At 47.2% G+C, this 72,089-nt stretch overlaps 1 protein-coding gene across 1 annotated transcript; it reads right to left on the reverse strand.

Moving 5' to 3' along the window:
* Window positions 1-1,211: 1,211 nt before the first annotated feature.
* Window positions 1,212-31,921, reverse strand: LOC147991471 (uncharacterized). The gene is made up of 4 exons (XM_087538682.1): window positions 31,850-31,921; window positions 31,369-31,733; window positions 5,423-5,495; window positions 1,212-2,036 (listed from the first exon to the last, which is right to left on the reverse strand). The coding sequence occupies exons 1-4, from the start codon at window positions 31,919-31,921 to the stop codon at window positions 1,212-1,214; spliced, it is 1,335 nt and encodes a 444-aa protein (XP_087394808.1).
* Between the last annotated feature and the right edge of the window lie 40,168 nt (window positions 31,922-72,089).

A 72,089-nucleotide genomic window follows, 5' to 3' on the forward strand; every position in this document is an offset into this window, starting at 1 on the left:
GGTTCTACGGGAGGTTAGGCGTGTGGGGGCGGGTGGGGGACCCGATCGCGGAGTTTTTTTTGGTTTTTCACGGCTAAGAGGGAGGTGGGAGGAAGTACCAAAGAAGTACCAAAAAAGACCGGGTGAGGTGGGACGAAAATAAAATCCGGAACGCGACCTACCAAGTGAGACATTAGGATTAGAGATATCAAAGGATTTTGACGTCACAATCTGGGTCACTATCAGGCACGGGGTTAAAATCACAAGTGAGGGTCATGCTGAAATCAAGGGATAGAGTTAACACGTAGGTCGAGTAGTGTAGCATTTTTCATGCCCTTGTCCTGTCTTCGCCCTTGTGTGTCAATACGTGCGTTCATGCTACTATCGAAGTCGGACTAAAATATGACCATGCCTTTTTACCAGACATAAAATTAAAACGAGTATTTCACCAATGTTTTTGGAAAGAGAGGGGTCCCCCCCTAGTCACAATGGTGACACTCACCGGCAAGCAAGCAGCGCATGCACAACGCAACCGTCTTAACCCCTTCACTCAATTCTTCATCATGTAGTTGAACTGCTTCCACCCCAGTTGCTGCACCTCGTCGTCCCTGAGGCGTTCAATGCCCAGCTAGAAGAAGGTGTTCTTTGAGGTGGCACCGGATGCAGCAGAACACTGGATATAGTAGGCATCGGCTAGCTCGGAGGCGTGCCCTGCATGCACCACCCAATCATGAGGTTACCACCCAATCATTAGTTAGTTTTGCCATGCACTGAAAAAGACCATATATCCATATTGGGAACAAAATCTCACTGCGACAATATCTCTAATAGTTCAGAAATACTACAAAACAACACAATAACACACATAGTAGCAGTAGCAAGCAACATACCCTGCACTCTTCCATCGAGTAAACATCCTCTCCCTGCTACCTCCACCCCCACCCAAATCTCAGTTCTCACTGCTCTCTGACGTAGCAAACACAACATGAAGCAAGCCTCTCTAGCCTCCCCCAATCTGAACAAATAGCAGCAGCATCTCCAACTAAATCAGAGGAAATAGGTAAGTGACTAATCATGCTAAAATATAAAAGATGACAGAAATTGCAACACATGATTGGACACTGAAAATTCTAGTGTTTATAAGTAGCTGACAGTTCTGAACAAGCACAAATTGCAAGCATACTGCATAAATGATTAGATAAGCAAACCATCAGGATTCAGGAAGCAAGAACTCACCGGTGGTCGGAGTCACAGGCGCACCGGCTCCTCCCTCGGACGGCCTCCGGCGTCACTGGAGCGGCAACCTCCGCGACATCGGTGTGCTTCTCCACCACCTTAGACGCAGCCTTCCCACGCTTGGGCGCGGTCGGCCGGGACCAGCCCCTCTCGGTCCTTCCGCCTGGGGCCTGGCCGCGGAGCGACTCCACGGAGGCCTTCGAGGAGCAGGACGCGTTGAGGTTCACCGCCGGCGCATCTTGCAGCTTCCTCGGCGGAGGCAATGGGGACGAGTTCCCCTTCCTAGCGCCGTCGTCGCCAACAGCAGTGGCGGCCCCCGCGTCCTTCTTCGCGCCCTGCAACTCATCCTCTTTGGCCGGGTCAGCGGCCGGAGGCTTCTCTGGCGCCTTCCACATCGGCTTGGGAGAAGGTTTCCACGCAGCCATCGGGGCCTTGTTGCCCCCCGGCATCAGCACCGGCCTTGCGTCCGCCTCCGACGCCGCGACGTTGAGGGACCTGACCCACCGACAGGAGGAAGGAAGAACGGGGCGGCGGCGCGTCCTCCTAGAGGAGGGAGGAGCAGGGGCGGTGGCACGTCGGGAGGAGGTCGGGAGTGTGTGGGAGGGGCGCGGATAGGCGGCATGGGCGAGCGGGTGCGAGGGAGGAGGTGGGGGCGGGGCGGCCGGGATCCAGGGAGGTTGGGGGTCGGGCGGCGCCGGGAGTGAGGGAGAAGGTGGGGGCAGGGCGACCACCGAATCGGGGGAGGAGATGTGGGGGGCGGGCGGCGCCAGGAGCTGGGGAGGAGGTCGGGGGCTGGCGGCGCCGGGCGGAGGCGAAGGGATCTGGAGGGCGGCAGCGAAGGGACGAAGGGGCGAACGAGGGCAGAGAGTCGGGCGACTGTTTCTCGCTCGAGGGTGCGGGAGTTTTGGTCAGCGATTTTTTTTTGTTGCTTAATCTTCGCCGGTTTGTTTTCGTTCGTGACAAATGGGTTCTACGGGAGGTTAGGCGCGTGGGGGCGGGTGGGGGACTCGATCGCGGAGTTTTCTTTGGTTTTTCGCGGCTAAGAGGGAGGTGGGAGGAAGTACCAAAGAAGTACCAAAAAAGACCGGGTGAGGTGGGACGAAAATAAAATTCGGAACGCGACCTACCAAGTGAGACATTAGGATTAGAGATATCAAAGGATTTCAACGTCACAATCTGGGTCACTATCAGGCACGGGGTTAAAATCACAAGTGAGGGTCATGCTGAAATCAAGGGATAGAGTTAACACGTAGGTCGAGTAGTGTAGCATTTTTCATGCCCTTGTCCTGTCTTCGCCCTTGTGTGTCAATACGTGCGTTCATGCTACTATCGAAGTTGGACTAAAATATGACCATGTCTTTTTACCAGACAACAACAGTTCACATCATTCACGCCTGCTAGCGTGGTCAGGCCAGATCAAAGCGAGTAGGCTCCCAACACGGGTGTCTACAAAACCAGGTTCTAAGTATTTTCTTCTGCGCGCGTACTTTATTCTTGAACTCATTGTAGTATCCACACCAATTAGCATGAGAAAATTTACATTGTGGCAGTTCTTTTCCCATATGATTTTGGGCTTTGTGCGCCCACTAGATATGAGAGCTATGGCCACTTTCACGCACATCGTTTCCACTAAACACTTTTAGCGAAAATACGGTTTCATGTTAATAACAAGTGATTTTTTGTGGAATGTTAATAACAAGTGATTAGAAGACTAATGATAATACATCAATCCATAGTCACCGGAAATAATGGTATGCATGGGGATAAAAGAAATATAAAAGTGCATATTTTATACTATGAAATCCTCTCTTTCCATAGTTGTATTTGGTCTGACAAAGTATGGTATTCTATGCGATTAACGCCCACAAATTTGATACAATGTTCACTTAAAAAAATGGTCGGAAATTTTTAGAAAACATTCACCTTTGCAATTAATTTTTTTAAATGTTCACCTTTTTAAAAATATGTTCACGTGTTAAAAAATGTTCTCATTTTCAATCTTTATTTTTTTCATGTTTTTATAAAATTTTCGCAAATTTTAAAAATATTCAGTTTTTAAATTCATTTTCAATCTTTAAAAAACTTTTCAAAAATGTTCATATTTTTTAATATATGTTCATGTGTTAAAAATGTTTGAATTTTAATTTTTTCAAAACCATTCATTTTTGAAAAAAATGTTCACAATTTTTTCTAAAAATGTTCATACTCTATGAAATATCATTTTCGATGTATTTTTTTGCAAATAAATAATGAAAAAAACTAAAAAAAGGGCACTACAGTAGCTAGGTCGCTACAGTATAACTAGTAGAATGCCCGTGCGTTGCTATGGGTTGTGCCATGAATATATTTTTACGGTTGTATATATAAACGTAATGCATGTCAAATTTTGCATGTATAAAAACAATATCCCGTAACAATTGAAAAGTAATTGAAATCCATTCAGTTTGCGATGTAAGTTCATAAGAAATCTAATAGAAAGTTGTATGTAGAGTGCAATAATCCAACTAATTATCTGTTACAAACTTAGATCTACTTGATGGGTTTAAGATATTTCCATACAATGTGAGGACTGTTGTCTTTAACTTTATTTGCTTGGTACAATGTGAGTCGCCCGTGCGTTGCTACGGGCTAGAATGTATATAAATGAATCAAACAAATGATTAAGGTCGTCTCCAAGGTCAAAACTCAATTCTCCCTCGTATGCCCGAGGGTGTTCGGATATCAAACGAACGCCCATGAGACTTCCCAAAATTCAACTATCTGAAACAGTCTGGGCCCCCCAAATCCCCAGCACAACAAAGTTCAAGTCCTAGAGTTGACACTGGTGCTCGCATTTTTCTGGATCTATTTCAGGCCTTTCATCGATGTGCGTTCAGAGGAGACGTTCCCGAGGACTATGAAGGAGTCGGTGACGACTTCGTCAATCTCAAGATAATGTGTCAGTTCATTCTCTCGAAGGTGCTCATAGGGGTATGGTGTACACGCGTGCATTCATATGGGTGAGTGTTTGTATGTATGTATGATCATCCGCGTTTGAAGTGTGTTAAAAAAAGATACGTCCCATTGCGGCATTGCCCATTGGAAGGTTGCGTTTAAGAAGGATCTTTATTTGGTTTCTTTTAGAGTTAATTACAGAACATCACATATACTCTCTTATCTTGTGGTTGACCACTTTTTGTAACTCTTCCTCCCTTTCTTTTTATATTACCATGTAAACCTCCTTCCATCTCATTGTATCTGTTAGTCTAGCCCAAACTCTGTACTCTTTTGTACATTTTTGCTAACTTATTAGTGGAAAATCTAAAGATCATAAGTTAGGTATATGTGAAGGAAAAAAATACATATTTACACTTATTTTCATAGATAGACCACCATGGATAAGCATCTCTGCAGCCCAATTTTTGCAATTGCATTCGGCCTTGATTCACAAAACACTTTGAAACCAAAAACACTCATAGCCAAGCGATTACCTTCACGTCCATCCTGGAGATTTGGGGTCAATCTGACTAATCAATATAAACAAACATCCCTCTTGGAACCTAGCTAGCCCGCTAATTCCAAACAAGCCAACCTTTCATGCACAACGGAACAAAACCACCAGCATTCCATGCACAAAGAAACGACAATTGCAGGTCCTACCAGGATCTAGGCAAGGAACAAAAGGCATAGAGGCACATTCCACTAAAAAAGCAAAGAGAATAATACTCCCTTTACCAGAAAAAAGACAAGAAACAAAAGGTCCTCATTGGCCAAACTGCATACCAATCATATCACCATTCAACAGTGGACCTAGCCCTAGAAACGAAGAGGAGTGGAAACGAGGAGGATAAAAAGGGTTGACCTGCAGATCCACGAAGGGAGACACACCAGGCTGCTACCAAACGATGCGCAGGCACATATCAACGAACGCACCGACCAGGGGATCGACCAAAAGCACAAGAATCCGGTAACAGCGGACCAATCAGCATGAAAACAAAGAAAAATCATTGATGAGCAGCAGCCAACGAGCAAGAAGAACAAGGGGCATACAATGAAATGACGCGAAGACCAACTCCAGGAACGAGTGGGGCTTCTTCTTCTTCCCCCGCGGCATCTTGTTCCTCTCCCCCACGACCTCCATGGCCTCCACCCCTTCCTCCCAGCTCTCACATGTTGGCGTACAAGCAAGAGGAGGCAAAGGAAGGGCGCTCACCACAGCTCCTCTCACCTGTCCCTGTGGTGGCACCCTCTGTTGCATTTTGCTGCCGCCGGCGGTGGCGTAGCCTTGTGACGGGAAGAGGCTGCGGGGTGTTCAGAGCTGTAAGTGGACCAGAGTACTTTTGGTAAATATATCATGCTTCATCTCCGAGAACAATAACCGAGACGTATGTCTTGTAGTACGGATCGTAGCCCTTCTTGACAGAGTTCATCTTCGAGGGATCTTCTTTAGGAGATGATGGAGAGCGAAATGCCTCCCCCTGTCTCCCTGCCTCATGAGGCGGACGACCCCGAGGTGTCGTCACAGAGGATTTCTCCTGATCTGCCGAGGCCGGAAGGTAACCCTTCGGCCACCCAAAGTCCGGAGTATTCGGCTCCTAAGGGGAGCAACATAAAGAGTCCGGGACTGTCCGGTGCACGACCGGACGCACTGATGCATCTTCTGGGGCAAGCGGCTATCTCAGAGGCGCATCGTACTTTAATGCGTACGGTGGTTGAAAGAATTTCATCAGCCAAAAGTGGGTTGCATGAAGCTTTTATGAGCCTGCTAAAAGGCTTTGAGGTACGGAAGTAATATATTTTTTGACGGTACCGCACACGCTAGGTGTGCCATATACAGATAGTAGCCCCTGAGACACTGGTTGCTGTCCAGAGGCGGCAAACAGAGGATCATAGTCCCAGGTAATGATCATGCTGCTCACATGTGCAGGCGGCTGAGGGTCTGGTGGCTGGCCGGACTGGTGAGTTTGCCGAACTGAGGCGGCAACTTGATACGGCAGATGCCGACATCGTTCTTGTGAACAAGCGGCTTGACGAGGCACATGGTATGTATTCTCCGGTGGTCAACAAATATTAAGAGGAGCATTATGCTAGTATCTATAACATGTTGTGACTGTAGATGGCACTACCACCATGGAGACCCTTCAGGCGGAGCTTGCCCGAGCCAAGGAACAAGCCAGGAGAAGTGATGTGTCCGCCCTAAAGGCGACCGAAGAGTTAAGAGCCGAACGGGCTGCTCATCGCCAGAGCGAAGATAAAATAGCCAAGATGGCTGTTGAGTTGAAGGATGCCACCGCCCGGTATGAGCTTCTTGAAAAGGAAAGCCAAGCGAGAACGGCGGACCTGAAGAAAGCCATGGTAGCAGCCAAGGAAACCCGCTCTAAAATCAGAGCGGCGAAGGAGGAGCTTCGTCAAGTCGGAGATATCATGGCTGGGAAGCCCTTTTTGTTGCGGACGAAGTTTGGAGATCCGAAGTATGCCCCTCTGGATCAATTATGGAGTGCTGCAGACGCGTACTTGGACTTGGCAACGAGTGTTGCTGATGCGACTGAGTTTTTCAAAGATAAAAAAGATCACGAAGTGGAAAAGTTGTTCTGGTCGCAGAAGTGCTCCAACGCATCCGCTGCTGTTAAATGAGCAAATGGCCGAGTGGGCTAAGCTCCATAGGTTGTTCGGGCTTGCCATGAGGTCTGTCGTGGATCATCTTTGGCTGGAAGGACCAAGACCGAATAGTTATTTTGGTTTAGTGCAACGATTCCTTGGTGCTGTGCTGCATATCGATGCTGTAAAGAGGTCGGTGTGCATAGAGGGTGCGTGGATGGCTCTTGCCCGTGTTAAGACATATTGGGCAGAGATGGATGCCACTGCTATTGCAACCCGGGGTCCGGCCGTAGGCCAAGTCTCGACTGAGCACCATTTTGAAGAAGTCCTAGAAGGCACTCGTTTAATAGAGGCCGAGTGCTCGAAGAGTATCATGTTTGAGTGACATGTATCCCAATTGTAAAAACAATGCTATTTGGATTATAAAGGCTGTGTTTATACTTCTGCCTGAAAGTATTATGATGTCTCCTGTGCGGCCGTTTATGTATGTATATAACCTGAAAGTTTGCAGTCGTCGGCTTCAGCCCCCACGCATATAATGCGAGGGTGTTCGGAAAAGCGTGTATACACACTTGATCCAATGTCTTGGTCCATTAAGGAGGTGTTAGCGCGGCGAACAAGGCAATCAGACTATATTGCTTTAACACTTTCACTTAGCCAAAGGAGTTTGATAGTGGGGCTACTATATAGCCCCTGGTACTTCCGCGCTTATCCGAATATGGTGCGCGTACATACATGACCGGGAAACCGGTCCTTCGTTAATGCGGAGGAATCACGAAGTTTCCGCTGAGTCCTCGAGTGGTTGACCAGTCTCGCGCTTTATCATGACATTCAGTTTTCGGCTTTCTCTACTGAGGTGCTCATCCAGATGAACCAGGGCACAATCGCAGTAGTTCTCCTGGTGCCACCTTAGCCGATAGAGCGAAACGTAAGGTAGCAAAACACGGGAGCCGGGCAAACCCAACTATTGACCAAAGACATGATTCGGAGCTGATGCATATAAGGCCAAACTCGCGACGCCGAACACTCCCTAAGGTATTCGGTCTTTACAACATATACTGGGCTAAGTAACGCCCTCGATAATAAGCCCTAAATTTCCAAGTACGTGCATTAGTCTGACATGACGAAATGCCAATAACGCCAGCATCCCTCTTGGTTATGTTGAGTATCCGGAGGGTGTGAAGCAACAAGAGACAGTAAAAAAGGTTTACGCAGGGTCTTAATCTAAAAAGAAACCTTTGAACGGGGCCCTGCTACACGTCTGCGCCTGTGTCTCCATTGTGCCGTATCCTGGAAGGGTGTAGCATGATGATCATCTGTAAGAGAGAAAAGCCCAGGTGAAAGTTTTTGTGCGAAAAATTGGTTATTCTTAATAAACCATTAAAATTCAATCTAAATAAGGTCAAGCCGAACTATAGTTCTTTTTACATGTGGGAAGCCCCTAGCACCACCTATGGGGGTATATCCATCGACCCAGTCTTAGGTTTATCTGAGTTGTTACAGCTAGTGGTGCGCTAGACTCGTCTAGCCGTGTCCGCGGTCTTGGCGACTGATCATTTATTCTGGTTGGAGAGGCCGCTCAGTGTTCGACTATTAAAGCCGCCACACATTCTTCTGCACGTAAGGAATGCTCTGTGTTTCCGCTAACTATGATGATGCCACGTGGACCTGGCATCTTAAGCTTACGATAAGCGTAATGCGGTATTGCATTAAAACGAGTGAAGGCCATTCTTCCGAGTAGTGCTTGATAGCCGCTTCAGAATGGAACGATGTCGAAGGTTAACTTTTCACTTTGGAAGTTGTCGGGAGAACCGAATACAACCTCTAGTACTAGAGAGCCCGTGCAGCGGGCCTCTGGGCCTGGTATTACTCCTTTAAAGGTAGTATTGCTTTGGCTGATTCTTGTCGGGTTTATCCCCATTTTGCGGGTTGTGTCCTGATATATCAGATTAAGACTACTGCCGCCGTCCATAAGGACTCGGGTGAGATGGTATTCGTCAATTATTGGGTCTAGTACCAAGGCAGCCGATCCTCCGTGCCGGATACTAGTCGGGTGATCCCTGCGATCAAAAGTGATCGGGCAGGCCGACCAGGGGTTGAACTTGGGGGTGATGGGCTCCACGGAGCATACGTCTCAGAGTGTGCGTTTGCTCCTCCTCTTCGTTACATGAATCATGTTCACTGTTTTGACCTCTGGTGGAATTTTTTCTGTCCCCTAGTGTTTTGCTGGCGAGGCTCATCCTCGTCTTCACTTGGTGTCTCCCTCCCCTTGTGTTCGGTGTTTAGCTTGCCGGCTGGCTTGAAGACCCAGCATTCTCTGTTGGTGTGATTTGCCGGTTTGTTGGAGGTGCCATGAATCTGACATAATCTGTCTAGAATCTTGTTTAGGCTGGACGGTCCATCTCTGCTGCCTTTGAATGTCTTTTTCCATTGATCGGGTCGAGAGCCCCTGAATCCAGCATTTACCGCCATGTTGTCTGGGCTGTCTTCATTGTTTCGACGCTTGCTTTTATTGCGTCGCGGTTTTCCATTGCCATCCCTGACTTCGGATGTGCCTGGGTCGCTGGTGCCGCTATGGGCCAGCCAACTATCTTCGCCCGCGCAAAAGCGGGTCATAAGGCTTGTTAGGGCTGCCATTATCCTTGGTTTTTCCTGGCCGAGGTGTCTGGCGAGCCATTCATCCCGGATACTGTGTTTGAAAGCCGCTAAGGCTTCAGCGTCCGGCCAGTCGACAATTTGATTCTTCTTAGTGAGGAATCTGTTCCAAAGCTTTCGGGCTGACTCTCCGGGCTGTTGAATTATATGACTTAAATCGTCTGCATCCGGAGGTCGGACATAGGTCCCTTGAAAATTAGCCCTAAAAGCATCCTCAAGCTCTTCCCAACTTCCAATTGAGTTTTCGGGGAGGCTCTTCAGCCAGTGCCGAGCTGGTCCTTTCAACTTGAGGGGCAAGTATTTGATGGCGTGGAGATCATCTCCGCGAGCCATGTGGATATGAAGGATAAAGTCCTCAATCCAGACCCCAGGGTCTGTCGTTTCGTCGTATGCCTCTATGTTCACGGGTTTGAATCCTTCTGGAAATTCGTGATCCAGAACCTCATCGGTGAAGCATAGGGGGTGCGCGACACCCCTATATTTGGATGTGTCATGGCATTCTGACGGTTGTAATGTTCGGTTCTGATTCTGTGCCGGAGCGCGCTTCCTAGATCCATAGATGGACCTGGTCAAACCGGCTTTTTGGTGCAAGTCCTCACGTAAATCGTGTGCTGACTTATGTGCGACATCGTTAGCCATCCTATCGCGGCCACGGGGTGGTCGATCTGGCTGATCGGCCATTTTATTTTTTGGCTGTATAGGCTCTAAAGCCTCGTCATCGAATTCAGGCAGCAGCTTGCGCTTTGGGTAGCTCTTTGTGTGCGGCTGCCACCGTACTTTTCTTCAGTGTCGAGCACTTTGTTCCATCTACTGTTGAGTGTATTTTGCATGGCCTTAAGCCTTTGCTTTTGCTTCTTCAGACTCCTCGTGGTGGCAATAAGACTTTTGTGGAGGTCCTCTTGCTCCAAGTACCTTTCCGGGATGATGTGTGCATCGTCGTTCGGACTGTTTTCCTCTCCGGAGACAGGTTGATGAGCTTTACCCTCGGTGTCGCCGTGATCAGACAGCGGCTCCGTACTATGTTCGCCGTCTGCTGGTTCATCCTGCTCTGTCGCTTGGTCCATGTGGTCTTCGTTTGCTTTGGAGTCGTCCGGGTTATTATTCTTTCTTGCGCTGTTATCGCTGTTTTTGCCGAGGCGGGATTTGGAGCGGCGCCTACGTCGTTGCTTTGGTTGCTTCTCGAGGGGATTATCCTCCGCTGCCTCCTTCCATTCCTCGTCATTGTTTTCTTTGGGTGTATCCACCATGTATATATCGTGTGATGAAGTGGCTGTCCAGCGCCCTGTGGGCGGTGGTTCCTGTTCCTCTCCTGCATCGTCGTCCATACCATCGATGTCTTCGGAGTCGAAATCAAGCATGTCGGTTAAGTCGTCGACACTGGCTATTAAGTGGGTGGTGGGTGGGGAACAAATTTCTTCGTAGTCCGCTTCCCACTCCAGTCGGACATAGTTCGGCCAAGGGCCTTTTGACAAGGAGAGAGACCTTATTGAATTTAGCACATCGCCCAAGGGCGAGTGCTGAAAGATATCCGCGGAGGAAAACTCCATGATCGGCACCCAATCAGATTCGATAGATACGGACGTAGGCGGTTCGGAGCCCGTGGCCGAGGACGAATCCAAGGATCCGGCAACACATGTCTTGTAGGAGGTGAGGTCAGTATTCGGCTCTGTCACCGCTGAGTGTGCGGCCTCCGTGGAGGGGTCCATCCACCCGTCCTTGGACGGCGCGATCTGCTCCGGATCAAGGGCCGGAGTTGCCACAGGTGTGATCTCCTGAACACTGTTCGGTGGCAGAGCTAAGTCATGCTCGTCGTGGCTATGTGGCGCACCTGACACAGGCTCGAATCCGTCGAAGATCAAGTCTCCGCGGATGTCGGCAGTATAGTTTAAGTTTCCAAACTTGACCTGACGGCAGGGGCATAGCTCTCGATCTGCTCCATATGACCAAGCGAGTTGGCCCGCAGTGCGAAGCCGCCGAATACGAAGATCTGTCCGGGGATAAAAACCTCACCCTGGATCGCATTGTTGCCGATGATCAAAGGAGCCATCAAGCCTTATGGTGACGACACAGTGGAACTCTCAATGAAAGCACCAATGTCGGTGTCAAAACCGGCGGATCTCGGGTAGGGGGTCCCGAACTGTGCGTCTAAGGTGGATGGTAACAGGGGGCGGGGGACACAATGTTTACCCAGGTTTGGGCCCTCTTGATGGAGGTAATACCCTACTTCCTGCTTGATTGATCTTGATGATATAAGTATTACAAGAGTTGATCTACCACGAGATCGTAGAGGCTAAACCCTAGAAGCTAGCCTATGATTATCATTGTTGTTGTCCTATGGACTAAACCCTCCGGTTTATATAGACACTGGAGGAGGCTAGGGTTACACAGAGTCAGTTACAAGGGAGGAGATCTACATATCCGAATTGCCAAGCTTGCCTTCCACGCAAAGGAGAGTCCCACCCGGACACGGGACGAAGTCTTCAATCTTGTATCTTCATAGTTCAACAGCCCGATCAAAGTATATAGTTCGGCAGTCCGAGGACCCCCTAATCCAGGACTCCCTCAGTCATACCTAAAAGTTATATTCCCAACATTAGGCCCCAGGTTGATTTGAACCTTGTTCTTGTCAATCTTCAACATTTAGACGAAATCCATCTTCCTTTGTCTGTAAAAGCTTTGTAACCCGCCATGACATCATCTTCCGAAAATATGAAAACCTTATATGACGTCATCTCCAACAGATCTTTATCCTTAAATGTCTTCCAAGAATCGAGGCGTCCATTTAGCTAGATAACCATTATTTGGGTCTTCCTCGATTTTCACGCCTGCCTGTTCGCTTATCCCTTATAAATAGGCACGACCAGGTCTTTCCTCATTCTTCCCTTTCTTCATCTTCTTCCTCTCGCAACTCTACTGCCGCTCGAGCTCCGCCGTCGTCGCAGAGCACCTCATCTTCCTCGACCTCGGCCGCTGCATCAACTTGAATCGATCCAGAGAACGGTGGCGACCCTCCGCAGAAGATCCGTGGCTGTAAGTGTTCACCTTCCTGCTCCTCAGATCCGCATTAGGGTTTCTAGGTTTCTGTGTATTCTTCATAGTTCATCACAGTTTCTTCGTAGTTCCACCTCCGTAGCCTCTTCTGATCCAAAAAGGAACACATAACTCGTGCGGTAGTTGTTTTGCGTCCATTTTTGATACTAGTAGATCCCTGTTTCCTGCACAGAGGCCTCATTATAACTCACGAACTTATCTGTACTAGATTTTTAGGTCTAGAATATTTTCTTTTCGGAACGGCCATTTGATCCAAAATAATAGTGACAGCTTGGTAAACTTGTTTGTGTCAACACTTAGCCAATTCTGTTTCTGGCATCCTTCGAATATCTTTAGTCACGGCGGCTTATCACGCTGACTCACTTTTCCTTTATATGTCATTAGCCCTTATTTTAAGATGCCATTATTTGTACCATCATCATTTAATGTCTAATTTCATCATTGAATTGAACCGACACATCACTTTCTTTTCAGTCTGTCCTTTCATCATGCCGTCCAAAGCGCCAACAGTCTGCAACTGGGTCCCTTCCACAGTTACTTAAGATACCTTGAAGGAATTTGTCACCATAGGATTTTTGCCAGAGAAAAACGTTATGTCTTATCGTGCTCCTGACCCGGACGAAGAACGACCTCAACCCAAAGACGGTGAAGTTATCATTTTCACTGATCACACGAACCGGGGCTTCTCACCACCCGGCTCAAAGTTCTTCCGAGACATTCTGCATTTTTTCAAGCTTCGCCCACAAGACATTGGACCCAACTCTATATCCAATATCTGCAATTTTCAAGTTCTTTGTGAGGTATATCTTCAAGAAGAACCGACCGTGGAACTTTTTAGAGAATACTTTTATCTAAAACGCTAGAACGAATGCATCAGCGGCCTTAGTTTGGAGCTTGGTGGAATCTCAATTCAGCGCCGATAGGGCGCCGTCTTTCCCTTAATAGTCTTACCGAGCCATCCCAAAGATTGGAATCAGACCTGGTTCTACTGCCAGGATACGTCACCAGCCAATGAAAACCACTGCCGGGTTACCGTGTGGAGCATCTGGATTCCAAGTTTGTGCTCCCTGGTAAGCTTACCGCTGCTGAATGCAAGAAGCTTATTCCATCTATTAAAAGGATTCAAGCTTTATTGGGGAATGGCTTAATTGGAGTTGACCTGATCTGTTGTTGGGTCGCATGGCGGGTCATCCCTCTAAGCCGCCGATCCAAGTTAATGTATGAGTATGGCAGAGGCCCAAATGACTCTCTGCGTTATAGCTCTGTTCAATTGACTGAAGAAGATGTTGTTGCAATGTCAACCATCCTTGTGAACGGCAAATATGAGGACTGCAGTAAGGTTGGGTTAAACCCCTTATGCAAACTTAACCCAACACCAGAGGTGAAAACCCCTGACCTCTTTCTCTTTTTGTGTTTTCCTCCGTAGTTTAAATACTTGCATGACCTTTTAACCTGTTTATTTGTTTACAAGCCAAATATGACTTCTGGAAGGCCAAGTATGACCATGAAGCTGCCAAGAAGGCTAGAACCACTGCTATAGCCGCCAGGAGAACGACCCAGAAGCCCAAGAAGAAGAAGACTGCATCTGACATGTTCCAGCTAGATGATGCTTCCGAGTCGGAGGTAGCCCTTGACTCCCTTGGCCAGTTTTTTAACTACCTTATTGACACTGACTATTGCTAGGATGACACGGGAGCCAGCCAGGCCGTGGAAGAAGAGGTAACTATTTCCTCTGACTCGGCCCCTTTGCCAAGACAGAAACTTCGACTGGTAACACGAAAAGTAAGGTTTTCGCACCCTTTGGCTTATCTGGACCCTCATTTTCTTTCGAAAAAGCAGCAACATGAGAGCCGCCGTCAGGCCCGGACTAATGACGACGATGAACCGCCTTCCGATTTACAACAAACTCCTCGAAAACGCCAGAACGAGGTTTCTTTCATCTCTGTCTTTTGCTTCCATTAATGGATCTATTCCCTTGCATCACTAACTTTATGTTACCTTTGTAGGAGGTTTCTCGCTCTTCTGGCGACTCATCACAAACTCAATTTCCGGCTTTCAAGACTGCCCCTGGGTAAGGACAATCATCTTTCTTCTGCATCTTTTTAAAAACTGCATTATTATACTAACTGTCTCATAAAATCTTTCTTAGTGGTCAAGCCAAATCCAAGAAGGCCAAGGTGATTAAGCCGACAGAAAACCCAAAAGTTCCCGCACCTGAGCCGGCCATGCCAACTTCTCCCTCTCAAACTGAAGCACCCGAAGACCCATCTGTTCATACTCAATTGGACCCTCCTAAGTTGTTAGCCGATGAGGCCACCCTTAATCCGACCATCACTGAACCATCTAGCTCAGCTAACCCGCCAACAACTTCTGATACTGACGTTTTGATTACCGGTAGCCGGTTTGTTGAACCGGGGACCCCCACTGTACTAGCCCGACATACTGCTAAGCAATAAGCTTTAGAGAAGCAGAAAGTGCGGTTTGATATCTCCCATTATGCTCACCTCAATGTCAATGATGTACTGTCCGGCTATCTCAGTCATGTGCACTCCAGTCATGACTCGGAAATCGAGATGGTCAAACAATTGCAGCTAAAATATGAGGTATGTTCTCCGATTTACTTATACTCTGCCAGCCCCCAAGTCTTCAGATGATGAACTTGAATGATCTGTAGACTTTATGATATAAGCTGATACTTTGCCTCTAGGTTTTTTGAAAGTCCAATAGAGTAGTGTAAACTTCACCTGTAGTCCCCAAGGGCCGGCTCAATTTATCATAAATGAACCGGTACTTAATTGCATAACTGTGTTTTACTAGTCCCAATAAGTATTGTGATCCGGCTCAATCTTGAAAAACTTTCTGAATATCATGCATTAGCCCCCAAGTACCAAGCGTTGTTACTTTGTAAAACCCTTGGGACTTGAAACATATAAAAGTCATAAAAAATTGCTTTGGCAGACATTAGCCCCCAAGTGTCAAGTGGTATTGCAGTGCAAAGTACTTGAGACTTGAACCCTTATAACTTTTAGTTTAAGTCTTGACACACCTGTGAATGTTTTGTAGAATGCCTTATCTGAGTTGGGCTCTCAATTGACGGATGCCAAGACCCAGTTGGCGGAGCAGGAGACAGAGATAAAGACCACTGACTCTAAACTCCAATTGAGCCTCTCTGAATCTGAGAAATTGAAGACCAGCTTAGCTGCAAAAAAGAAATCCTGGGCCGAAGAAAAGAAGCTGCTGATACAACGCGCTGAGACAGCTGAGGCGGCTCTTGAGGGGGCTACTACAAAGCTCACCGGTTTAAAAAACCGTGTGTCTCAAATGGTCTCCGCCATCTTTGGTGAGTTATTTGCATAAGTCCCTTATACTATATTTTTACCAAGAATGTAAACCGCCTGCTTAACCTTTGTTAAAATGCTTATAGGTCCACGGAGTAACAACCTGAGCCAGGACAGTGTGACAAAGCTGAAGACGGTTTATACCTTGGTGGAACAACTTTATACGGGGGCTCAACGGGCGCTTGCTGCTATCTCTCCTGCCAACCAAGGACCCAACCGCCTAAGTGATGTTTTGAAGAAGTTATCGATCTTACCCGCCAGGTTTCAAGAGGTCAAACAATCCTGTGCCAGTGCCGGAGCCCTGACTGCCCTGAGCTGCTCCAAAGCCTGGTGTAACGCCCCGAGACCATTGCGCCAGGTGTCGTCCAGTTATTCGCTGTTGTTGCCTTGTCATTTGCTTGCGTGTTGCATCTTGCCATGTCATCATCCGCATTGCATCTGCATGTTTTCAAAACTTGCATCCGTCCGGGTTTCCCCAGTTCCGTCCGTTGTCCGTTCTGAGCCCAGACACACTTGCACGCGCCCGCGGCACGTCCGAATTATTATTTTATAAGTGGCTGGAAAATTTTCTTGGATTGGGTTGAAAGTTGGCGTGTGGTCTTATTATAGTGTAGATAGATCGCCTGTCAAGTTTCATCGCGTTCGGAGTTCGTTTGATAGCCCAACCATTAAGCTATAGCGGCATTATAGCCGGGCACACGTCGGACATTTTCGGTCTCCGGAAACAATCGCCAGGCCTCTCTCTCTTCTCTTCTCTCAGCTCGAGCCCTTCTGCACAGACCACAAGTTCCAACCGACCCCTCATGTGCGCGTCCGAAACTTCCCCGGACCTGACCCGGACTGTCGCCACCGTTGTGTCCGGATCATCCCCAAACATCTACAAAACGTCTCTGTTTTCTTATTTGGACTTCCTAGCTATTTTATTCGCGTTCGTCCGATTGCGATCGGAGGGACGATATACCCCTAGGTTAAACCCACCTACTATATATAGCTAGTCTAACCCTAGACCAAATCCCAAATTTCTAGGGATCCATCCCACCGCCGCCACTCTCTTCCTCGGGATCCATCCTGAGCCAACCACCTCTCCACCTGCTCGATCCAATCCATCAATCCTGCCAATTTTCCCCTTCCAACCACCTGCCCGAGCCCCTCCTGTTTGCTCTCACCTCCTGGCGCCGTCGCTGCCGATGCTCCCAGCCACCTGGACCGCGCCCCATCTTCCCCGTTGGCTAGGACCGGCCTCGACCCTCTCTCTCTCTCTCTTCGTTCTCCTCCTCCCAGCGTTCCTCTCTCTCAGTCTAAAGCTCTCTCTTGAAACAGGGGACGTGCGCCGCCTCCTCCAGCTCCGTCGGTCGTGCCACCCCGCCGGAGAACGCCGCCACGCGTTCGGATCCACTTGTCTCCACCGCCTCCCCAAGTTCCGTTGTTGCCGATCGAGCATCGTCCCGCCTCCGTGTGCTTCCTCGCGCTGGACCTCGCTCCCCTGCCGTCCGTCGCGCCATGGCCCGGTTCTGCTGCGAGCTCTGCTACTGTCGAACCCGGATGAGCACGCCGCCCCACGCCCGTAGGACCTCACCGCCGGTCAGATCGGCCCCAACCTCGCCGGATCCACGCCCGCCAGCCTCCTCCGCAAGTTCTAGGCCGCTGCTGCTCTGCTCTGTTACTTCGCGAGTAGAGGAGCGCGCCTCTGCTCCTCCTGCATTGCTCCAGCCGGCCTCGTCTCGATTCCAGGCCCAGCGCCCCGGCCTGCCTCTCCTCTCCGTTGTGGGCCTCGGCCCAGGGTGGGCAGCCCCCCCAGTGCCCCTCTGATATTTTTTCCGCCGATTGGGCCAACCAGTTTCAGCCCATTGTGTTTTTTTCCTGTTGCTGCAATTTAGCTATTATCCATAAAACTGCTGTTTTACAGAAAAGTCCCTAGACAACATGCATATAATAACTCACAAACCGTGCATCGGATTAAAACAAACTTAATATGGAAGTTGCTTAGAATTTTGTCTAGTTTCATAATATGCCACTTTCATCCATGTTCAAAATGTTTAAAATGCTGTTTGTTTAAACTTGCTTAAATAACTTGCTAAAATGCTTTATTTCATAACTAAATAATCGTAACTCGGATTTTAATAAACTTTATATGTAAATGGGGTGGAAAAATGCCTAGATTATCATGATGGCTTTACTTTGCATGTTTAACAACTCTAAAATTTGGTTTAGGGCAGAACAGTACGAAACCTAAAATATGCACATGAGGAGTTTCCGGACTTGTTGTTTATTGTTCCGGCCTCATTTAAACTTGCCTAGATAGATAGTTTCATTATGCTTCACCTCTTGCCATGCTAACAACATTTAATATTGTTGAGTACATAAACAAGATCGAACTAAATAAGCCATGTGGTGTTTCGTCAATATGCAACGGAGTTGCATATTGAGCTCCACTTAATTTGTAGGATTGTTTGTGCACTTTGCCGTGCCATGCCTCATTAAACTGGACATGAATCATACTTGTTTGCGCATCGTGCCATGCTTATGTGATGATTGTTCACTGTGTTGTTTGCTTTCTTTCTGGTGTACTTCTTCTCGGTAATCCGGTAACGTCGCGTTTGTGAGGATTCGTCCGACTTCGTCCGTTTGTCTTCTTCATGGACTCGTTCTTCTTCCTTGCGGGATCTCAGGCAAGATGAGCATACCCTCGAAATCACTTCTATCTTTGCTTGCTAGTTGCTTGCTCTATTGCTATGCCTATGCTGCGATACCTACCACTTGCTTATCATGCCTCCCATATTGCTAAGCCAAGCCTCTAACCCACCTTGTCCTAGCAAACCGTTGTTTGGCTATGTTACCGCTTTGCTCAGCCCCTCTTATAGCGTTGCTAGTTGCAGGTGAAGATTGGAGTTTGTTCCGTGTTGGAACATGGATATTTTGTTGGGACATCACACTATCTCTTATTTTATTAATGCATCTATATACTTGGTAAAGAGTGGAAGGCTCGGCCTTATGCCTGGTGTTTTGTTCCACTCTTGCCGCCCTAGTTTCTGTCATACCGGTGTTATGTTCCTTGATTTTGCGTTCCTTACACGGTTGGGTTATAATGGGAACCCCTTGACAGTTCGCCTTGAATAAAACTCCTCCAGCAAGGCCCAACCTTGGTTTTACCATTTGCCACCTAGCCTTTTCCCTTGGGAGTCGCGCATCCCGAGGGTCATCTTTATTTTAACCCCCCGGGCCAGTGCTTGTCTAAGTGTTGGTCCGAAACAGAGCCACTTGCGGCGCCACCTCGGGGAAACTTGAGGGCTGGTTTTAGCTGTACGTAGTGTTCATCCGGTGTTGCCCTGAGAACGAGATATGTGTAGCTCCTATCGGGATGTCGGCGCATCGGGCGGTCTTGCTGGACTTGTTTTACCATTGTCGAAATGTCTTGTAACCGGGATTCCGAGCCTGATCAGGTCTTCTTGGGAGAAGGAATATCCTTCGTTGACCGTGAGAGCTTGTGATGGGCTAAGTTGGGACACCCCTGCAGGGATTTGAACTTTCGAAAGCCGTGCCCGCTGTTATGAGCAGATGGGAATTTGTTAATGTCCGGTTTTACAAAACTTGACACTTAACTTAATTAAAATGCATCAACCACGTGTGTAACCGTGATGGTCTCTTCTCGGCAGAGTTCGGGAAGTGAACACGGTGTTGGAGTTATGCTTGACGTAGGTTGTTCTAGGATCACTTCTTGATCATAGTTTCTCGAACGTGCTTTGCCTTCTCTTCTCGCTCTCATTTGCGTATGTTAGCCACCAAATATGCTAGTCGCTTGCTGCAGCTCCACCTCATACCTTTTACCCTACCTATAAGCTTAAATAGTCTTGATCGCAAGGGTGTGAGATTGCTAAGTCCCCGTGACTCACAGATACTTCCAAAACCAGTTTGCAGGTGCCGTTGAACCGTGCAGATGACGCAACCAAGCTCAAGGAGGAGCTCGATGAAGATCTCGTTCTTTGTATTGTTCCGTTTCCAGTTGATCAGTAGTGGAGCCCAGTTGGGACGATCGGGGATCTGTGTAGCTTTTGGGGTAGCCTTATTTTATTTTGGTTCCGTAGTCGGACCTTGATTGTATCTGGATGATGAAATGCTTTATTCATGTATTGTGTGAAGTGGCGATTGTAAGCCAACTATGTATCTCTTACCCTTATGTATTACATGGGTTGTGTGAAGATTACCTCACTTGCGACATTGCTTTCAATGCGGTTATGCCTCAAGTCGTGCTTCGACACGTGGGAGATATAGCCGCATCGAGGGCGTTACACCTGGGTGCCGGATTTAGACCCGGTTGACGTGGCTAAGGGGTACCCTACCGTGAAGGAAGACGGGACTCCATTTGAGCAAGATGACTTTATTGCCTGTGTGAGGGGAGTTCGTCCTCAAGCTACCATTCTTGGAGAGGAGACCAGCATCAACAAATATCAGCCGGGTTTTGATATGGAGAATAAGAAGATGGCGACTCCCTCTTACAAGGTGACAGATCTTATCCCGTCGGTTCGCCAACACACTTTTGCCCCGGAAGTTGACCTAGTCAGCCTGATTGACGATGAAGCAGAGTTCATTTCTCTGAACGGCTTTGACTGGTCCAATCCCAGCTTCCAACCAATAGAGGGAGGTGAATCGGCGAGGGGAGAGTCAGAACCATCTTTTGGGCTCTCAAAGCCTTGTAATAGATTAGTTTGAAAACTGCATGTTTTGCCTATGCCATTGTGCATAAAATGTTGCATATGACTCTTTGCCAATGATGTCAATATATATATGCAACACATCCGTGATTACATCTGCAATATTTTAACTCTGTTCCTGTAAAAAATGAAAGAGCTGGCCTGGCGGTTTAGCACCGAACGGGTCAAAACACCCGGTATATGACTTATGAAATTATCATAGTGGAAAAGACAGAACCAGATGTAAGATAAACAAGGCTGAAAAAAACCTTTAATTAACGAAAAAAACACAGAGAAACCTGTTCCTGAATGACAGTCATACATGTGTTCTTTGAATCTGGACTGCCGGTTTACATGACCCGGATGATGAGGTTGATAACCCAATCTTTTGTAGAAGTCAATACTTCCATGTCTTGATGACTGTTATGCCTTGGCAACTCATTGTAAAATAACCAAGCCGGTTTAATTTGAAACCATACTGACAGTTAGATTTGGGATGATAAAAAAACAACAAGACAAAAACACTAGGCTTCACACAATGTAAATTACCGGCAGCTATGCTCTCTTTGGTTCGAATACGACCTATGTTTGAACAGGAGGCCCCCAAATGACCTTGAGAGGTTTTTAACAACCCTAATTTGAATACGATCCTAGTAGGACCCAAAAGGGGTTAAGCTATGATTCAGATACGATCAAGAAGCCCCCTAGTGAGTTTGGCTTTGAGCCGATCAAGAGGGTTACGACAGTTATGTTCTCTTTGGTTCAAATACGACCTATGTTTGAAAAGGAAGCCCCCAAGTGACCATGAGGTTTATAGCTAGATTCGAATACGATCATGAGTCGGACCAAAAGGGTTAAGCTAGATTCGGGTATGATTAGCCCCCTTTTGGTCATTTTAAATAATGAAAAAAATAAAGATATATGATCATTGAAAGGGAAAAGGACAGAGGTCCTGCTTTATTACTTATCATAATATATACAACGTCAAAGTATGTACATGATGAGAGCTAGTGGCTTAAGTATAGTATGGCCGAAGCTGAGCAATGTTCCACGGCCGGCGGGTCTCCTCCTCCGACTTACGTGAGTCTTTGTGCTCTCGGACGTCAATGAGCTAATATGACCTGTTGTTTAAGTTCTTGCTGACCACAAAGGGTCCTTTCCAAGGCGGGGATAGTTTGTGTGCATCAGACAAATCCTGGATGAGCCGGAGCACCAGGTCACCTTCTTGAAAGGTCCTGGACTTAACCCGACGGCTGTGATAACAGTGCAGGTCCTGTTGATAAATTGCTGATCGAGCCGCCGCCAAATCTCTCTCCTCATCTAACAATTCAAGTGCATCATGTCGGTCTTGTTCATTATCAGCTTCAACGTAAGCCGCCACGCGAGGCGAGTCATGACGGATGCCACTAGGCAGCACTGCTTCTGCTCCATAAACCATGAAGAAAGGTGTATAACCTGTAGACCTGCTAGGAGTGGTATTGATACTCCACAGCACCGAGGGTAATTCCTCTACCCAACAACCCAGCGTCCGTTGTAAGGGAACCATAAGCCGGGGCTTGAGACCTTTTAAGATTTCCTGATTTGCTCTCTCAGCTTGACCATTGGATTGGGGGTGAGCTACTGACAAAACATCAAGCTGGATATGCTCACGTTGACAAAACTCCTCCATAGCACCTTTGGATAGATTAGTGTCATTGCAGTTATAATGCTGTGTGGAAAACCAAAGCGAAAAATCACCTTTTTCATGAACTGAACCGCCGTGGCTGCATCACACTTGCTCACTGGTTCTGCCTCAACCCATTTTGTGAATTTTTCAACTGCCGCCAAAAGATGTGTCTTCTTATCTTTGGATCTTTTGAAAGGTCCAACCATATCAAGCCCCCAAACTGCAAACAGCCAAGTGATTGGAATCATCCGCAGTTCTTGAGCCGGTACGTGTGCTCGTCGTGCGAACTTTTGACATCCATCGCACCTACTGACTAGATCCTCTGCATCAACATGAGCCGTTAACCAGTAAAAGCCATGAAGAAAAGCTTTGGGCACTAGAGATTTTGAGCCGGCATGATGGCCACAATCTCCCTCATGGATCTCACGAAGAATCTCTTGACCTTCTTCAGGAGAGACACATCGTTGAAACGCCCCAGTGACGCTGCGATGATACAACTCACCGTCAGAAATTGTCATTGACTTGGACCGCCGGGTTATCTATCGGGCCAGGGTCTCGTCCTCTGGCAACTCGCCCCGGGTCATGTAAGCCAAGAACGGTATTGTCCAATCTGGAATGACATGAAGAGCCGCCACCAACTGTGCCTCCGGGTCAGGAATGACCAAATCTTCCTCTGTAGGCAACTTAACAGACGGGTTATATAAAACATCCAAAAAGGTGTTAGGTGGCACCAGCTTACGCTGAGATCCCAACCGGCTTAAGGCATCGACCGCTTCGTTCTTTCTGCGGTCAATGTGTTACACTTGATAACCCTTAAAATGCCCCACAACAGCATCGACCTCGCGTCGATAAGCCGCCATGAGAGGATCCTTGGAATCCCACTTTCCTGACACCTGCTAAGCCACCAAATCCGAGTCGCCAAGGCACCATACCCGGCTCAGACTCATCTCTTTAGCCATTCGAAGACCATGGAGCAAGGCTTCATATTCTGCTGCGTTGTTAGTACAAGGAAACATCAATCGCAACACATAACAAAACTTGTCACCTCGAGGAGAAGTTAAAACAACTCCAGCCCCCGAGCCTTCCAACTGTCTGGACCCATCAAAATGAACCGTCCAATATGTGTTGTCTGGTTTCTCCTCTGGCATCTGCAACTCTGTCCAGTCATTAATGAAGTCAACCAGTGCTTGAGATTTGATCGTAGTACATGGCACATACTTTAAACCATGAGACCCAAGTTCAATAGCCCGCTTGGCGACTCGTCCTATGGCTTCTCTATTTTGAATAATGTCCCCTAGAGGAGTAGAGCTAACCACAGTGATTGGGTGACCCTGAAAGTAATGCTTGAGCTTCCGGCTTGCCATGAACACCCCATAAACAAGCTTCTGCCAATGTGGATATCTTTGTTTAGATTCAATGAGCACCTCACTGACGTAGTAAACCGGCCGTTGGACCGGATGTTCCTTGCCAGCCTCCTTGCGCTCCACAACAATGGCCACACTGACAGCACGTGAGTTAGCAGCCACATACAACAACAACGGCTCTTTCTCAACCGGAGCAGCAAGAATCGGCGGCTCAGCGAGCTGTTTCTTCATATCCTCAAAAGCAGAGTTGGCAGCGTCACTCCAGACAAAGTCATCCGCCTTCTTCATCATTTGATACAAAGTCATCGCCTTCTCCCCTAACCGGCTTATGAACCGGCTTAAGTCTGCGACGCGACCCGCCAACCGCTGAACGTCATTGATGCACGCCGGTTTAGCCAGAGATGTAATTGCCTTAATTTTCTCCGGGTTAGCCTCAATACCTCTGTTAGACACCAAAAAACCCAAGAGTTTGCCAGCTGGGACTCCAAAAACACACTTGGCCGGGTTAAGCATCATCTTGTAGACCCGGAGGTTATCAAAGGTCTCCTTCAGATCAGTTACCAAGGTTTCCTTCTCTCTGGATTTCACCACTATGTCATCCACATAAGCATGAACATTACACCCAATCTGATTGTGAAGGCAATTATGTACACATCGTTGATAAGTCGCTTCGGCACTTTTAAGCCCAAAAGGCATAGACACATAGCAGAAGGCTCCAAACGGAGTGATGAAAGCTGTCTTCTCCTAGTCCTTAACTGCCATCTTGATCTGATGATAACCCGAATAGGCATCCAAAAAACTCAAACGCTCGCAACCCCCCGTAGCATCAATGATCTGATCAATACAAGGGAGAGCAAAAGGGTCAGCCGGACAAGCCTTGTTTAAATCGGTGTAATCCACACACATACGCCAGGTGCTGTTCTTTTTTAGTACAAGCACCGGGTTAGCCAACCACTCCAGGTGAAAAACTTCAACAATGAACCCGGCCGCCAAGAGCCGGGCCACCTCTTCTCCAATCGCCTTGCGCCTTTCCTTGTTAAACCGTCAAAGAAACTGCCTGACCGGCTTAAATTTCGGATCAATATTGAGAGTGTTCTCAGCGAGTTCTCTCGGGACACCCGGCATGTCAGAAGGCTTCCATGCAAAGATGTCCCGGTTCTCACGGATGAACTCGACGAGCGCGCTTTCCTATTTTGGATCCAAGTTAGCACTGATAATGAACTGTCTGGATGAGTTGCCAGGCACAAAATCAACCATCTTGGTGTCATCAGCTGATTTGAATTTCAACACCGGTTCATGCTCTGTAGTTGGCTTCTTCAAAGACGTCATGTCTGCCGGGTCAACATTATCTTTATAAAACTTTAATTCCTTTGTTGCACAAACGGACTCAGCATAAGCAGCATCACCTTCTTCACATTCCAGGGCTATTTTCCGGCTTCCATGTACTGTGATGGTGCTTTATAACCCGACATCTTGAGCTGCAGATATACATAACACGCCCGGACCATGAACTTGGCATAGGCCGGCCGTCCAAACAGGGCATGATATGGGCTTTTGATCTTAACCACTTCAAAAGTTAACTTCTCAGCCCTAGAATCGTATTCATCCCCAAAGGCTACTTCCAGCTCAATCTTTCCAACTGGGTATGCCGACTTACCAGGTACAACACCATGAAAAACAGTGTTGGATTGTTTAAGACTCTTATCAGTTTTTTTGATAGAAAGACTGTAAGAGAACCCCCTACAGTATAATTGGTGCAACAAACCCAAATTGCAAGTACCGTGCCTTGAACCTGGGTGGGTGGGAAGGCATCAGCCCCTTCCCACCATTAGGCTATGCCTTAGTATGCTCATAATAAAGGATGTTGATGCTACTGCCTCCGTTCATGAGCACCTTAGTAAACTTATATCCACCAACCTGAGGCGCCACCACCAAAGCCAAGTGACCCGAACTATCAACCCGGGGAGGGTGATCCTCCCTACTCCATGCAATAGGCTGTTCTGACCATCTCAAATAACATGGAACCGCCGGCTCAACAGCGTTTACAACCCTCTTATGAAGTTTCTGGTCCCTCTTGCACAAACTAGTGGTAAATACATGGTACTACCCACTGTTCAGCTGTTTCGGGTTACTCTGATACCCGGACTGCTGCTGCTGTTGCTGCTGATTACTTTGGCCGGATTGCTGATTATAACCACCTTGGTTACCTGGATGGCCCTGGCCGTGAAAACCGCCTCCGCCTGAGCCGGCGCCCGGGCCATGAAAACCGCCGCCGCCTGAACCGCCGCCAGGTCCGTGGTTACCATCGAACATGTTGGAATTTTTAAACGCCTTCATGATCGTACAGTTCTTCCATAGATGGGTAGCTGGCTTCTCCCGGGTGCCGTGTCTCAGACAGGGTTGATTCAGTAGTTGCTCAAGAGCGGGGCCTGACCCGCCTGACCGAGGAGGTGGCCTCCCCTTGCGCCGTTGGTTGTTGCCCTGTGTACTGCGTTAGCCACAAACTCGTCAGCCTTACGTTTATTACCTCCTTGGTTTGCCGGGTTATGCTGGCGACCCTTGCCATTGCCGTTCTTTTTTCCCTTCCCTTCCCTGCCTTCTCTTCATCAGATGCGAGATCCTTGGTACTATCTGAATCAGCATATTTGACCAGAGCCGCCATCAACTGGCCCATGTCATGACAATCACGCTTGAGCCGCCCCAGCTTCTGCTTCAGAGGTTCAAAACGGCAATTTTTCTCCAACACTAAGACCGCAGAGCCGGCATCCATCTTATCAGATGAATGTATTATCTCCTTGACCCGGCGCACCCAATGGGTCGTGGACTCACCTTCCTCTTGCTTACAATTAGTCAAGTCCACGATTGACATAGGTTGCTTACATGTGTCTTCGAAGTTCTGAATGAACCGGGCTTTTAACTACGCCCATGAGCCGATGGAGTTGGGTGGCAACCCTTTCAACCAAGTGCGAGCTATTCCATCCAACATCATAGTGAAATATTTAGCCATTGCTGCATCGCTGACCTCCAATAGCTCCATCGCCATCTCATAACTTTCAATCCATGCCCCAGGCTGCAAGTCGGCCATGTAATTAGGCACTTTACGAGGCCCCTTAAAATCTTTTGGCAAGCGCTCATTACGTAGAGCCGGCACCAGGCAAGGGGCACCTCCCGTCCTTGTGGCCACTCCTGCCTCAACAGAGGTTGCTGGATAAACCGGAAAATCCTGATGAGCCGCCTGCTCAGCTGCCAGTTGAACCGCCCGCTCAGCCTCCTGACGGATCCTCTCCTGATCCACCAAGTTAAAGGCTCCATCCTGCGCCGGGTCATGCCTGCGTGGTTGGTTACGGTGTTGGGCATTGCTTGACATAACCGCTGAGTCCATATGCCTGCTATAGCTTGGGCTCCGGCTTGGGCGAGGGGTTAAATGGATTCTGTCTCGACTATAAGAGTACACATCCTGCTGTGCCAGGGCTGTCTGAAGAAGCTCTCTAACCCTTCGTGTTTCGATCGCCGTTGGAGAGTCTCCTTCCATTGGGAGAGCCGCCAGACGAGCCGACACAACAATTAAATTCTCCAAAGGGTTAGAGAAGTGACCCGGTGGTACTGGCATGTAATGAGGTGGAGCAGTATTCACACGGGGTGGTTCCATGGCCCTCGGCTGAACCGGCGCCCCCGTCCCGGGTGTTATGATCCGGTTTGCCTCCGGTGGGTTGCTGGGACCGGCCCCGGGTGTGTGGAAAAGGTTCCTAGGATCGTAAGTCAGAGCCAGACGTGACTGAGTTTTCTGGTGTCTTCTCCTCATGACCTCGTTACGCGTTCAGATCCACCGAGAGCCGGAAAGTCTCCGCTTGAAGCTGCTGAGCACGAGCATCCAAAACCGCCCTTTCCGCAGCCATCCTGACATCTTCTGCTGCTAAATTTTCCTTGGCTTGTGCCACCTCTTCACGTAGTCGTGCCACCTCCGTGTCATGCTGAGCCTTATCCGCCTACTCAACCACAGTAGTCAACAGAGCCGTCATCCTATCCATGAGGTCCATTAGCACCTGAGCCGGGGGCGCGGGGTCTCCTGACCCGACTGCTGCCGACCCGGTGGTTATTTCTGCCGCAGCCGTAGAATTCTGCCCGGGTTGAGTGCCACCCATGAAGAATCCGGCTTGATTCGGCGGCTCAGAGGGGCCCGGAATACTGCTGCCATCGGAACAGCCCCCAAGCACGCCATCTTGTAGCTGATACAAAGAATCTGTCTCGCTTGTGGACGATGCACCGTCAGAGCAGACGGCCGTCTCACCATCGTCTATCGATGCTTCAGAAAATTCCCCTCCATGGATGCAACCCACGAAGGCCCGCCGCACGGCTGGTTGAGCCCGGGCGGGTCTCGTGCGCTGAGCCGTCTCAATGAGGTTGGTGCAGATGTCCGACTCAGGGCCTGACTCGCTGATCCGGCCGATGAAGACATGGATTCCGCCGAAGGGGACCCGGTACCCGTACTCAATCGAGCCGGCATCGGGGCCCCAGCCTTCGTCATCGATGTAGAGCTTGCCGCGACGACTCTTGGTCATCTGGCCCACAGCGTATCCCTTGAGCCCTTCGAAGTTGCCCTTCAAGAACTCAAATCCACCGTGCGCTGGCCCCACGATGGGCGCCAACTGTCGTGGAATTGTCACGGCAGATATCCTAGCGAAAGGACTTAGTCGTAGGGCCATCGCAACTAGGAAGCTTAAAGGGGTTAATCGGGACAAAGGACACAAGAGGTTTATACTGGTTCGGCCCCTTACGGTGAAGGTAAGGCCTAGTCCAGTTGATGTTGTATTGCTAGGTTTCGATGACCAAGGAGCGAATCCGCTAGCTTGGCTATCAATCTGTTGTCTCTTGTCCTAAGCCGTCGCCGGGTCGTCCCCTTATATACACGGGTTGACGCCTGGCAGCCTACAAAGTCCCGGCCGGCTCATAAAACATGTCCGACTCGGTGACTTCTTTTATATGCCTTTCTTTACAAGTCTTTCTTTACATATGGCGGTTTACAATATTGGGCCTTAAGTCACCTCTGGGCTTAGGCCTTCTACAATTCTTAATAAACTATCACCTTGAATATTACTGGGCTTCTCTTAACAACCCGCCATTAGGGTTGACCCGGCCCCTCCTAGGCGGGTCATACCTAAAAGTTATATTCCCAACATTATCAGTAATAAAGATAGGTGAAGTAGCATAAGCAAGATCATATTTCATTCTAGCATTCAGAGATTTTTCTTTCAGCTTACCTAATAGTTTCTTAATATCACTTCTATCATTGCAAGCAAGAAAGTCTCTAGCAGTTTCTTCATCCATAACATAACCCTCAGGAACAACAAGCAATTCATATCTAGGGGGAGAATCTTCATCATCACTTTCATCAATATTATCAGTTTCAATAATTTCATTCTCTCTAGCCCTAGCAAGTTGTTCATCAAGAAATTCACCAAGTGGCATAGTATTATCAAGCATAGAAGTAGTTTCATCATAAGTATCATGCAAAGCAGAAGTGGCATCATCAATAACATGCGACATATCAGAATTAATAGCAGAAGCAGGTTTAGGTGTCACAAGCTTACTCAAAACAGAAGGTGAATCAAGTGCAGAGCTAGATGGCAGTTCCTTACCTCCCCTCATAGTTGAGGGAAAAATCTTGGTTCTTTGATCTTTCAAGTTCTTCATAATGATAAGCAAATATAAATCCCAAGTGACTCAAAGAATAGAGCTATGCTCCCCGGCAATGGCGCCCGAAAATGTTCTTGATAACCCAAAAGTATAGGGGATCCCAACAGTTTTCGAGGGTAGAGTATTCAACCCAAATTTATTGATTCGACACAAGGGGAGCCAAAGAATATTCTCAAGTATTAGCAGCTGAGTTGTCAATTCAACCACACCTGGAAACTTAATATCTGCAGCAAGGTATTTAGTAGCAAAGTAATATGATAGTGGTGGTAACGGTGGCAAAAGGTAATGGTAGCAAAAGTAATATTTTTGGGTTTTATAGTGATTGTAACAGTAGCAGCGGAAAAGTAAACAAGCGAAGAACAATACATGAAAAGCTCGTAGGCATTGGATCGGTGATGGAGAATTATGCCCGATGTGATCGATCATGTAACAGTCATAACCTAGGGTGACACAGAACTAGCTCCAGTTCATCAATGTAATGTAGGCATGTATTCTGAATATAGTCATACATGCTGATGGAAAAGAACTTGCATGACATCTTTTGTCCTACCCTCCCGTGGCAGCGGGGTCCTATTGGAAACTAAGGGATATTAAGGCCTCCTTTTAATAGAGTACCGGACCAAAGCATTAACACATAGTGAATACATGAACTCCTCAAACTATGGTCATCACTGATAAGTATCCCGATTATTGTCACTTCGGGGTTAACGGCTCATAACACATAATAGGTGACTATAGACTTGCAAGATAGGATCAAGAACTCTCATATATTGGTGAAAACATAATAGTTTCAGATCTGAAATCATGGCACTCGGGCCCTAGTGACAAGCATTAAGCAGAGCAAAGTCATAGCAACATCAATCTCAGAACATAGTGGATACTAGGGATCAAACCATAACAAAACTAACTCGATCACATGATAAATCTCATCCAACCCATCACCGTCTAGCAAGCCTACGATGGAATTACTCACGCACGGCGGTGAGCATCATGAAATTGGTGATGGAGGAAGGTTGATGATGACGATGATGACGGATTCCCCTCTCCGGAGCCCCGAACGGACTCCAGATCAGCCCTCCCGAGAGAGTTTAGGGCTTGGCGGCGGCTCCGTATCGTAAAACATGATGAATCCTTCTCTCTGGTTTTTTCTCCCCGAAAGTGAATATATGGAGTTAGGGTTGAGGTCGGTGGAGCATCAGGGGGCTCACGAGGCAGGGGGCACGCCCAGGGGGTAGGGCGCGCCCCACCCTCGTGGACAGGGTGTGGGCCCCCTGACGTGGATCTTTCTTCCAGTATTTTTTATATATTCCAAAATAATTCTCCGTTGATTTTCAGGTCATTCCGAGAACTTTTATTTCTGCACAAAAATAACACCATGGCAATTTTGCTGAAAACAATGTCAGTCCGGGTTAGTTCCATTCAAATCATGCAAGTTAGAGTCCAAAACAAGGGCAAAAGTGTTTGGAAAAGTAGATACAACGGAGACATATCAAGAGTCCACGCGTCCACATTAGCATTTAAGAAAAGTAAAAACAACCTAAACTACGAGGCGACGCGCAGCCCTAGGCGTCGTCGTCGTCGTCCTCCACGGGGTCGGTGAGGTCGATGAGCGCCAATGCAGGGCCGGCCCAGGGAACGCCGTGTTCCAGGCGACGGCGATCTAGGCCGCGGGCAGGTGTTCCGGCGCGGGCAGTGCCGACGCGGGGGGCTGTTCCGACACGGGGGGCTGTGCGGCGACCTGTGCAGCCGCGGCCTGGCGCGCCTCCTCCTCAGCCTCGCGCTGCTCCTCCTCGAGGTCGCGCTCGAGCATCTCCTCGTACTCGCCGCGATGGTGCTCCTTGGCCAGCCGTCGCTAGCGCGACATCTCGAGGTAGGCCGCCTCCTGCGCCGGTGTCGCCCCCATCCAAACCGGTGGCGCGGACACCCACACGCGCAGTACTCCCGTCTAGGAGTAGCGCTCGATCGGGGACGGCTGCGGCTCCGGGTCGGCCTTGACGCGGTGTCGGGGAGGGGATGACGGGGCCACGGGCGGCACCACGCAGTCGCCGCCCACGGAGAGGGTAATGGCATGCGCCATGGCCGCCTCGTACCAGGCCTCCTCTTCCTCTGCCGCCTCCAGCCTGCGCCGCTCGTCCTCCTCGCTCTCGCGGTAGACCGCCGCAAGGGCCGCCTGGTAGGCGTCCTCTGCCGCCTGGTCCTCCTCGCGGACGATGAGAGGGGGCGGCGGCAGGCTGCAGTCGACCTCATGCACGCCGCGGCGCCTCGCCTCCTCGTGCTCGAAGGCGAACCACAGCTTCCAGCTCGGCGAGTCGATGGCGTAGGTGTTGTCGCGGCGCTGCTCCGGCTTCAGCAACGCCTGCCGGCGCCGCACCTCCTCCGCGTGTGCCCTAGACGACCGCGGCGCCGCCAGCACTGGGATCCTCTCTGGATCTATATGCCAGTCGTGCGAAAGGGTGACGTCGGGGTACGGCAGAGGCACGCCGTGCTGCCAGTGCCACTCCGCCTGGTGCACTGGCACATTCACGCGCTGCCTCTGCCGGCGAGCCGGTGCTGGCGGAGGTGGGAGGAGCTCCGATGGGAAAGGGACGGCGGGGGCCTTGCCCTTGGCCTTGCTGCTGCCGGCGCGGCCTTGCCCTTGGCCTTGCTGCTGCCGGCGCCGGAGAAGAGCCCCATCTCGCTGTGGTGATGGTGGTTAGGGTTTGCCGGCGACGGGGGAGCAGAGTTGGCTAGATGTGGACACGAGTTTGGATGAGGACGGCCCCGTTGCACGGTCAGCTTAAAAAAGGACGACTGCCGTCGCTGACGCGTGGGTTCGTAGTCATAAATTAAGCTGACCGCGTGGGCAGCGGGTAGTTGGACGGCCGCCTGGTGGGGACGAGGCGGACGCCGACAAGGCGCGTGTGGCGTCCATTCCACGTCTACGCCGACGCATTTGGGGCGCAAATTTGGGCCACAAATGTGTCGGCACAGACATGATTTGGGTTTGAGTCGGCACATTGGGCCGCCATTTTTGTCCGCGCCGACCCAAACGGACGCAGGCAGACGAAATGGGTCGCCCCATTGGAGTTGCTCGCGGGCCGCCGGCACACCTATATTGTGCGTAGCCAACAGCAAGTTCTTGTTAACAAACCTTTTTTCAAGGGAGCGAGACCATCCCGAAACCCCCTATACGTCCGGGCGGACAACTCGATCACTGTCGGTAGAAAACCTGACCCGAAGTGGCTTTTCATATTGGTCCTATACGCCTACACTGAGCGGCACTCCTCATCTACGGTCCAATGTGGGACGGATATGAGGAGGCCCAGGTGCGTCCAAGCGTGTTCGCCATGTCGGACCCACCTCAAATTGGACCAAATGACCAGGTCCACCAAATTCACCGCCATTCATCCACCATATCCCGCATCCGAGCCGTCTCCGTCGTCCATCCTTCCTTCACCATCCACGCCGCCGACCCCCATCCGCCGCCCTAGATGTCATCGCAGGGTAGCCTATCCCCCACCGCCACCATGGATGTTGCTTCGGCGTCTTTAGTGGGGCTCCCATCCTTGGAGCCAAGATGCAAGCCATAGAACGTCGCCCGAAGGGACCGACGACGGAGGTAGTAGGAGAGGGAAGCGACATCACATGGAGTTCCAGCCATTGATACTGTAGGACCTTGAGGATGATGCGGCTGCTCCGCCGCACCCGGCACCTCGAACCTCGTCCATCCTGCCACAACAAGGAAGGCGCCATCTGCCTCGACAACGGTCACCGATGATATGACAGCAGGATGGGCGATTCCGGACTGTTTTCATTCAGCGCAGGTGATGTAGGAGAACATGCCGCAGCTCCAATAGGAGTGGATAAGCATGGGCAGAGCCGGCGCCCGGTCTGCACACATCTTGTTCGACGAAATGTCGCAACAAGACATGATTCATTTTTCCCTCCTTTCTAATCAACACCTTGCATATGCCATTGAATCATTTAGCTATATACGTCATTGCATCGATTTGTTGTGTATATCGTCAGTTTATTTGCAATCATGATAATTTTAGAAGAATATCATGTCAAATGGGATCAATGACAATCAAGAACCTATCCAAGTAGATTATGAATTAAGGGATCCAAATTGTCCTACGTTCGATGTTGGGGCAACATCAGACCCCAACAAAAAAAGAAATGTAAAGATACACAAGGCAAGATGTCTGGCTTTCACAACATTTAAAAACATCTTGTTGGTTAAAGCTTGCTTATCTCAATTGTGCATGTAGGGAGGTCCCAAAATAAATCGAAGGAAGGGGCTATGCTGCACCATATGGTGCCGGGCTGCTATAGTAACGTCGTTTGGCCATAACAACAAACATCGACAGATCCTAAGTTAATACAAAGTTGGGTCATCTATTTTGGAACGGAGGGAATAGATAGCACGCGAGCGACCTACTGTGCAGCCCTCCAGCGCTTGATCATGTGTTTGGGTGGCCCATTTAGGGTTTATTCCCCACAGAACCTTCCCTGATCCGTTTTTCTTTTGTTTTTTCTTCCGATTTTCTATCTTTTTTTCTTTTTATCCTTTTATTTTTCTTTTACATTTATTTTTATTTCTTTTCTTTTTTTAATTTTGCGATCATATTTCAAATTTGTGAATACTTTTGAAACCATGAACTTTTTTACAAATTCGCGACTGTTTCTCATATTGTGGACATTTTTTGAAACTTGTGAACATTTTTGGCATACATTTTTGAAATTCATGATTTTTTTTCTTTTGAAGAACAGTTTTTGAAATGCATGAACATTTTTTGAATTCACAAACATTTTTCAAATTATAAGTATTTTCGTAATTAAATTCGTGAATTTTTTTCATTTGTTGAACATTTAAGAAAAATCTTGAATATTATTTGAATTCGAGGAACTTTATTCAAATTCATGAACATTTTTTGAATACGCAAACATTGTTCAAAATCGTGAACATTTTGTTCAAAATCATGAACATTTTATTAATGTGCGGACATTTTATGATTTCTCGAACATATTTCAAAATCATGAACATTTTTTTCTTTTGAATTAACGATCTTTTTATGATTTCGTGAACATTTTGTTTTAAAAATCTGAAATTATTGACAAATTTGGAACTTTTTGAAATCACAAATTATTTTTAAAAATTAAAAACAAAGAACAGCAAACAAAACAGGCTGCTTCCCGCCCCACGCATGCCTCACGTCTTCTAGCTCCCAGGTCGCCAAATAGAAGCTCCCACAAACATCATCATATCCTCCCTCATATGGGCTTGGGCTCGACCAAGAGTAAAGCCCCTTTATAACGCCCTCGATGCGGCTATATCTTCCACGTGTCGAAGCATGACTTAGAGGCATAACCGCATTGAAATCAATGTCGCAAGTGAGGTAATCTTCACACAACCCATGTAATACATAAATGGAAAGAGATACATAGTTGGCTTACAATCGTCACTTCACACAATTACATGAATAAAGCATTACATCAACCAGATACAATCAAGGTCCGACTACGGAACCAAAATAAAAGAAGACTACCCCAAATGCTACACAGATCCCCGATCGTCCCGACTGGGCTCCACTACTGATCAACTGGAAACGGAACAACACAAAGAACGAGATCTTCATCGAGCTCCTCCTTGAGCTTGGTTGCGTCATCTGCACGGTTCAACGGCACCTGCAAACTGGTTTTGGAAGTATCTGTGAGTCACGGGGACTCAGCAATCTCACACCCTCGCGATCAAGACTATTTAAGCTTATAGGTAAGGTAAAAGGTATGAGGTGGAGCTGCAGCAAGCGACTAGCATATATGGTGGCTAACATACGCAAATGAGAGCGAGAAGAGAAGGCAAAGCACGATCGAGAAACTATGATCAAGAAGTGATCCTAGAACAACCTACGCCAAACATAACTCCAACACCGTGTTCACTTTCCGGACCCCGCTGAGAAGAGACCATCACGGTTACACACGCGGTTGATGTATTTTAATTAAGGTCAACTTCAGGTTTTCTACAACCGGACGTTAACAAATTCCCATCTGCTCATAAGCGCGGACATGGCTTTCGAAAGTTCAAATCCCTGCAGGGGTGTACCAACTTAGCCCATCACAATCTCTCACGGTCAACGAAGGATATTCCTTCTAGCGGGAAGACCCGATCAGACTCGGAATCCCGGTTACAAGACATTTCGACAATGGTAAAACAAGTCCAGCAACACCGCCCGAATGTGCCGACAAATCCCGATAGGAGCTGCACATATCTCGTTCTCAGGGCACACTCAGATGAGACTAGCTACGAGTAAAACCAACCCTCAAGTTTCCCCGAGGTGGCCCCGCAGGCAGCTCAGTTTGGACCAACACTCAGAGGAGCACTAGCCCAGGGGGGGTTAAAATAAAGATGACCGTTGAGTCTGCAGAACCCAAGGGAAAGAAAAGGCTAGGTGGCGAATGGTAAAACCAATGTTGGGCCTTGCTGGAGGAGTTTTATTCAAGGCGAACTGTCAAGGGGTTCCCATTATAACCCAACCGTGTAAGGAACACAAATCCGGGAACATAACACCGATATGACGGAAACTAGGGCGGCAAGAGTGGAACAAAACACCAGGCATAAGGCCGAGCCTTCCACCCTTTACCAAGTATATAGATGCATTAATTAAATAAGAGATATTGTGATATCCCAACAAAATATCCATGTTCCAAACATGGAACAAGCTCCAATCTTCACCTGCAACTAACAACGCTATAAGAGGGGGTGAGCAAAGCGGTAACATAGCCAAACAACGGTTTGCTAGGACAAGGTGGGTTAGAGGCTTGGTTGAACAATATGGGAGGCATGATAAGCAAGTGGTAGGTATCGCAGCATAGGCATAGCAAAAGAGCGAGCAACTAGCAAGCAAAGATAGAAGTGATTTCGAGGGTATGGTCATCTTGCCTGAAATCCCGCAAGGAAGAAGAACGAGTCCATGAAGAAGACAAACGGACGTAGTCGAACGAATCCTCACAACACGACGTTATCGGAACCAACCCGAAGAAGCAACACCGGAAAGAAGCAAACAACATAGTAAACAACCACCACATAATCATGGCATGATGCACAATCAAGTATGATGCATGTCCGGTTTAAAGAGGCATGGCATGGCAAAATGCACAAGCAATCCTACAAATTAAGTGGAGCTCAATATGCAACGGAGTTGCATATTGAAGAAAACACCACATGACTTATTTACTTCCCTCTCGTTTATGTACCCAACAAGATTAAATATTGTTAGCATGGCAAGAGGTGAAGCATAATGAAACTATCTATAGGCAAGTTTAAATGAGGCCGGAACAACAAAACAACAAGTCCGGAAACTCCTCATGTGCATATTTTGGTAATGGTACTGTTCTTCCCTAAACACAATTTTAGGGTTGTTAAACATACAATATGAATGCACCATGTTAAACTAGGCATTTTTCCACCCCATTTACATATAAAGATTATTAAATTCCGAGTTACGGTTATTTAGTGATGAATTAAAGCATTTTAGCATGTTCATAGAGCAAAATTTAAACAAACATCATTTTAAACATTTTAAACATGATTGAAAGTTGGATATTATTAAACTAGATGAAAAACTAAGCAAGTTTCATATACAAAGTTTTTACATGTGATGCTTAGTTTGTGAGATATTAAATGCATGAACATGAGGGTCTTTTCTGTAAAACTGACGTTCTCTGGGAAAAAATAGGAAAACGTTCTATGTAGAAAAAAACAGGATATGGGCCGGATCTGGTTGGCACATCAGTGCGCAGGAGGGGCTGGGGTGGTCTCTCACCATGGGCCTCGGCCCAGCTGGATGGAGCAGTGGCCGGCTGGTGCGCTGGGCCTTGGCGCCGAATGCGGCCCAGGCACGCAGGAGGCAGGATGTCTGGAGCTGGGCTCGTCCCGCTCCTCGATCCCACCTGGATCGAGCGAGGGGGTGCGGGGGCCGCGGTCAACGCGCAGGGCGCGCTCGAGACGAACAGGGGGCAGTCGAGGCAGGGGCCACGGGCGTAGGAACTTGGTGCTGCCGTGGATGCAGGGACGGTTCAACGCGGGCAGCTCCGGTCGGGATCCTCCGGATCGAACGTAGCAGAGGACGGAGGGGCTCAGGGGCAGCTTGATTTGGTCAGCGGCGGGGATCGGTCAGGGGAGCTGGTGTCCCGTGGCAGCGATGAGCGGCGGAGGAAAATCCATGGTGCTCGACGCAGGAAGCGGCTTCAGACGCGGAGCTCGGCAGATCCGATAGCGGTGAAGGTCGTCGAGGCAGGGAACGGAGCAGATGCGGAGGGAATGGAGCTCCGGCGGCTTGGCCGCTCCAAGCGAGGCTCAAGGAGCTCGGGCGCGTGTCATCCATGGCGCTGCTCCTATGGCATAAGAGAGGGAGGGAGAGGTTAGAGAAGGGAGAGACGAGAAGAAGAGGAAGACGGGAAGAAGGAGCGGGTGGTCTGGCCTGGTTCGGTCCCTGGCGGCGGCGCCGGACGATGAGGCGAGGAGGAGGAGCACGGGGAGGATCTGGAACGAAGAAGAGCATGGGGTCTCGTTCCTGGCGTCTTGCGGGAGCTCCTACTTGAACGAAGCTCGTCAGCGGCGCGGAGATGAGGCGAGCTCAGGCGCTGCTCGCTGCTGCACGGGTGTGGGGGCGAGGAAGCTACAGGCGGCGGCATGTCCATGGCGTCAGGAAGGAGAGGGATCGAGCAGAGGCCGGTGAGGTTGGTCGGGGATGGATTGGATCGGCTTGGTGGTTGGTTGGGCGCTGAAAACAAGAAGAGTGGCGACGGGGATGGATTGGATGGATGGAAGGATGGGACAGGATCCCTAATTCCTAGGGTTGCCCATTATATACGCTGGTGGGTTAGGTTAGGGGCTAACGGAACCCTCTGATCGTAAACGGACGGTCGGGAAAAATAGGCTAGGGAGCCCAAATAAGAAAACGGAGACGTTTTGTAGATGTTTGGGGATGATCCGAACACAACGGTGACGACTGCCCGGGTCGGGTCCGGGACAATTTTCGGACGCGCACGTGAGGGGTTTTGATGCACTGAGTAGAGAGGGTCTCGGACCGTGCGATCGCATCGGACAACTCCGGAAGCAAAGAGGGGAAGGAGGATGGACTAGGTGGGCTGTGGCGAGACTGCGAGGGGGAGAAGGGAGGGAGAGGGCCCGACATCTGTTTCCGGAGACCGAAAACGTCCGACGTTAGACCGGCTATACTGCCGCTATAGTTATCCGTTGGGGCATCAAACGATCTCCGAATGCGATGAAACTTGACAGGCGGTCTATCTACACTATAACAAGACCACATGTCAACTTTCATCCCATTCCGAGAACATTTTCCGGCCACTTATAAAATAATATTTCGGACGTGCCGCGGGCGCGTGCAAGTGTGTCTGGGCTCAGAACGGATAACGGAAGGAATTGGGAGAACCCGGACGAATTCAAGTTTTGAAAACATGATGATGCAATGCACATGATGACATGACAAGATGCAACACGCAAGCGAATGACAAGGCAACAACAACGAATAACTGGAAGACACCTGGCGCATCGGTCTCGGGGCGTCACACCCTTAGCCCTGGCCCTAGCCCGTATTAGGCATTCACACATAGCAAGAACCCTTTGCCACGGACAATTACATCAAATCTTACTTATCAGATATAGAATTCTTGAAGAAGAAGGAGAGAACACAGGTGACAGCGATATCACGGCCGACGACGTGGGTGCCGCCACCTGCTGACCACTTCAAGTTCAATGTGGACGCAGTTGTGTCTCGCTCGGGCACTTTTGGTGTAGTTGGAGTAATCTGCAAGGATGCAGGGGGGCTATTTATGGGAGCTTCGTCACTCACCTTGAGGGGCCTTCGTGACCCTCAGGTGCTCAAAACACTAGCTATTCGGGAGGTGTTAGCACTCTCAGAGGATCTCTATCTCAACCAAATTATGGTGGCCTCGGATTGCAAGGTGGCGATTGATGTGATCAGGGAAGGAAGCCTAGCAAATTTCGGTGCTATTGTCCAGGAGATCAAGGCTAGAGCAGCAACCTTTATTTCATGTTCTTTTAGTCATGAGTACAGGACCTCCAACACGGAGGCCCATAATCTCACAAAGTATGCTTTATCTTTAGGGTTTGGCCGTCACACCTGGCTCGGCCAGCCCGGCGACCTTATCTTTGTACCCATGAACATTCTTATTCAGTAATAAAGCTTTGCGAGATTCTCAACAAAAAAAAGCAAGAACCCTTTGCCCGTGCGCTGGTGCAGCGAGCTCTAGGTTTTTGGGCAACAACAACACATACCACGTATCACACTAGTGGCACCGGGCCGTCACGTATCACAAACGCATGTAAGCCGCAATAGCTGACCGCGAGCCCGAAGCTCCCCAAAAGTTCATCCCAAACTAAAGCTAAGCTAAGCCGCTGACGACAAGAGTCGTTCCTCCGTTTCTGAAGGCAAAAAGAAAGAGTCATGGCACGACACGATTACATGTGCCCGAATTGCAGGCGCTCGACGTCGGCCTAACTAACAGATCGATCGAAGAAACCCGCTGGCCACCCATCGTGGAATGGTGGTGGAGCTCACCACGGCACCCCCTAACAAAACTGCACAACAAGAAACATTTTTAAGGATCTCTTTGATTCACAAGATTTTAGAAGTGTGGGATTAAAATATAAGGTTGAAATATGCTGCTCATCTCATTCTTACAGAATTTTAATTTATTTATTGCATCACAAGAAAAATAAAGGATTCTTTCAAAGTGGATGCAAAAATTCCTATGGAATGTAGTATAAAGCGGCTCTTGCAAAAAAACATAGAATATTCAGTCGTATGAATCAAACAACCAATATAGAACCAAAATTCTTCTAAAAAAACTAGAACCAAAAAAACCTAAGAATTTTAATCTTACAATTATTTTATGAAAATCCTTTGAATTAAAAGAGCCCTAATAGTCAGCGTAAAAAAATGAAGAAAAACTGATAGAGACGGGGGCCCATACAGCCCAAAAACCTAACTCACAGATTACCATTGCAGCCCTAAAAAAGTTGTAATCAAGGCTATTCCCTATAAGACAGTCAACGCTATGTAATGTTGTTGAAACACACACGGGATGTGATAGCGAGCGATGGTGTGGGTTGGCCCATTAGCTAGCATAGTGTTTTTTTTTACAGTTTTTCTACTGGTTTTGGGAATCTTCTATAAGGTTAAGGTTCTTGAACAATTTTTTCCTGTTGGTTTCTCTTTTCTTAAATTCATAATTTTCAAATTTTTTGAGAATTCATCAGTAAATTGAAAATTTTAAAAATGTTTGCCTTTTCAAATTTTGTTCATGTTTTCCAAAATTCTCTGGAAATTTCAAAATTCATTCGCTTTTTTCAAAAAGTGTTCGCATTTTTAAATATGTTTAAAAGTTTATATTTTTAGGTTTTTTTGAAAAACTGCTTTGGAATTTGAAAATTAGTTCACGGCTTCAATACAGGTTCAGAATTTCAAAACTATTCACTTTTTAAGGGAATGTCCGTAATTTTATTTTTTGCATTTTTAAGAAAAGTTTAGACTTTTAGAATTAGTTCACTTTTTGTTAAAAAATGTTATTTTTTCAAATTCATTTTTTCACCTTTCAGAGAATGTTTGGAATTTCAAAATTTTCAATTTTTTTCCCAACTAAAAAAATTCAGAATTCGAAATAAATATTCACATTAAAAAATAACAACAAAAACCCCCGGTTGATGCAGTATCGTTCGCTACAGTATGTCGATCGCTTTCTTGCATGTTAAAATTGGCCGGCTCAATCATGGTTACCCTGTGCGTCGGGTCACTGGTTGCCGCAATATGGGCCATATAGAAGCTGCCCCTCAAAATCCTTAAAAAAGAAGGAGCTGCCCCTAAAAAAGGGGGTTAATATAGGAGCTCCTGTAATCAAGCACGTTCTCCAAAAGAAGAGGCAAACAGCCGCTATGGGTCGCCGGCGGCGGCGACACAAAGAGGACGGAAGGTCTGCCACGGATCGATCCATGGTCGTCCGGCCACACGTTCCAATCTGGACTCTTTTTTTTTTTGCGAATAGTTCCAATCTGGACTCTTTACTTCCTTGTCACTTTTCTCGCGTTTTTCTTTGTCACGGACGGAAATGGCCCTACCAACTTGTATAGTTTCCGTATGAAATAGTATGACACACTCAAATTGCAATTTAATTATCAAAATGACTAATTCACATCTAGATGTATTTTAAGGATGTCACATCTAATTGTTTTTTTCTTCAACGCAGGTACAACGATCCCATCCGGCATCGCTAGCTCGCAGCACAGCGATCGCATCCGGCATCGCTCGCTCGCAGCGCTGCCCTGTTGCGGGGTGGGCTTTCTTTTTGTTTTGGACCGAGTCTGTTGCTGGCTTTACATTTTTTGTTTTTGGGCCGCGCCTGTTTTGTGGGCTTTCTTTCTTTTTGGGTCGCGCTTGTTACGGGCCGTCTTTTTTTTTTGGCCGCGTCTGTTGCTGGTCGTTAGTTTTCGTTTTGGGGCCATTTTTTTATTTTTGGATATTCTTTTTTGCATACAACACATGAGACATTTTTTAAAAATAGATACCTTTTAACTCGATTTTTTTGTTTTTCTATTTTTTTCGTGGATACATAAAATGCCAGATAGGGTTGCTACAAGCTTGAACATCGTCAAAAAAGGGATGTCTAGGCTTCGTCTAGTCAATGGGTCCCCTGTTGCATGTCAAGCATCGACTCACAACTAGGGTGTGTGTGTGTGTCTGTATGTGTGTTTTATTTGTGGCCCCCAGTTGCAAATTCACCATCAACTCACAATTATGGGACGTGTGTATGTGTGTCGAGGGTCCTTAATTATTGCATGTCGATAACCGACTTGCGACTAGAGTGTATGTGTGTGTGTGTTTTATTCGTGGCCCCCAGTTGCAAGCTGACCACCAACTTGCAACTAGGGGATGTGTGTCTAGGGTCTCCAATTGCATGTCGATAAATGACTTGCAACTAGGGGTGTGTGTGTGTGTGTGCGCCTTTTTTGTCAAGGGGTCCCGAGTTGCATGTCAAGCATCGACTTGCAACTAGGGTGTGTGTGTCTGTATGTGTGTTTTATTTTGTGGCCCCCCAGTTGCAAGTTGACCTTCAGTTCACAACTAGGGGATGTGTGTGTGTGTGTCGAGGGTCCCCAATTGCATGTTGATAACCGACTTGTAACTAGAGTGTGTGCGTGTTTGTCATTTTGTCAAGGGGTCCCCAGTTGCATGTCAAGCATCGACTCGCAACTAGGGGGATGTGTGTGTTTGTTGACGACCCCTAGTTGCAAGTTGACCATCGACTCGCAACTAGGGGTGTGTGTGTGTGTGTGTATGTGTGTGTGTGTGTGTCTTTATTCGTGGCCCCCAGCTGCAACTTGACCATCAACTCGCAACTAGGGGTTGTGTGTTTTGTTTGTGGCCCCCCAGTTGCAAGTTGACCATCAACTCGCAAATAGGGGACGTGTGTGTGTGTGTGTCGAGGGTCCCTAGTTGCATGTCGATAACCGACTTGCAACTAGAGTGTGTGCGTGTTTGTCATTTTGTCAAGGGGTCCCAGTTGCATGTCAAGCATCGACTCGCAACTAGGGGGATGTGTGTGTTTGTTGATGACCCCTAATTACAAGCTAACCATCGACTCGCAACTAGGGATGTGTGTGTATGTGTTTTGTCGTGGGTCCCCAGTTGCATGTCGACCACTGACTGCAACTAGGGGGTGTGTGTCTGTATGTGTGTTTTATTTGTGGCCCCTAGTTGCAAGTTGACCATCAACTTGCAACTAGGGGATGTGTGTGTGTGTCGAGAGTCCCCAATTGCATGTCGATAACCGACTTGCAACTAGAGTGTGTGCATGTTTATCATTTTGTCAAGGGGTCCCCAGTTGCATGTCAAGCATCGACTCACAACTAGGGTGTGCGTGTTTGTTGAGGACTCCCAGTTGCAAGTTGCCCATCAACTCGCAACTAGGGGTTGTGTGTATGTATGTGTGTTTTATTTGTGCCCCCCCCCCAGTTGGAAGTTGACCATCAACTCGCAACTAGGGGATGTGTGTGTGTGTGTCGAGAGTCCCCAATTGCATGTCGATAACCAACTTGCAACTAGAGTGTGTGCGTGTTTGTCATTTTCTCAAGGGGTCCCCAGTTGCATGTCAAGCATCGACTCGCAACTAGGGATGTGCGTGTTTGTTGAGGACCCCCAGTTGCAAGTTGCCCATCAACTTGCAACTAGGGGTTGTGTGTATGTATGTGTGTTTTATTTGTGGCCCCCAGTTGCAAGTTGACCATCAACTCGCAACTAGGGGATGTGTGTGTGTGTCGAGGGTCCCCAATTGCATGTCGATAACCGACTTGCAACTAGAGTGTGTGTGTGTGTGTTTATCATTTTGTCAAGGGGTCCCCAGTTGCATGCCAAGCATCGACTCGCAACTAGGGGGATATGTGTGTTTGTTGATGACCCCTAGTTGCAAGTTGACCATCGACTCGCAACTAGGATGTGTGTGTGTGTGTATTTGTGCGTGTGTGTCTTTATTCGTGGCCCCCAGTTGCAAGTTGACCATCAACTCGCAACTAGGGATTGTGTGTCTATATGTGTGTTTTATTTGTGGCACCTAGTTGCAAGTTGACCATCAACTCGCAACTAGAGGATGTGTGTGTGTGTCGAGGGTCCCCAATTGCATGTCGATAACCGACTTACAACTAGAGTGTGTGCGTGTTTGTCATTTTGTCAAGGGGTCTCCAGTTGCATGTCAAGCATCGACTGCAACTAGGAGGTGTGTGTGTGTGTGTTTGTCTAATCTATTTGTGCTTTTTTTTCACGCTCGAGTGATCGCATGCGTCGCAATTGATCTGTGTCTCGTCGTATTGTCTTGTCGGACTGGGAGGCCTGCAACAGAGTGCGACTATTTTTTTTGTTGGGCCGCCATCACCTTGGTTTGATATGGGCTGTTTTAGAATACGAAGAGTCTAGCCCCAGAGTACATTAAATCGATACGGCAGCCTCCACCGAGTTTTTCACTCTCCTTTCGCCTGTTCCCCTCACGCTGTTGTCCCGTTCCCCTCCCTTGTTCTTCCATTTTTTTCATTTGTTTTTGTTTCAAAATCTGAAGAAGAACATCGACTCGCAACTATAGAAGGAGGGGGTGGTGTATGTGTGTTTATCGATGGCCCTAGTTACAACTCCATAATCGACTCGCGACTGAAGTTGTACCATCAACCCACAACTGGGGGGTGGTGTTTGTGTGTGTTTGTCGCGGTCCCCAATTGCATGTCACCCATCGACTCGCGACTAAGGATGTGTGTGCTTGTCGAGGGCCCCCAGTTGCAAGTCAACCATCGACTCGCAACTGGGGGGGGGGGGGGGCGTTGTCAATGTGTGTTTGTCGAGGGCTCCCAGTTGCAAGCCAACCATTGACTCACTACTCGGGAAGGGGAAGGGGACTATGTTTCTATGGGTCCAGTTGCATGTCAACCATTGACTCACACCTAAGGGTGTGTGTGTTTGTTGGGGGCCCCCGGTTGCAAGCAGACCATCGACTCGCAACTAGGCGAGTCTGTGTTTTTTCGAGGCTCCCCAGTTTTATGTCGACCATCGACTCACAACTAAGGGTGCTTTTGTGTGTTTGTCATGGTCCCCAGTTGCATGATGACCATCGACTTGCAATTAGGGTGTGTGTGTGTGTTTTGTCGTGGGTCCCCAGTTGCATGTCGACCATCGACTCACAACTAAGGGTGTGTGTGTGTGTTTGTCGAGGGTCCTCAGTTGCAAGCCGACCATCGACTCGCAACTAGAGGGTGTGTGTGTTTGTCGAGGGTCCCCAGTTGCATGACGACCATCGACTCATAACTAGGGGTGTGAGTGTTTGTCGAGGGTCCCCAGTTGCAAGCAGACCATCGACTCGCAACTAGGCGAGTCTATGTTTTGACGAGGCTCCCCAGTTTCATGTCGACCATCGACTCACAACTATGGGCGCTTTTTGTGTGTTTGTCGTGGTCCCTAGTTGAATGACGACCATCGACTTGCACTAAGGGTGTGTGTTTGTTTTATCGCAAGTCCCCAGTTGCATGTTGGCCATCGACTCGCAACTAAGTGTGTGTGTGTGTGTGTGTGTGTTTGTCGACGGTCCCCGTCTGTATGCCGACCATCCAGTCACAGCTAGGGTGTGTGTGTTTTGTCGTTGGTCCCCAATTGCATGTGGACCATCGACTCGCAACTAAGGATGTGTGTGTTTGTCGAGGGTCCCCAGTTGCAAGCAGACCATCGACTCGCAACTAGGGGCGTGTGTGTTTGTCGAGGGTCCCCGGTTGCAAGCAGACCATCGACTCGCAACTAGGCGAGTCTGTGTTTTGTCGAGGCTCCCTAGTTTCATGTCGACCATCGACTCACAACTAAGGGCGCTTTTTGTGTGTTTGTCGTGGTCCACAGTTGCATGACGACCATCGACTTGCAACTAGGGGTGTGTGTGTGTGTTTTGTCGTGGGTCCCCAGTTGCATGTCGACCATCGACTCACAACTAAGGGTGGGTGTGTGCGTGTGTGTTTTGTCGTGGGTCCCCAGTTGCATGTCGACCATTGACTCACAACTAAGGGTGTGTGTGTGTGTGTGTGTGTGTCTGTGTTTGTCGAGGGTCCCCAGTTGCAAGCTGACCATCGACTCGCAACTAGAGGGTGTGTGTGTTTGTCGAGGATCCCCAGTTGCATGACGACCATGGACTCACAACTAGGGATGTGTGTTTTGTCGAGAGTCCCCAGCTGTATACCGACCATCGACTCGCAACTAGGGGGTGTGTGTTTTGTCGTGGATCCCCATTTGCATGTCGACCATCGACTCGTAACTAAGTGTGTGTGTGTGTGTGTGTGTGTCAATGTGTGTTTGTCGAGGGTCCCCAGTTGCAAGCACACCATGGACTCGCAACTAGGTGAGTCAGTGTTTTTTCGAGGCTTCCCAGTTTCATGCCGACCATCGACTCGTAACTAAGGGTGTGTGTGTAGAGGGTCTCCAATTGCATGCCTACCATCAACTCGCAACTAAGGGTGTGTGTGCTTATCGAGGGTCCCCAGTTGCATGTAAATTATCGACTCGCAACTACAGGGATGTGTCTTTGTCGAGGGTCCCCGGTCGCATGTCGACCATCGACTCACAACTAGAAGTGTGTATGTTTGTCGAGGGTCCCCAGTTATAAGCCAACCATCAAACTCGCAACAAAGGGGTGTGTGTTTGTCGAGGGTCCCCAGTTGCATGACGAACATGGACTCGCAACTAGGGGTTGTGTATTTTGATTTTTTTACATATATTAGAACTGAAAGAAAACTACATCTGAAAGAAAAAAATTGAAAATAAAAGAAACAAAAGGAATAGAAAGCACAAATCGTTACTACGTATGATCGGCTACAGCTACAGGCCGTAGAGTGAGCAAGCGTGTGAGGCACGCTGGGCCTTGCCCATGCGAGCATGCTATGGTCACGCTGGTCACACAGAAAAAAAGACAAGGCCCTTGCGATCCAATAATAAAAAGGAAAAACAACAAACAAACAAACAAAAGGCTATAAACATATGATGATTTTAACTTAAATATGACATAGTTATGTTACATCTAGATGCGTTCTAGACGGACCCTTTAATTATTATTTAGATTTAGACTGGCATGCGCAGCCGAATGAACAAACAAGCAACATGAGTGCCAGAGGCGGTTTCTGCGCCGGTTTGCCGTTTGACGTTGCTGACGGGTGGCGGCCGGCGGCACACGTCTAGCAGCAAGTGCTCGTTCACAAATGCTTTTAAGCAGGGCAACATGACCAGATACTGTAGATTGTATGAGCATGTCTAGCACTAGCAGCAGCATCGTATATCACCGGGGTCACGCGTACTGTGTGAGGGTGCAAGAACAGTCGAAGGAAGGGGCCGTGCTGGGCCGCTATGGTTATGTCGTTTGGGCGTAACAGCAAACATCAACAATATCCTCCCTCATATGGGCCTGGGCCGTGCCAAGACTAAGGCCCCCCTTAGCCCTGGCCCAGGCCGGCCCTGCATCCCGTTGCATTCACACCTAGCAAGAACCGCCCCTAAAAAAACCAGCAAAGAACCCGTTTCTCAAAAAAAAAAAAAAAAAACTAGCAAGAACCCGTGCATCTCTCTCCCAAAAAAGAAGAAGAAAGCAAGAAGCCGTGCCCGTGCGCGCAGGCAGCTTCTACCTCCAAGTTTTTGGGCAGCAGGAACGCATATCACGTATCACCACCCTGGTGGCACCGCGCCGTCACGTATCACAGACGTATGCGAGCCGTGATCACGGACTGGTGACCGCGCAACCCGGGAGTTCAGGCTGACGACGAGAGTCGTTCCTCCGTTCCAAAGGCAAACAAAGAGTCGGCGCACGACACGATTACGTGCGCCCGAATTGCAGGCGCGCGACGCCGGCCCGATCGATCGAACAAACCCGCCGGCCACCATCGTGGAACGGTGGCGGAGCTCACCACGGCACCCCGAAACAAACCCGGTGCGCGCGACTGGTCCGCGCAGTCTGCAAGTGACACGAGCGGACTCGGCATCCTGTCGATGGGCAAAATCAAGAGGCTGTTTGAATTGTGACTATCTTTATCATACATTATCACATGATTTTTGTTACAGTTGTTACATTTGCCTTACTTGGATTGTTTAACTTGTTAGCCACACTTTGGCTTGCCTAAAGAAATCTTACTATACTTTTTGTGTCTATAACATATGAAGTTCACTGCTCATAAAATAATCTTCGCCTTAGGTGTGGTTAGAACCAAACCCCTACCTAAGAGCATCTCCAACGACCGCCAAACGACGCGCGCGGGGTAAACCTAGCTTTTAGCGCGCGCGGGCCGTTTTGCCGCGCTCCAGCGGCGGCGGGAAACTCTCTCTCGCGCGCGAAAAGGCGCTAGCTCGCGCGCCATTTTTTGTGCACCGCTTCCGGCGCGCCTATAAAGTGCGGCGCGCACCACACGCCTTCTCCACGCCTTCTCTTCTCCTCTTCCTCTTCCTCTCTGCCACGCGCCGCTCCAGCGCCCCGCCACCGACGCGCCTCCACCGCTCCAGCGCCCCGCCACCGACACGCCGCCATGCCGCCGCGCCGAGGAGTGTCCGGCTACCGCGGCGTCTGCCTGCGTCCCAACGGCGGCTACTACTCGGAGATACGCTCCGGCGATCTCCGGCTCGGCCTCGGCACCTAAGGGACGGCGCGCGAGGCCGCCCGCGCGTACGACGCGACGGCGTGGCGCCTAGGCCGGCCGCGCGGCCAGATGAACTTCCAAGATATGTACACGCTCCAGCAGGCGCTCGACGTCGCCACGTCGCCTTGTCTGAACACGGTGCAAGACCGTGCGGAGCACGCCGAGCGGCAGCGCCGCCTCCTCGTCGCCCAGGAGGACGAGCGGGTCATGGAGGAGTGGCGTCGGCGCCACCCGGAGGACGTCGCCTACAAGCAGGTCTACTGGGCAAGGCGCCGTGAGGAGGACACGCGAAGGCGCCGCGAGGAGTGGTTGGACAGGCGTCGGCGGAAGGCGTTGGCGAATGCGTAGCCCGATCTCGTTGCAGCAGGTGGACAGTCATTCTTCACGCCGGATGATGATCGGTGGCTGGACATCTGGCTAGATACCTCGGACGACACTGCCGAGGATCATAATAGTGATGATGATAGCGACTTAGAGTAGTTTTTTTATGCAATCTATCTCGTTTTTTATCGTTTGTCTTTTTTATTATTATGTAATCTATGTTTCCGATGTAAAATACTTTTGTATTGTTTAAAATCTATGCAATCTATCTAGTTTTTATGCTTTCAATGCCTACATTTCTGGGTTGTAGAATGAGCGCGTGCTGCATTTTTTGCGCGCTGCTGGAGCGGCGCGCGCGCTGCATTTTAGTGCGGCTACTGGAGCGGTCGCTGCGCGCCGCGCCAAATCAGACAATGGACACGCGCTAAAGCTGTTTTTTACACGCGCCGCGTTAGGCGCCTGTTGGAGATGCTCTAACTTGATCGAATTTGCCTAAGATTAGGCGTGGCAAAGTGTGACTGGGACCAAACAGCCCCAAGTGGCCAAGTCCCGTGCGCCGGCCGGGGAAAAAGCACGCGACGCAAACGCAACTGTGCCACTTTTGCCTCGGTCGACCTCCTTGGTGCGTACCCGGGCGTGCACCGTGCCGGAACCAAAACAACGACGACGTCTCCTCACTCACCCGCAACAAAGTTTTGAGTGCGCGCACTGTCCTACGTGCTACGTGTACTTCTAGCATCTAACAAAACGACCGGCCTCCGTTTCTTAATCGGATCCGTCTCCGTCCGGGCATCGCGTCACACGAATGACCTTTGCATATGCATATGCCTCCCTCGCTCGCTCAACGGCATGTCATGGCTAGCGTGAGGGACAGGCCAAGCGGATTAGGACGGACGTCCATCGCCACACCACGCCATCACGGAGATGAGACGCAGTGCACTCTTCTACTACCAATTAACAAAGAGCCCGATCGACACTTGGAGCTCATCCCCGTCAACGGCGGCTGCTTGTAGAAGCTGCCTCACAGGACTCGCGAAAGTTACATGTGCACGGGCCGAAAGGCCGTGACGGAACTATGACCATGCATACCGGCTGACCCGTCTCAGCTGGTGCAAGATAAGTGCCGATCAAGGCTATTTTATGTGATCAATGATTATCTTTTGGTGAGAGCAGTCACTACTCCAGACAATAGTTAGTAGGACTTGTGTAGTAACATTTCTTTATAAAGTATCCTGCAAAAAAAAACATTACCTTATAAAGAGGTACTTAGAACGACGCCAAATAAAAATTACACCCGAAAACAACATAAGATAAATAACGTTGAACCAGCTTTATACGAAAAGTGGCTGCAGCAACCGGGCTCCAGGGCTCCTGGTATTTGAAATTTTTGAAAAACACATTTTCGTTGCTTCAAAAAATCTTATATTAAATACGTGAATACATACACACATTCCTAAGGCCTGGTAAAAAGCTGAAAACAAAATACTTTGTATTTTGGGAAATACAAAAAAGAGAAATTTCTGACAGAAAATGGCACACCTTTTCTCCTATATAGTGTCAGAAATTTGTTTTTTTTCTATAGCCCCAAACAAAACGAGATTTCTACCAAAACTTGCCACGGGTATTCGGAATGTTTATATGTATCTCCATGAGACATTTCACATTTTTTTGAAACTTCAAAAATACAAATTTCAAAATGTTTAAATATAGGGAGCAGTGGAGCTCGGGTGCTGCAATCCCTCTCTCCAGCTTTATAGAACTATAGATGCGCACACACAAGATTAGGTCAATAAATTTACATGAGTCAATATCATCAAGAATACCATAGGAGAGCTCAGTAGGCAAGTGCGACGAAACCTGGTTAATATAGAACCAAAAAGCAAGCCGACTCGGCGTACACATGACATAGGGAAAATAACATCCGAAGACACCGAGTCGCTGATGGGGAGAAGTGGACCTAACTAGACCGCACGAAGAAACCACCCCACCTTCAATCTTCCTCATGCTAGAGGAGCACCCAACCCCCATCGACGGAGAAACATCGCCCTTGGTTGGCAAGAGCCCTCCCTCTAGCTCAAGCTCGCACACTAGCTAGTGCTCCACCCATCGCAATAGACTTAGCCTCCGCCAAACATTCCCACCGCTGCCCACGAATCAACCATCGGAAGATACTAGAGAACTATCCACTTGAAGGCGACACCATCATAAATCCTCGACTTAGAGCAGATGTAGTCTTTTCACCCAGAGCACCAGAGAGGGAGAGGGAATGCCACAATGATGCCTTTAGGAAGGAAACGATTCCAACGGGTGTCGTCGTTGTAGGCCATGGGCGGCTAGCTAGGTTTTCACCCCTACAAGACATCTCTGCACTTAAATCCGAGAGTGCCCAGCCGCCAAGAGTCCAAGACATCTGCCACACCAATCATGATGCCACCCTCACGGCCATGGCCTCTCGCCATCACTCAAGACGTTGCCTTATCGTAAGTATGTTGCTTTTCCCACCGTCCAAGGTTGTCACCAAAGCGCACCGCTTCTCTCAATGCGAGCTTCCCGCCACCGCCACAGTGCCCCCTTAGGGCTTGTTCGGTTATTCCTTTCCACAAGGAAACTGGAGAGGATTGTTGAGGATTTTGACTTGCAGGGATTTAATCCCTCTCAACCTTTTCAAATCCCATGGAACTGAACGAGGCCTTACAAAGACTTTTTTTTAGACCTTACAAAGACTTGCCCAAGCGAGGATGGCGTAGGACGGAAAACCAACCTTTCATGCTGTACCATTAATTGTCATTTCATATTTCGTCAATGGTGTAAAATATATGTAGTGTTACGTATGTTCGATTGGAACTTGGAAAACCACACTTGTTAAGATGGGCTATTTTATTAGTTTTGCGTATGCAATGATTTGTGCCACCACACCACACCAATTTGACTAGCCACGGGCCAAGTAACGTCAAGGATCAACGCCCAAGCACACCTACTTTGTACTGCCACAGGCGGCTTAATCAAAGGAAGTAGAGTCTTGTAAGCAATTTCATGAGGTGATATGGATGTTTACGTGTTGGAAAACAATGCACACGAGCTAGCTGCCCCCGATAAGAATCTCTGTATTCTTTTCACATTTTAGCTAGGGGAGAACAGGTCGTCTCTGCATAGATTTATTCACTATAAGTTGTACTCCTTGAGAGACGGAGAGATTACTGTACTGTTATTTTGTTGTGCTCCATTCGCGCTTCCGTTCTTTTTAACAAAGTCCGGCCAAATTTCCCTCTCTTCTTTTTTGCATGCATGGGAAGCCCACCCAAATTTCAGCTATGAAGATCCAATTTTGCGATGTGTTTGGCCGTTTCTGAGACGACCTCAGGAGACGCAACGCGTGGCATGACAATAACAAGTTAGGCTCCTGCCATGACAAGAAGGAAGAAAATATATAGCTAGCGTACGCGGTGCATAAATCCACACAGCCCAACAAAAACGTCCCTCGCAGTCGACTGCCGAGTCTTACACGTCCGCTTTGCACACATACACGTATCCATGGATGGTTCAGGCATGCTGAGATGACACGGAAATCTTATCCATTCTATTCAACTCCGGCCAAATGGGGTCCAAGCTTCTTATATTTTGGCCCGCTGAGCCACGTCGACATCGAGCAATCAATAAACAAAATTTTTATTTATGTCAAAACAAAAGTGAATTCGTGCAATATACATGGTTTTATACGGCTATATAGAACACGCAGTGGTGATATACGTTAGTCGGCGCAAAGACAAGTCAAACAACAGACCACGATTTATGCTCTCATACCACACACACACCCCATGCATGTATACGTAGGTATGGATATACATGTGGAGACCAATGTGCCGCCCGTCCCACGTAATTCGATACGTAGATATGATAACCAATGAGCGCATTCTCGAGGTACATACGTTCTCGAGCTAGCCGGTATCTCGAAATGCAGAAATTTCTGACGCCGGCGCCGTAGTACTTATGCACGTATACGTAGACACACACGTACGTAGATACACGCAGCGGTGCATTGAGAGCGTGCCTGCGATGTGTGGTAAAAATGACACGGAGGTCTTATCTACACTTATCCTGATCGGGCGCGCAGGGGCTTCAAGTTGTTTTTGTGGCTTATCCGCCAAGGAGATCCACTCGAGCAAGGAACGGAAGAGAAGAGCTGCCGGAACTCTCGCGAATGAATGGATGAATTCATGAAGGTGATGGGCAAGAAAAGATTCCGGGAAAAGTAAACGATCGATCGGATCATCGATGGATGAGACGCAGCCCGGTCTACTTCGTCCGTCCAAATCCAGCCCGAACGGTGAGGTTTACCGGCTTTATCCGCCGCTTTGCCGGGAAATATCCGCTTAGCCAATAACTTCTGCGCTTATCACGTAACAGTTGTGGGCCCTGGTTTGATCATGGTCCCAAGCATGACATTCCGTTATGTGCATATCCTCCTCCTTTTCACCTCGCTCTCATCTCTTCTTCCTTGAAGTGATCGACCTCCCTTTCGGCTCAACTTGCCATGGATTTATTTTACGAGAAAACCGTCTACTCTACTGGCTACTGGTGGCTATGCCTTTTTGGAGTGTACATTATGCATTGTGCCGGCGCATTTTAATATCCAGAAAAAAATGCGAGCCTTTGGTTTATTTTTCCGGCGAGTGACTAGGAAAGAAATGTGATCCAATCTTTCCTTCTACGTGTGCATTCAATTCATCCATCGAGCAACGTGAGACGGAGAGAGCCTTCTTATCTCAATGTACAGTTAGTAACGGCCGGCCGGTGTGTGGCGCTGTAGGGCCTACAGTAGCTATTCTTGTTTTCTTCAAGGCGATCGGAATTCGGATCTCTGTCCGTCCAGCGTTGCTGCTGTTTGCTCCGAGGACACACACACGCAGAGGAATCATCAACGAAGATGCCGTGGCCCTCGAGAGATAGCGGGGGCAAAAGGACATGGAAGAAAAGGGCAGGGGCCTACGTAGGATCGCGGTCCAAGAAGATAACCAGCCGCCCCTCGCGGCTGGCGGGAGCCGCCGGGAGAAGGAACCAAGAAGAGAACTCCAGCAAGGCAACGACGCCTCATCGGGAACCTGTAGCGATCGATCTACCCGATGACGGGACAAGGTGCGCGCCGCCGGCCACATAAGCAACGGGAAAGATTAAAGATTAAAGATTAAAGGGCCTTTCGGTTGTCTATGTAACTGAGGCTGTGCGTTGCCGCCCATAAACAATTTCCACTGGACTGCTTTTCTCCCACTTGAGAATGAGACCAAACTCTGATTCACACAATTTGCTGTTGTTTTTCCTCCGAGAGAAACAATCGGTACGCCTCACCTAGAGAGCATGGGTTGAAATTCAGTGGAGTATCAATTTTCTCACAAAATAAATAAATTCAATGTAAATAAATTTTATTACCCTTTTCTTTAGGGTAAGAGTGAAGATCATACCTATTTTTCATTGTCCTCGTGTAAGAAATAGGACAAACAATTTCAACGAAAATGCTGGTATATAATAAATCACATGCGAGAACCAACACATGATAGGATGATTATTAGGCCCAGTTCTTTTGCCAGAATCTGAGGATTCTCCCAGAATCCGACCCCTATCCAGCTTCTCCCAGAATTTTTGAGCTCCATTTGTTTTATAATGCTATCTAGTTAGGGTCTAATTAGATGAGATTGTAAAACAAATGGGGCTCAAAGATTCTGGAAGAAGCTGGGTAAGGATCGGATTCTGGGAGAATCCTCAGATTCTAGCAAAAAAACTGGGCCTTAAGGATATGTACAATACTATCTAGTCAGCTGTCTGTAAGGAATGACACCGTAGGATTTTAGATGAGGTAAAGGCAAAGAGGGGAAGAGAGAGAACAAGCCTGTCGATAAAAATAGAGACGGTCTACATCCCTGGGAAAGCGGCACCTACCGACGGTCTATTGCCGTTGTACGGAAGGCCGTCTGCAATCCGATACCCCTTCGTATGGATCCTGTCTCCCAATCCTCGTGATCCTTGATGGAGACGAAGATCCCACGATTAGCTGCTGCTAATTGTCGATAAGAAGCTTTTGATCGTCACCGTCGCCGGCGGCATGGCAGCATGTGCGCCCTGAAATTTTAAAGATCTAGCGAATAATTAATCGGATCGATCCATCCATGTCTCTTCTAATCCAAATTTTCCTCTCTCAACGCTACAACACAAAGCTTCTTGCAGTCGCCGCATGGACCGACCATGGCATCTGTGTATGCACGCACGAGTCTCCGCACAGCACTTGTTTGCTGATTTCTGCAAATTGGAATCGTTTTATCTGATTCATTTTTGTTGGGGACTTGGATTGGCATGTACATGGACAATTTTTTTCATTTTGATTTTATAGACAGCTAAAAACCTAACCCGTTGTATGGGCCATCTTTAGGCTTGTCTGCAGATGACGTGGGAAGCTGTTATAGATAGATACCATCTGAACTGTTGTACATGCCCTGATGGTGGTTGTATCTCAACCCATGAGTAGTCAAAACTTAAATTTGACGCCCTGTTAAGGTGGAATATTCTTTTAATGGGGTACATTTGTCATGATTTCATCAATCTAAGAGCTCCGCAACTCCAGTCTTCCAGTCTTGAGTTTGTTGTGTATGTAGGAGTATTTGCAATTGGTCGCCATGGGTGAATATCCGGTGCTTCAGGAGCGCCTCAGCCGTTCGATCTCAGATTCCATCGTCCATGATCAGAGCTCACACATTTTCTTTTTGTAAAAAAGACCCCAAAGAGTCCAGTAATTACGTCTAGGTCATGAGCATCTACACATCACCATTGGATCTAAATCTAGTGGCGGAGCTCACGTCGAGCACCTAAGTTTAGGTGCTCCCGGAGCACATGATATTCTTCCTGGTCACCAGGTACATACATGAATGCTTCTATATTACATTTGGTGTCTCTCAAAAGAATCGAACGTACTCGAAACACAAAAAAATTATTCTCACAATTTTTTGTGGGGATTATTCCTACATATATGTGTTGGTCAACATTTATATGTGTTGATCAACATAAAATTCATGGTAAATTTAAATCTTTTTTTTTCAAAATCTGCAGATAACATGCACATCTAGAAAGCAAAGATACTAACAAAAAGGTTACTGGAAATATCACCCGAATTAATATTATGTATGAAGAAATAACCAAAAACTCCCATGTATACATAATGAAGCCGGAGAGTAGCTGGGATACCATAAGTACAATTAAGAGGCTATGATTATATGAGTAGTTTTTTTGTTGAAAAGGAGGATGTACCTCCGACCTCTGCATCTGGGCGATGCATGCATTCATTTTAAAATTATATGAGTAGTTAGCCAGGAGAGGGGTATAATAGATATTTGTCTCAACCGTTGCATGAATATTTGATTTAAAAATAAATAACATGTTTTCTTATTGGTGTATGGAAATGTAAAATATTTTAGAATGTAAAAAAATGTTTTTATGATATATCCTGCTCTTGTTCCGGTAGTTGGCCACAATTTTCATATTTACCAAAGTAGAGAAGAGATAGAGATTAGCCGGTCTAATGAGAACCGTGTGGGGGAAAGAATGGAAAACCATATGGGGTGCAAATTTGGTGGAGGGTGGGACGAGGACATACGTGGAGGGAGGGAGGTGGGACGTCAAAGGAAATACACGACCTATGATGAAACCTTAGGTTCCTTTGAAATATAGAGATAGAGTATAAATTACAGAACATGATATAAGTAGAGAAGTAGAGAATAGATAGAAATAGAGATTAGCCGGTGAAAGGATTGAAGAGATCAACCAGAAGGAGGAGGGGTGGGGGTTGAATATGAAACTACCAAAATTTATCTTTTATTTACAAATTTGGGGTAATGCAGATAAAGTATTCGATGTGCAACATGTTGGGGAACGTAGCACGCAATTTCAAAAAATTTCCTACGCTCACACAAGATCTATCTAGGAGATGCATATCAACGAGAGGGGGAGAGTGTGTCCACGTACCCTCGTAGACCGAAAGCGGAAGCGTTTGGCAACGCGGTTGATATAGTCGAATTTCTTCTCGTTCCGACCGATCAAGCACCGAATGTACGGTACCTCTGAGTTCTGCACACGTTCAGCTTGATGACGTCCCTAGAACTCTTGATCCAGCAAAGTGTCGAGGGAGAGTTCCGTCAGCACGACGACGTGATGACGGTGATGGTGAAGTGATCCGCGCAGGGCTTCGCCTAAGCACTACGTGAATATGACCGGAGGCGTAAACTATGGAGAGGGACGCCGCACACGGCTAACAATGTTTGTTGTGTTGGGGAACGCAGTAATTTCAAAAAATTCCTACGCACACGCAAGATCCATCTAGGTGATACATAGCAACGAGAGGGGAGAGTGTTGTCCACGTACCCTCGTAGACCGTAAGCGGAAGCGTTATGACAACGCGATTGATGTAGTCGTACGTCTTCACGATCTGACCGATCCTAGCACCAAAGGTATGACACCTCTGCGATCTGCACACGTTCAGCTCGGTGACGTCCCACGAACTCTAGATCCAGCTGAGGTCGAGGGAGAGTTTCGTCAGCATGACGGTGTGGTGACGGTGATGATGAAGTTACCGACGCAGGGCTTCACCTAAGCTCTACAATGATATGACCGAGGTGAAAATCTGTGGAAGGGGGCACCGCACACGGCTAAACAATCAACTTGTGCGTCTATGGGGTGCCCCCCTCCCCCGTATATAAAAGAGTGGAGGAGGGGGAGGGCCGGCCCTCTCATGGCGCGCCCAAGGGGGGAGTCCTACTCCCGATGGGAGTAGGATTCCCCCTTCCCTTGTTGGAGTAGGAGAGACAGGAAGGGGGAGAGAGAGGGAAGGAAGGGGGGGGGGGGCGCCCCCCTCCCAATTCGGATTGGGCTTGGGAGGGGGCGCCCTTCACCTTGGCCGCCTCCTCATCTCTCCCACTAAGGTCCAATAAGGCCCATACGCTCCCCGGGGGGTTCCGGTAATCCCCCGGCACTCCGATAAATGCCCGAACTCACCCGGAACCATTCCGATGCCCAAACATAGCCTTTCAATATATCGATCTTTATGTCTCGACCATTTCGAGACTCCTCGTCATGTCCGTGATCACATCCGGGACTCTGAACTACCTTCAGTACATCAAAACACACAAACTCATAATACCGATCGTCATCGAACGTTAAGCGTGCGGACCCTACGGGTTCGAGAACTATGTAGACATGACCGAGACTCATCTCCGGTCAATAACCAATAGCGGAACCTAGATGCTCATATCGGTTCCTACATATTCTACGAAGATCTTTATCGGTCAAACCGCATACCAACATACATTGTTCCCTTTGTCATCGGTATGTTACTTGCCCGAGATTCGATCGTCGGTATCTCAATACCTAGTTCAATATCGTTACCGGCAAGTCTCTTTACTCATTCTGTAATGCAACATCCCGTACCTAACTCATCAGTCACATTGCTTTCAAGGCTTATAGTGATGTGCATTACCGAGAGGGCCCAGAGATACCTCTCCGATACACGGAGTAACAAATCCTAATCTTGATCTATGCCAACTCAACAAACACCATCGAAGACACCTGTAGAGCATCTTTATAGTCACCCAGTTACGTTGTGACATTTGATAGCACACTAAGTGTTCCTCCGGTATTCGGGAGTTGCATAATCTCATAGTCATAGGAACATGTATAAGTTATGAACAAAGCAATAGCAACAAACTAAACGATCATTGTGCTAAGCTAGCAGATGGGTCTTGTCCATCACATCATTCTCTAATGATGTGATCCCATTCATCAAATGACAACACATGTCTATGGTCAGGAAACATAACCATCTTTGATTAACGAGCTAGTCAAGTAGAGGCATACTAGGGACACTCTGTTTTGTCTATGTATTCACACATGTACTAAGTTTACGGTTAATACAATTCTAGCATGAATAATAAACATTTATCATGATATAAGGAAATATAAATAACAACTTTACTATTGCCTCTAGGGCATATTTCCTTCAGTCTCCCACTTGCACTAGAGTCAATAATCTAGTTCACATCCCCATGTGATTTAACACCAATAGTTCACATCACCATGTGAAAGTGCAACTATCCCTGGGTGGTTTTGGTAATTACTAACAATATATAGCTTATTGAACTAATACTATTTCAAGATGATCATTTCGGAAAGTTCAATGATTGGCATGGCATGGATTAGGAATGTGGACCCCTCAAAATGCTAAGGACACATATTGGCTCAAGCTCAAGACTCTACATTTTACTTTTAGTGATCCAAGATCACATTGAGTCCATAGGAAAAGCTAATACTATTAAAAGGGGATGAGGTGTTGCTTAATGGCTTGCTTGCTCAAAATGCTTAGTGATATGCTCCAAAAAGCCTCAACCACTTTCTCATATCCACATATGTCCCAAACCAAAAAGTCAAACTCGGCCCCATCGAAAAGTTCTATCCGACACCACCGAGTTCACTTGACATAGCCACTGCCACAAACCCTAGTCACTTTGGTCTCACCGATAGGGATCTCAGTCTCATCGAGATGGGATTGCAAACTCTTTGTTTCCCTTCGTAACATTTCGGTCCAACCGAGATGAGCGATCGGTCCCATCGAGTTCGCAATGCAAACTCTCTGTTTCCCTTTCGTAACGTTTCGGTCTCATCGAAATGAGCGATTCGGTCCCACCGAGTTTGCCTGACCAACTCTCTAGTTAGCTTATTACCAAAATCGGTCCCACCAAGTTTGTGTAATCGGTCTCACCGAGATTACGTTATGCCCTAACCCTAATGAAATCGGTCCCACCGAGTTGACATGTCGATCCCACCGAAAATCCTAACGTTCACATTTTGAACTGATTCGGTCCCACCGAGTTTGGTGAATTGTGTGTAGCGGTTAGATTTTGTGTGGAGGCTATATATACCCTCCACCCTTCCTTCATTATGAAGGAGAGCCATCAGAACGTGCCTACACTTCAGCATTCATTTACTGAGAGAGAACCATCTACTCATGTGTTGAGACCAAGATATTCCATTCCAACCATTTGAATCTTGATCTCTAGCCTTCCCCAAGTTGCTTTCCACTCAAATCATATTTCCACCAAATCCAAATTTGTGAGAAAGAGTTGAGTGTTGGGGAGACTATCATTTGAAGCATAAGACTAAGGAATTCATTATCAACACACCGTCTATTACCTTTTGGAGAGTGGTGTCTCCTAGATTGGTTAGGTGTCACTTGGGAGCCTCCGTCAAGATTGTGGAGTTGAACCAAGGAGTTTGTACGGGAAAGGAGATCGCCTACTTCGTGAAGATCTACCCTAGTGAGGCAAGTCCTTCGTGGGCGATGGCCATGGTGAGATAAACAAGGTTGCTTCTTCGTGGACCCTTCATGGGTGGATCCCTCCGTGGACTCGTGCAACCATTACCCTTCGTGGGTTGAAGTATCCATCAACGTGGATGTACGATAGCACCACCTATCAGAACCACACCAAAAATCTCCATGTCTACATTGCATTTGCTCCCTTCAAACTCCTCCCTTTACCTTCATGTGCAATGTTTTACATTCCGCTGCTATACTCTTAGACTTGCATGTGTAGGTTGATTGCTTGACTTGTGCTAAGTTGTTAAAATCTGCCAAGACTTAAAATTGGGAATAGGCTAGTTTTTTATTTGGTCAAGTAGTCTAATCACCCCCTCTAGACATACTTTCGATCCTACAAGTGGTATCAGAGCTTTGGTCTCCATTTGCCTTCATTCCCATAGCTTTTGGTGATCATAGCCTTGGTTTCACAACCTAGGGAGTATGGCGTCTAGCGAGGGAAATTAACACCGTAGAGGTCCTTACTTCGATGGTACTAATTTTGCTAGTTGGAAGCATAAGATGAAAATGCATATTCTTGGACCTAACCCCACCGTTTGGGCTATTGTGTGTATTGGCTTGCAAGGTGAATTCTTTGATGGGAGAGAACCAAACCGTGAAGCTACCGCAGAAGAGTTGAAGATACTGCAATACACTGCTCAAGCTTGTGATATTCTCTTCAACGGATTGTGCCCCAAAGAATTCAACAAAATCAGTCATCTTGAGAATGCAAAGGAAATTTGGGATACTTTGATTGATATGCACGAGGGTACCGACTCCATCAAGGAATCAAAATTGGATGTGCTTCAAAGTCAACTTGACAAGTTCAAAATGAAGGATGGTGAAGGTGTCGCCGAAATGTACTCTAGGCTCGCTCTCATCACAAATGAGATTGCCGGCTTAGGAAGTGAAGAGATGACCGATAGATTCATCATCAAGAATATCCTAAGAGCCTTGGATGGAAAATACGATACCGTGTGCACATTGATCCAAATGATGCCCAACTACAAAGAGCTCAAGCCAACGGAAGTCATTGGAAGAATTGTTGCTCATGAGATGTCACTCAAGGATAAGGAAGAGCTTAACAAAAAGTCAAGTGGTGCTTACAAAGCCTCATGTGATGCTTCTACATCATCAAGTGAGAAACAAGCCTTCAATGAAGATTGAGCTTAATGGTGAATAACTTCAACAAGTTCTACAAGAGTAGAAGCAAGGAAAGGAGTTCCAAGTCAAGGTCCTACAATGACAAAAGATCTTTGAGTCGTGAACGTAATTGCTACAATTGTGAAAGACCTGGACACTACTCCAATGAGTGTACGACTCCCTACAAAAGAAGAGAAGATTCACCCAAAAGGAGAAGTAGAAGAGAAGAATCACCACCTAGAGAGAGAAGGAGTAGAGATGACCGTTATGAACAAAGAACATCACGGAGAAGCAAGGATTCAGAAAGGAAGGACAAATCATCAAGGAGCTACACAAAACAAAGACATCAAGCTCATGTTGGTGAATGTGTATCCGGCTCCGGCTCCGACAATCACTCCGAGAGAAGTTATCACTCCAACTCTGAATATACTCAAGATGAAGATGTTGTCGGTCTAGCACTTGTGTCAACCAACTCCTACGACATATTTGTCTCACCAAATGAAGGAATTGGAATATGATTCATGGCTAAAGGACCAAAGGTATCACACCCTGAGTATGTTGATTCAATAGTGATGAAGATGATTTGCTAGGTGATGATGATTTACTTCTTGACAACTCTAGTGATGAAAACTATGATGAACTTGCTATTAATCATGCTAATCAAGATAAAATGAATGATGATGATAAGAAGGAGATTGAGCTTCTAACTAAAGAACTAAACACTCTTAAGTTAGCTCATGAGACTACCTTGGAAAATCATCAAGAGCTTTTAAAGACTCATGAGAAGTTATGCTTTGAAAAGCTCAACCTTGAGCAAGAGCATGGGTTCTTAAAGGTAATCAATGATGATCTTCACAAGAAAAGTTCTTCTTACATTGCCAAGTGTTTACTCTTGTCTACTTACATGCCACAAGTTAAATCTAGCAACAAGAGTAAGAAAGATTCCTCTTCTAGTAGTAACAACAATCATGTTAAATCCAATATTGTTGCTTCTAGTAGTTCTGTTGATTCCACTAATGATTCTCTTAGCCAAGTTACACTTGAGCAAGAAAATAGCCTATTGAAGGGAATTATAGAGAAAGGTGTCTACAAGAGTCTTGCTGGAAGTAAGCAATTTGAGAAAATTGTACGCAAGCAAGGAAGGCACCGGAAGAATCAAGGTATTGGTTTTGAACGAAAGTTCAATGCTAATGGAGTTGAGTGGGAAGAAGATCAATACCCCAAGACGAAGTTTGTTCCTCAACAAGGGAAGTATGATCCTACTTCTTTCTAAGGGACACAAGCTCAAGATGATCTTCCACCACAAGACCACAAGCAAAAAGGCAAGGCCAAGCTCCAAGAGGAGATTGATGCATTTGAAGAAGCTCCTACGGCCTTGGTCAAGTGGGTTCCCAAGACTACATCAAGTTCTACTACATCAAGTACGACTACAACTCCAAGGATTCCCATCAAGATGATGTGGATCCCGAAGAAAAAGAACTAGAAAGTTCTTGAGGGTGACTCCGCCAACATACTTCACTCATATCACTTTGGAAAGAACAAGTGCAAACAACTTCCACATCTTACACTAGTTCAAGGAGTCACAAACCCTCTTGTTGGTAAGACAAGGGACTAGGTAACCTAATACTTTCATGGACATCATCTTGTGTGTACATCACTCTATGTCTATGGATATCCTTGTTTGTTCCTTGTGGGACTAACCTGTGTAGGTATTGAAAGTGCAACTCACTCCAATGGATTGCTCCAAATGATCTACATCAACATTGAGCATCCACATCTTCAACATCTACATGAAGTCGTCATCGACAAAACACAAGGTTAGTTCATCCCTCTTAGGGGGGATATCACATCTAGGGGGAGCTTTACTCTAATCAATTGAGCTAAAGCAACTCTAATGGTGTGAACACAAAAATGCTTTATGTAAAAGTGGTAACCCCACTTGTGCTTAAACGATGAGTATGACCTACGATCAAATGTTCTCATTTGACTCCTAAGTCAATATACTCATATATAGATGACCTAGTCATCGCCAATTGCTTCATAGATGCTAGAATGTTTGTGCATGCTTTGCCACATATTTCATTTGCCATTTTATTGAGTGAGAATGTTGATTGCATATTTTACTCATTTGAGGACATCCATTTGTTGCTTTGATTGTTTGGCTTTTTCCCTTTTGCCAAATGGATGGACGGGAATGCCTAAGAACCTCCTCTAGCTATCTATGCTTTTCTCGTATCAAACTCTATTCATGCTACATCACAAAGTTTGATCAAGTCAAATTCGAACCACTCTGTGTGAGGAGCACTCGGAGTTTCCGATTCATCATAGGCTTAAACTTCCAAAATCTCTTTGTGCATTTCGGTATGACCGAGTCATCCACTTCGGTCACACCGAGTTCACCAAGTTGATCTAGGTTTTCCATCTCAGTGCAACCGATTAGAAATTTTCGGTCATACCGAGTTGCAGTAACCGCTTGCGATTCTGCATCTCGGTGGCACCGAGTTGTTCCACTTGGTCACACCGACAGGGTCGGGATATATATACCGACGGGTTGAATTTTGGAAATTTCTCCAAAACCCTTAACCCCGTGCGTGTCCTGCTCTGCTGCCTCGGGTCTCCGGATCGTCTCCTCGCCGCCAGCGACTTCCCACTGTTGGTTTCCGCCGCCGTCAATGGAATTCTGCTCCGCCCTTGTCGCCGTAGAGAACTCCTGCCGAACTAGGGTATGGGTTCGATACTTTGTGCTATTTCCTTACTCCGATTCCTAGCACATTGCTTCGCAATGATCTTTTCCACGTATGATAACAATCTATCCAGAGAAAACATCCTTTAGGTTAGATTTGATTCGGAAATTTAGGGTTAGGTCTCCGCCGAACTCATCTCGGACCGACCAAGTTGTAGAAATCAGTCTCACCGATTTGGCTTAGGCCATTGCATATGCGTTTTCGGTCTGCCCGAAAATTGCAAATCGGTGCGACCGAGTTCGACTCTCTGTGAAACCCTAGCAACCTCGGGGCCACCGAACTATGACCCGGTCTGACCGAGTTCACTAGTTTAGGTTCCAAAAGTTGCTTCGGTATCACCGAGTTCAACAAATCGGTAGCTCCGAAATGCTTTCTGTGAAGAACTAAAACTAAGTTTTTGACTCATTTGTTTTGCAAAAACTCTGCACTTTGTGATGCTCATCCATTCTACCTCATCTACATCTATTCTCAGGGTTTGCTGTCAGTGTGATTGCCAAGATGTCTGACCAAAGTGACAGCCAAAACAGATCCGAAGAGCCAATGCAATTGAGTGAGGGCACTAGTCCCTCAGGCACCTCAGATGATGGCAGTAGGAGCACTCCCAGTAATTTGCCAAAGGCAGCCACCAGGTCAAGGAAGAAGAAAACCTCATATTCCGAGGATGAGGACTATGTGTCCACTGAAGAGGAAGTCGGCTCCAAGAAGAAGGTGCTGAAGAAAGAGTATGGTACTGCTGCAACAACTAAGCCAGGGTTGCATAAGAAGGCACCTGCAAAAAGAGTTCCGATGTCTAAGGCCAGGGCCTCATCTGCTGAGATCTCTAAGACAACTGGAGAGGCTTCTGGAGAGGGAAAGAAGAGGAAGGAGAGGGTGAAGAAGACCACTGCTAGAGTGCTTGGTAGATCCTCCATCATGAGAGATCCAGAAGAAGATGAAAAGGAAGTGGATGCTGCTCCAGCTCCCAAGTCTCAGAAGCTCATGGGAGATGCAATCAAGTCTGGGGCTGCAACATCAAAGCCCAAAACTGCTCCCAAAGCAATAGCTCAAGCTCAGAAATCTTCTAAGCCCAAGAGAAGCACCAGAAACATTCCTGCTGAAGAGAAGAACAAGACCCCAGTGCCTGAAGCTGAAGAAGAAGAAGATGAAGCCCAAGTGCTGAGAAAACTGAAACCCAAGATTCCAGATCACAATGACACTCATCCGGTGGCTGAGGACATGAACATTAGAAAGGACGTAGGATTGAGACTTTGGAGGCAGTCTGATCCATATGCTATAAGAAGGAGAACTGTAGTGGACTATAGGTTTCACACCAAAGAACAACAAGACTTCTATGAGACCATTCTACTTGACAAGAAGCCAATTGTTAGTGATATGAGATGGGTCGATTGGGAATTTATTGATGAGAATGAAGATCACTTCCCAGGTGTACATGAAAGCTTCAAATCTTGTGGAGTTGACAAGTTTGTTGAACAGAAGCTCACAAAATGGAATGATGAGCTAATCATGCAATTTTACTCCACTCCTCATTTCTATCTAGATGAGAGGATAGTGTGGATGTCTGAAGGTACGAGGTACCAATCAACTATTGATGAATGGGCCAAGTTGATCAATGCCCCAAAGGAACATGAGGAAGATTTGGATGTGTATGCCAAGAAGAAAAATGACCACAACTCAATGGCAAATATGTACAAGGAGATCCTCGATAAAGCTTTGGAGACACACAAGCTTGGATCTGTGCACTATTTGTTGTTTGGTCTGCCTACTATCAACACCATCTTAAGGCATACTCTGTTACCCAAATCTGGAGATCACAAGATGATAAGGGGACATTCCATCAACTTGCTGCAAATATTTGATGTACCACAAAAATTCAAGGTCATGAGTCTGACTTTGGAGACAGTCAAGAGGACAATTGTTGACCAGAAGAGATCTTGTGGTATGCTCCACACATTCAGGTGCTCATCAACTCAAAGATGGGCACACGTACTTACTGTTGGACAAGGAGCATCTACCCTTGTACCTAGATTTTGAAGACAATGAAGTTGTAATGAATGAGAATGAACCTTCATCAACACAAGCACAAGAGAAGAGAGCCAAGGCAAAGGCAGAAAAGGCTGCAAAGATGCCAACTGCTGAGGAAGCATCTCAGGTGTTCCTGAAGAGAAAACAAGATTGGGCTATCTGATTCAAGCTACATTGAGGATTGAGAAGGGCTTGGCCACCCTGACTCAGACTCAGGAGAGCTTGGAGAGGATCGTAGAGACCAAGTTCTATGATCTTGACCTCAAGGTAACTGACATACAGACTGCCGTTGAGCAGCTCCAGGAGGAAGCTGAGGAGAGGAGAGGAAAGGCAACTACGGATGCTTTTCAGCGTGTGCCAAGGAGTCAGAGGCCAGCTGCAGTGCCAGTATCAGACACAAGAGCTACTTCATTTGCACCAGCGACAGCTTCAGTACTACCTCCAGCACCTACTCCACCAGCTCCAACATCGTCAACTGATGCCTTCATCCTTGGAGTTCTCTTTACACCACCTCCCGAAGACCAAGCCTGAGAGACGCATAACATTATGCATTTTCGAACTTTTTGGTAACTTGTTGCCAAAGGGGGAGAAATGTATAGATCATAGGCTTTGAGAGAGTGTTTTGCTTCTTTATCTCTCTTGTTTTTTGGTTGAACTTTATTGTGTGCTTGATTGATACTCTATGTCTGTGTGAGATACTTGTGTGATCATGTGTTTGATAATATGCAACTTTAATGATTGTTTGGATGGCATTATCCTTTATATCCTTATATGATCATTCACTTTGCTTGGTGATGAGTGCATGTTTTTAATTCGTATCATTTTGAGCGCTCCACCAAGATGTATGTGACATGGAAGAGTGACCCATGATCCTAATCGATTGTGGATTTGCATTCAAAAGCAAATCTTAAATAGTGCACAAATTTAGGGGGAGCCCTTGCTTATCACATACTTCTCAAAGTGATGATGCATTTCAATCTTATTATCATTTGTCGAAGCTTTGATCTATATGTTGTCATCAATTACCAAAAAGGGGGAGATTGAAAGTGCAACTATCCCTGGGTGGTTTTGGTAATTACTAACAACATATAACTCATTGAACTAATACTATTTCAAGATGATCATTTCAGAAAGTTCAATGATTGGCATGGCATGGATTAGGAATGTGGACCCCTCAAAATGCTAACGACACATATTGGCTCAAGCTCAAGACTCTACATTTTACTTTTAGTGATCCAAGATCACATTGAGTCCATAGGAAAAGCGAATACTATTAAAAGGGGATGAGGTGTTGCTTAATGTCTTGCTTTCTCAAAATGCTTAATGATATGCTCCAAAAAGCCTCAACCACTTTCTCATATCCACATATGTCCCAAACAAAAAAGTCAAACTCGGCCCCACCGAAAAGTTCTATCCGGCACCACCGAGTTCACTTAACATAGCCACTGCCACAAACCCTAGTCACTTCGGTCTCACCGATAGGGATCTCGTTCTCATCGAGGTGGGATTGCAAACTCTCTATTTCCCTTCGTAACGTTTCGGTCCAACCGAGATGAGCGATCGGTCCCATTGAGTTCGCAATGCAAACTCTCTGGTTTCCTTTCGTAACGTTTCGGTCTCACCGAAATGAGCGATTCAGTCCCACCGAGTTTGCCTGACCAACTCTCTAGTTAGCTTATTACCAAAATCGGTCCCACCAAGTTTGTGTAATTGGTCTCACTGAGATTATGTTATGCCCTAACCCTAATGAAATCGGTCCCAACGAGTTGACATGTTGGTCCCACTGAAAATCCTAACGTTCACATTTTGAACTGATTTGGTCCCACCGAGTTTGGTGAATTGTGTGTAACGGTTAGATTTTTTGTGGAGGCTATTGTAGGATCGAAAGTATGTCTAGAGGGGGGGGGGGTGATTAGACTACTTGACCAATTAAAAATATATCCTCTTCCCAATTTTAGTCTTTGGCAGATTTTAGCTATCTTAGCACAAGTCAAGCAATCTTAACACAATTTAAGCAAGCATGCAAAGAGTCTATGAGAAGCGGAAAGTAAAGCATGAAACTTGCAAGAATGTAAAGGGAAGGGTTTGGAGAATTCAAACGCAATTGGAGACACGGATGTTTTTGTCGTGGTTCCGATAGGTGATGCTATCGTACATCCACGTTGATGGAGACTTCAACCCACGAAGGGTAACGGTTGCGCGAGTCCACGGAGGGCTCCACCCACGAAGGGTCCTCGAAGAAGCAACCTTGTCTATTCCATCATGGCCATCGCCCACGAAGGACTTGCCTCACTAGCGGTAGATCTTCATGAAGTAGGCGATCTCCTTGCCCTTACAAACTCCTTGGTTCAACTCCACAATCTTTGTCAGAGGCTCCCAAGTGACACCTAGCCAATCTAGGAGACACCACTCTCCAAGAAGTAACAAATGGTGTGTAGATGATGAACTCCTTGCTCTTGTGCTTCAAATGATAGTCTCCCCAACACTCAACTCTCTCTCACAGGATATGGATTTGGTGGAAAGAAGATTTGAGTGGAAAGCAACTTGGGGAAGGCTAGAGATCAATATTCATATGGTGGGAATGGAATATCTTGGCCTCAACACATGAGTAGGCGGTTCTCTCTCAGAACATGTGTATTGGAAGTGTAGGTATGTTCTGATGGCTCTCTCCACGAGTGAAGAGCGGGTGGAGGGGTATATATAGCCTCCACACAAAAACTAACCGGTACACACAATTTACCAATCTCGGTGAGACCGAATTGAGAAACTCGATCAGACCGATTTAGCAAACCTAGTGACCGTTAGGATTTTTGGTGGGACTGAGATGCAACTCGGTAGGACCGATATGGTTAGGGTTAGGGCATAACGTAATCTCGGTGTGACCGATTACACAAACTTGGTGGGACCGATTTTGGTAATAAGCTAACCAGAGAGTTGGTCAGGTAAACTCGGTGGGACCGATCGCTCATTTCGGTGGGACCGAAATGTTACAAAAGGGAAACAGAGAGTTTACATTGCAATCTCGGTGGGACCGATCGCTCATCTCGGTAGGACCAAAACTTTATGAAGGGAAACAGAGAGATTAGAACCCCATCTCGGACCGAGATCCCTATCGGTGAGACCGATTTGCCTAGGGTTTGTGGCAGTGGCTATGACATCTGAACTCGGTGGCGCCGAATAGAAAGAATCGGTGGGGCCGAGTTTGACTTTTGGTTTAGGTCATATGTGGATGTGGGAAGGAAGTTGAGGGTTTTGGAGCATATCACTAAACACTATGAAGCAAGAACCTCATCAAGCAACACCTCATCCCTCCTTGATAGTATTGGCTTTTCCTATAGACTCAATGTGATCTTGGATCACTAAAATATAAAATGTGGAGTCTTGAGCTTTGAGCTTGAGCCAATCTTTTTGTCCTTAGTATTTTGAGGGGTCCACTTTCCTCATCCATGCCAATCATTGAGCTTTTCCTGAAATATTAATCTTGGAATAGCATTAGCTCAATGAGCTATATGTTGTTAGGAATTACCAAAACCACCTAGGGATAGTTTCACTTTCAATCTCCCCCTTTTTGGTAATTGATAACAACATATAGATCTGTAACATTCCAAAATTCTAAATTTTGGAATGTTATAATAAATAGATAGATTTGATTGATTGATTGTCTGAAAGTGAGTGAATTCAAAACTTTTTGAAAGTTAAATGAGAGGGAATAAAAGGACTTTCCCAAACTTTCATATTTGCTTTCCGATCTCCATAAATTCAAATTATTTTCAAATACAAAACCCTTGAGCGAAGATGATATGACTTCTTGCATTTAAATTAAATGAAAGGGTTTTTGAAAACAATTGAAATTCATTTGGAAAATATTTCCAATTCAGAAACTTCATGCAACTCAATGATTTTCATGAGAGAAGATAAAATGACTTCTTCAAATTATATGAAATATGAGTTGGGAGTTTCAAAGAAACTCAAATTCAAAGTCCTTTTGGAATTATTTTTCAATTTGGAGTTATTTGAGTTTTATTCAAATTATTTTTCTCCAAAAATAAAATATATGGAAATTAGGGTAACATGATTCCCTACAATAGAAAATTGGAGAAAAATTAATTTGAAATAATTTTTGTATTTCTAAAATGATTTTATTGGATTTTATTAGACCAGTAGCACTCTTTGATTTATCTGAATTTATTTGAATTTTATTTAATGCTAGGAAAATGTTCATGTCGTAGAGAATCTTTTTCTGAAAATTTTGATATATTATATGCCTATATAATATTTTATTTATTTTGCTTTTATTATTTTATTTGTGTGAAAAATGTTTAAAAAAATATAATTTCCCGACTGGGCCGGCCCAGCCAACCGGCCAGGCCAAGGCCCAGCTCCGCGCCCGCCTTCCCCGTCGTGGCCGACCGGGACTCCACCGGAGTCCGGCGCCGACACGGCTCCGGCCGGCCCCTCGCCCACGCCACGGAGCCGCCCGCCCCCGCCGTCTCTCTCTCCTCCTCGCCGCTCGCGCCGCCCTCGCGGATCCAGTGCCGCCGCCGCCGCACTCGCCGGGAATCCGCCGCCGCCGGCGAGATCCGCTCGCCGCTGCCGCTCCGTTCCGTCGCCGTGGACCGCCGCCGACGCCGCCATCCTCCTCGCCGCGACGCGCCGCCCCTCCCCGTCCTCCCCGTTGCCCTCCCTGACCACCGGAGCTGCCGCCGCCGTCCTCCCGACTCCGGCGATCGCCGCGGTAACCGCCGCTGCCGCCGGAAAACGCCGTCGCCGGTTTTCAAAAGAAAACCACCGAGTCGGTAATAAACCGCCCGGTCCGGTTTATTTTATTTGGTTTCTTTGGTTTTTTCATTTAGCCGGTTTTTCTTTTTTAGATTTATTTAGTGGTCGTTCGTTAGTTAGGGTCTGGTAGCGAACGACGGTAACGAACGTTCGTAATTTAGTATTTTTCTTTTCTGTCTTAATTCCGGCCAGGGACCTATATGTGAGGATTTTCTCTACAGTTTAGTCCCCGAACTTCAAACAATCATTACTTTTCGCTCGTTTGTCCAAATCCAACGAAACCAACGCTCACGTCTTCGTTACGATCTCCTCTATCCACTAATCCAACTCAAAAATATTTTTGAAAAGTTTAAAATTTGAATTAGATCAGATTTGAATTCAAACTTCGTTTGATCATAACTTGAGTTTCGTAGCTCCGTTTGAGTTGATTCTTTTTGCAAATCGAAGCTCTTTACCTAAACTTTCTGATAAGGCCAAATCCATATAATTTTGGTACTGTTAGAAATTGTTTTATGTTGCAAGAGTTATTTGCTTGGTTTGATGTTTTCCGAATTGTCTTCTTCGATCTTTCTGATCTTCCGAGTGATTGCTTATGTATGGTTACTATTGCTTGCTTATGATAGATTGACCGGAGTGTGACAAGTAGATCTATGAAGATTTTTGAGTGCAAATCATCTTCATCAACATTGCAGGCAAGTTCATACTTTTATCATATCCCCTTTCATACCTAGTTTTTATGCATTAGTTTCACCCTCAAACATTGCATGAGTAGGATTGATAACATGTGGGTATTGGGAAGTAGTTGATGAGGTAGGAACCTATTGCCCTGCATTCCAACCTTGGGAGTTACTATTACGTTATTCTTACATTGCCATGCTATGCTCGTAGACGTGGACTGGGTTTGAGAGTATTTCATGACAGATGTGAGATTGTTAATTAATGGTTCAACTTAAGGTGGCAACTTTAATACACATCTGGGTGGATTGCTAGGGGCACCCTGGGGATATACCAGTGGACTTGCCCGGACACCTGGGGAAATACCAGTGTTGTCCTAGGAGATCCCGGGGATATACCGTGCGATCATCCTACGGTTCGCCACCCAGGCTCAAAGGGATCATAAGATTATTCATGCTAGAAACTTCCGTGTGCAGACACAAGCTATTATGGGCTCTAGCATAGTTGATTAAGTCGTGTGAACTCTTACAGTGGTATACTAGCAGATGTAGGGGTTGTAGGTGG

This window comes from Triticum urartu, chromosome 1A (assembly GCF_056163025.1).
Source record: "Triticum urartu cultivar PI428250 chromosome 1A, HENAU_Tu73, whole genome shotgun sequence".
In the NCBI taxonomy this organism is placed as follows: domain Eukaryota; kingdom Viridiplantae; phylum Streptophyta; class Magnoliopsida; order Poales; family Poaceae; genus Triticum; species Triticum urartu.

Excerpts from the sequence above, each read along its gene's own strand:
- LOC147991471 (XM_087538682.1), bottom strand. The coding sequence starts at position 31,921 with ATGGGGCTCTTCTCCGGCGCCGGCAGCAGCAAGGCCAAGGGCAAGGCC. Across the intron at positions 31,734-31,849 it reads CGGCAGCAGCAAGGCCAAGG|CACGGCGTGCCTCTGCCGTA; the intron begins GCAAGGCCCCCG and ends TGGCACTGGCAG. Across the intron at positions 2,037-5,422 it reads GGGTGCCACCACAGGGACAG|ATCCCTTCGCCTCCGCCCGG; the intron begins GTGAGAGGAGCT and ends GCCGCCCTCCAG.